This window comes from Phasianus colchicus, chromosome 3 (genome assembly GCF_987193195.1).
Source record: "Phasianus colchicus chromosome 3, bPhaCol1.hap1.1, whole genome shotgun sequence".
In the NCBI taxonomy this organism is placed as follows: Eukaryota; Metazoa; Chordata; class Aves; order Galliformes; family Phasianidae; genus Phasianus; species Phasianus colchicus.
This window is the reverse complement of record NC_143438.1, coordinates 60,256,576-60,317,523: the sequence shown is the minus strand read 5'-3', so window position 1 is coordinate 60,317,523 and position 60,948 is coordinate 60,256,576. Positions and strand designations below refer to the sequence as shown.

At 37.6% G+C, this 60,948-nt stretch overlaps 1 long non-coding RNA gene across 2 annotated transcripts; it reads right to left on the bottom strand.

The window, feature by feature from the left end:
* Nucleotides 1–11,153: 11,153 nt before the first annotated feature.
* LOC149918614 (uncharacterized) lies at nucleotides 11,154–23,795 on the bottom strand. Of its 2 annotated transcripts, none has more exons than XR_016465605.1 (4): nucleotides 23,741–23,795; nucleotides 18,839–18,929; nucleotides 15,424–15,469; nucleotides 11,154–11,367 (listed from the first exon to the last, which is right to left on the bottom strand). It is a non-coding gene; the product is annotated as an uncharacterized LOC149918614 (long non-coding RNA). The 2 variants fall into 2 exon arrangements; XR_016465604.1 differs by lacking the exon at nucleotides 11,154–11,367 and adding an exon at nucleotides 12,510–12,564.
* Nucleotides 23,796–60,948: the final 37,153 nt, after the last annotated feature.

Here is a 60,948-nt window from a genome sequence, read left to right as displayed (position 1 = left end):
AGTGGTTCTTAGATGAAAATTTGTAGATAGGGCATGCATATAATTCACTTAATCAATCAATTTTGTATTTCAATACATTGAAATCATTGTAACTATTTTATTTTCTTGAAAACTGAGTATTCTATTTCTAATGGCAGAGTAAGGTATCAGACTAATGTTAAAGGAAAGTGCTGAATTCTGTTCTATTGTATTCTTTACTCCCTAGTTAAAACAAAGCATGTAAGTGTTCAGCGTAGAGGAGTGATTAAATGACAAGGTTTTAATTTTTTGGTGTGGACTTCAGTACTAGCATATGATCTGAGTTTTCCGGTGTAGAGCTTCAGTGCTTCTCTCAGCCTGTAATATTTGTTGAGATTTTTCTGGGGGGATGCGTTTAAATATTTCTGAAGAGCAAATGCTTTTTTTTTTTTTTTTTTTTTTTTCTGTCAAAACATGAACTTTTTGTGGGACAAGCTGATTTTAATTATTTATTTTTATTCAAATTGAAATTTAGTGTTCTTAACCAGAACTAATGAATCCTGTGTCCACTGTCCACAGTGATGAAAAAAATTTTAGAAATCAGAACTTTGTAGGATAAATTTTACGTTGGTTGTATGTTTATAATGTATACTGAGAATTATTTCTTCTGTGTTCTATTGAGAGAGAAAATGTGATCTATTGCAGGCCTATTAATATCTTTACTGGATGTCTTGAAAAATTTATTTGGAAGACACTGGGTAAGACAGAAGATAGTATATATATGAAGGAAGATACACAGTCCTATTAAAAAGCATCTAAATTAATGAAGTCTGATTAACTACAATTTGAAAGAAAATGCTCCTTCCTAATATTCAGCCTAGTAAATTCCTTCCAAATTGTATAGACCTTGTAAGATGGCCAGTCAGCTATTTGTGCTGCATAACCTCAGAATGTTCAGATCACAGAATCACAGAATGGCCAGGGTTGGAAGGGACCTCAAGGATCATGAATCTCTAACCCCCCTGCCACAGGCAGGGCCACCAACCTCCCCATTTAATACTAGACCAGTTAATACTAGACCAGGCAGATCTCTGAGTCTATGTGTGTACTAAGCAGCAGAGCAGGTTACTATATGCAGGCCAGAAACCATTGCTCAGGACAGTAGTGTTAATCCACAGAAGCCAGTTCAGCCAGACCAACAATAGCAGATGATGGAAGGTTAGAAAAGTAATTATCTGCTATGATTTTAAATAGATTCTAAGTACAGTGTTGTCAGCTCCTTTGTTTTTACAAGGACATCAGCTTTATTTCATAAATTCCAGAGAACTGGCTAGCTAAAAAATAGTGTGTTATCACAGAAGAGTGCAGCTTCACGACAGGTTTCATTTCTGATCTCAACTGTGTCATATGTACATACGCATACAGACACTACTGGAAGGGCTTTGTAAAGGGAATACCAAGCTTAGTTATAGAGTAAGAGAAGAGTCTGCTGCTGACATTTTGTGCATGAGTTCTGCCAAGCACAGAGGAGCATCGCACCAGCAGTGGTGTGCAGGGTAGCTGTCTTTCATGTTGTTTTGTAGGATTTAAGGGCTCTTGCTAAAATAACTTACGTAGCATTTCTGTGCTCAATGCTTTAAGCTGGAGAGTTGGCTCTGATCTCAGTGTTACTGTCTGCAGGGTTACTGCTACAGTCTGTCTGGACTTGTTAGGGGATATTTATCTGAAATTAACAATGGTCATCCAGGTGTTTGCTCCTATGATGTACATACGGAAGGGACTACAAACATTGTGTATAAAAGATATGCTAGTTGAGGAGTTATATCTAGCTTAATGTGAGATTTGCAGGAATAAGGCTTTGCTTCTCTTTTGGGATGATGTATTCTTTAATACATCAATATTCAATAAATAATTTTGGAAACAAGCTTGAAAACCTTACTTCAAGTGATATTATTTACTTAGACACTCATTGTTGAATAGACAGTGATTGAGAATAGTCTTGTTATTTTTTCCAAGACCAGTCAGCACCTACCCCCTTATTTTGTTTATATTTGTTATTATTTGTATTTAGACAGAATTTGTTAAAAGTGAAGCTAAGTGTAATCATAAGTAATGGTGTACAGATAGATCACTACAAGGACAAATGTTTGAATATGGACACAAAAAGGCAATGCTTACCTATTACCTACTTTCCCTAAAAATGATTGTGAAAATTAAAGGAATATGTCTGGCCTAACTATGGTGAAACATTTCTAAACCTGAATCTGCCTAAGTTAAAAAAGCCTTTGTCATTGCATTAATAGGTGCACTCAGTACCTCTCAGAAATAGGCTGTAAAATGTGTACAGGCTGTTAATATTTTTATGAGAAGAAACCATTGTAGACCACAAACTCTGTGAGGTAGGCTTCTTCTCTAATTATCTTTTCCCTGAGGTACCCATTATACCTCATGGAGGAATAAATTGTATTAATAATTGTATTCATTTAAATGGGAAATGATTTCTCAAAAGAAGAAACTAAAAGAGGCAGGATCAGAAAAGGAAACGAAGGCTCCACCTTGATACTAACAAGGTTGATTTTTGAATGTCCTGCAGTTATGTATCCCCATACGATACCTTGGGTATGCACTAGCTTTATTTTGTACACGAAGTCATACCAACTTTAAATGGGAACAAATCTTACAAATAGTCCCTACAGTATTTTTAAACTCTTAGCTTATTTTAAGGTAAGATTGGAGTATATTTTGTGTTACATTTCTAAGATGTATATACCAAATACTATTTTGTTGCAGAGTGAGCGCTAATTACTGCAGTCCACTGTAATAGTGTTTTTAACTTTATTGTAATAATACTAAATCAAAAAGAGGATATTGTTAAACCAGCTGTGATAACTTGATGTACTTTAAGACAATGTAGAGAGTGTTAAGGCTCCATAGTTTTCAGCAGTGGATGACAGAATGAAAACAAGCAGTGGAGACTCCTACTTCGAAGGCTGCCTGATAATTGCTATGGGTAAAAGGTGAGGTTTAGGCTGATAAACATTGAATTAATAAATACAGTGTTGTTGAATAAAGCAAGTTAAGATGCATCCTAGCTTCTAAGCAATTGGACTGTATTCACTACAGTCAATTAATAGATCCCCAATGAGCAATGCGTATGGGACAGTGGCGTCAGATGGTTTTGTAATAGCCTCTCATGTAGCTTGTTGTTAATGTATGAGGTGATTACTAACTAACCAAATTAAATCACCCTGCACATGCATTGCTGTGGAAATGGTGGTGGCTGGTAAGTGTGGCTACTGGCAAAAACAGGCTCGTGTAGGAAGGGTTGAATTCAGGGTCGAAGGTTGAAGAAAATTTTCCTTTCCGGAAATGGCTATGAGAGCAGCTTTTGTGAGCAGGCCCAGGGCATCTGTACTAGCCTAAAACCTACTCAGGAATGAAGGGATGAAAAGTTCTTAGAAAGCAGAAACAACTTCTTATCTCCATCAAGGACAGAAAATATCTGCACCTGTAGATAGCCTCTGCAGGAGAGGAGGAGGTACCAGGGATAAAACAGCACTCAATGCAGTTCCCCTCTGCTATGCAGGCTGGCATGAGCTTGTAAACAGAGCCATTGGAATTTGGAAATCTGCGTTTTGTATATTATAAAATTCTTCTTGTTTAGTGCAGGAGGCATTGTTATGATCAGCCTTCGGAACCTCACATAACACAATATAGAATTTCACACTGAAATTGCTGAAATTGCTGTATCTGTCCTACAGGATGGAGAAAATCTTTTAGACAGTGAGAGTTTTCGTAAGAGTTGGGTGTCCATATATATGGAATTGAGTGTCCATGTAAGTACGTATATGGGCTTTATGGATTCAACGACCTCTGGCACGTCTCAGGATAGGCCCAGGAAACTAAGCCTCCTTCTGCACAGTTTCTTTCTAGGGAGGTTTTTAGCTTATGACTTGGGGGTAAGTGGTGCAACACTGCTGCCTTACCTGAAAATCCTCTAAGGCAAAAGTTCTGAGAACTGTAACTTTTTTCCCTTTTAAATGGGATTTAACACAGTCCTAACAATGAAAATTTAATTGACAACATATTTTTTCCAATTATTTATTCTTTTATTTTTAATCCAGCTGTTCAATTTATCCTAGACTGAAACAGTCGCTTATGACTTCCTAAGTGTAGAAGTGCTCCATTTGTGTATTCATTCAAAAGTACCACAGATCTTCCATCAAATGCAGTTAATTCTGCATATACAGAATTTGGGACAAGCTTCAATGGAAAAGCATAAGAACTTGATTGCATGGTTCCTTAAAATGTGAGTTACAGACTGTCACCTCTGGCGAGATGGAACAGGACTTTAAGATAGCTCTAGGCTTGAGCTTGACTCTATTTTACGTCACATAGTGAACTAATAATTGAGAAACTGTGACTGTAAGGTGAGAATATGTCTAGTCTGGAGTTGAGGATGCTCATCTGAGAAAGGAGTTTCTGTTGTACTGCATGGTTTTTTTTTATATATATGCAAGTGGAACCATATTATTGAGGGGTAGGTCTTTCTCTGACTCCTTGCCAAATTTTGATAGCATCATGGTGAGAGCACTGTGCTAGTAGGAGAGGGAAGTGTGTACGTGACCTACCTGTCTTGTTGGGGAATGTCTATATCACTGAAATTGGTGCTGGAATTAAAAAGACATGGTCATTTTTGTAGCATTCTTCCTGAAATTTTTCAGTTCCTGAAATTTGTTCCCTAAATAAAATGGTTTGAGAAGCTTTACTGAATCCAGCATAAACGAAACCATACTTTTACCGTATGGATTGTGCACTGTAGAAAATTCCCCCAGCTCAGCACATGAATAATTGGCATATCCTGTTCCACGGAGAACTAATCAATGACAACAGAGTAACATTACAGCATAATCTGCTATTGTTGGAAGGGGTGAGATGGTATGATAAAGAGATTGCTCAAAGGCTGAGATTTTGGGCAGTTAGACTGGCCTCTGCATAGACTGGAATATGGAAAACATTTTGACTTGTCAGAGATTGATAGTCTGCCTCAGAGATGGTCCCCAGTAAGGCCTATAGGTTTTGGGTAAGTTATTTACATAGACCATAGCTGTACAAATTGTTACAACTAATCTTTGCTTTCTGTGTTCCATTCCTGGCTGTGCATATTAGTGGAAAATCTGGAGAAAGAATTTTCATTCCTAACTATTCTGTGATCTTATCTCTGAGAAACAACCTGTCTTTGAGGAGAAAGACTCCTCAAATTTGTTTGCTCCTTAGCCCTTTTTACTTCCTCCTTTCTTGCATCATTTCTGCTGCATAAAACACAAAATTGTTCTTTCTGTCATTTCCAAATGATAGGTCCTCTAATATTCTGATATGCTTTGAGTCTGAAGATTTAACTTCCATTGCCCCTGATATCTGTACTGGATCTGTGAAAACTCTGCTGCTCTGTCTTCAGATTGGAGTCAATAGTAAACATACTGGACAGTTATTATATTTACATTATATAAAATGGATGTGATATAACAGTAATATCAGGTGTATCTTTCCTTGTAATTATTCAGTTTGCACTGAGAGTGGTAATAAAAACTGGTTATTTTGAAGAAACTTTCTTTTTGGCACTCAATTTCAAAAAATAAAATAAAATTTAGTGGCATTTTTGTGAAATGGTCACTTTATTTCTGAGCATTGTTCATTTTTCTAGTCTAGAATGTGAACTTCCCTTGGAAATGCATACTTAGAAGTTTCTAAGGGCATGAAGACAGTGCATAATTTTTTTCATAGTGGTGCTCTCCAAAAGGCAGTATCTAGATGCAAATTGTACGGGGAATAGCACAAAAGTAGAAGACAAATCTGTTTGGATTAAAAAAATACTGCCCTTCTGTTTCCCAGGACTATTATTTTTCAGTTGGCAGGGGTGAGGTGTGAAAGAACATAATTGTAGTTATACAAGTGTTGGGCTAAGAGGCAGAAGGGATGGAGAGGGGACTGTAGAGGCTGGCCAGTCATCTCAGAAGAAAGGACGGTAAGCTCTGGTGTGGGATATGTGGGGAGATAGAGAGACTTGATATGAAAAAAAAGAAGACTTAAAAGATTAGGAAAGTGATTGAAGTAAGATAAATATTTGAGATTATATATATTAAAAAAGTAAGATTAGGAAATCAGCTTTTTAAAGAAGAGTAAGCTAAGAGAAGTGATATGTGCATTTTGGTACTAAGGTGGTTATAATGCAGTAGGCAGGCTTTCATTTGTTCTATGGAGGGCCAGATGGGTTTGCCTTGGCTCATTGTTACTGCAGGACCCAAGGGAATGGCATGGAGCTGTGTCAGGGGAGGATCAGGTTGGGAATTAGGAAAATGTTCTTCACCAGGGAATGTTTGGGCACTGGAACAGGCTCCCAGGGCAGTGGTCGTGACCCCAAGCTGCTGGAGTTAAAGGAGCATTTGGGCAGTGCTCTCAGAATAGGATTTGAATTTAATATGGTTTCATGTGGAACTAGGCATTGGACTTGATGATCCTTGTGGGTCCCTTCCCTCTCAGGATATTCTATGATTCTGTAATTTGGTTTCTGTTCAAGTTAAATAAGACAAAAACAAAACCAATCCACTGAAATTTTTGTCCCTGCATCCTCAATGTTTTGGCTCTATCTTCTTAGAGAGTGAGAACAGTATTCTGTTAATCCAAGGAGGAAGACAAAAGTGACTTCAGTAGGATGTCTATATTATTCCCCTTGAAATCAATGAAGTTTGGGTGTCTGACTTCCTTTGAGATGCTCAGCTCAAGTGATTTGTTCAAGGTCACTCACGAAGTATGGTGGGAGGTGAGACTTAAATTCAGTGCCTCTGGCTATTGCTTTTGTCTCCCTGACCTTTTCTTTCCTGGGACACAGTAAAGTCTAGAGGCTGTTAACCTAAGGTCTCTGTAGTTCAGGAAGCAAGGAACAGCTGAGAAACAGTGTGCCTAGTTGACCTAGAAGGGTTATATAAATACATACCAAATTTAAGGTGGTGTCTCCCTCTCTTTTTCTCTTTTTTCCTTTATTTTAGGCTTTGGCTGAAATAAGACATCCCAAACCTAATAATTTATTCTGTGGTTGGTCAGTTTGAGAAAATCTTTGATGTATCTGTGCCTGTGCCAAGGCAGAGCAGCACTTTACCTGGAGGAGCATGTTCAATGGAGGGGAATAGTGCAGCTTTCTGTTTCTTTTCACTTCCTTTTCTTTTGTACTTGAGGCTGTGACCCTGGAGTACACAAGTATAGCAGAAAACTTTTCTGAGGGCAAAGACAGATTTTGAAGAGAAGGTGCATTAAGATGTGGCAAGTGCATAAAGGATGGTGGTAAAAGAAATTTAGCTTGTGGGAGAAAAAAACAGTCCAGATTATGAAAGTTTATACTGTACATTGTTGCACTGTGACATCTAACAATGGATGTCCCAGTGAAATGGAAACCAGAAATTATCCTTGTCTCAAGGTAGGATATACTAGGAAGAACCTTAGGGTCTTTACACCAAGACAGAGGCTATAAGGAAGATTATCTGGATGAACAGACAACAGAGATGTAGTGCCTGTCCATCTCTTGCTACCAAACTTCTTCATGTCCCTTTGAAAATCTTTATTTTTCTGAAAAGCTGACGTCCATATTTGTGAGTCCCTGTTTTGAATGGAGATCCTGGAGCCTTTTTTTTTTTTTCTTTTTGGAGAATATTCTGCCTTTTTTCAAGTTTTTGTTAGCGGGTTTTGAAAGCACTTAGTGATGTCTCTTTTAAAGAAACCAATAAACAAAATCAGCAAATCCTTCCCCCTCCTCCTCCCTTTTTTTAAAGTATATGAAATGTTTTGTTTTGTTTTGCTTCCTAATAGCTGCCTACAGCAATTCACTAGATTACCCTGCATTCATTTTCAAATAAAATAATATGCAACCACTGTAAATTTGTGTGTTAGTTACAGTTTCTAGAGATGACTAGACTCTTGTGTGGAGTTTACTTTGTTCTGGGTGCATGGTGATCGTGTCTCTGTGTGAAAGACATTCAGAGTGAGGAGGGATTTATTTACCTTGGAGCGGGCAAGGGAATGGAGGGTGAGAGGAGGATTAAAACTAGCTTTTGCCTTCTGACACTGAGGCCAATTTTCAGTTTTATTGTTGCAGTTTTGCTGAAGTCAGATCTGTCATCCAGGAGTTAGCATCTCTCTCTTGCTCTTTCTATACTGTGTTGGTTTAAAATTTAGATAAGGTTTATCTGGAAATGTGACCTCAGCCAGACCACTGAAGCTCAGCTAAATCTAGCGGGCAGAGTTCAAGTCAATTTTGGGAACCCATTTCTACTGGGTTTGCAGAGATTGGAGTCTTACCTCAACAATGTGACTTAGCCCAAATCCAGACTGACTAGTGACTGTATGTTTGGAGGTGATCTGATTCTGATTTCCTGGTCCTACAAATAAGAAACATGGTTAGGTATGATCTGGTTCCTTTCTAACCCCCTTGGGCTTCTTCTCTATGTGTTTGAACATGTAAGGTCTGGTGAGATAAGGCTCGGCAATGGGAGATGACCATTCTGTGAGGTTAGGCTGGTGTGACTAGTAGATCAGTAGGATGGCGGAGCTGCGAGCCTTCCTGCTACATCACCATGAACTGTGTCTCTCACCTGATCGCACACAACATCCCATAAGCTCATAGGGGAGTTCTTCCAGGACTCTATCCTTACTAGCCCAGCTCAGGAGTGCAGAGAAGTTTAAAGGGGGCTAAATATCTCACACACAGAGTCTTGGTCTCATCCGCACTCTGAAGAGGGTGGAGGGTGCAATGCAGGTGAGAGGAGCGATGGCTCATAAGGGTCTGTGTGTCAGGGCAGCAGAGTTACTTGCATCCTCTCTGCTTTCTTTTATATTGATTTCTTTTATATTGAAGGAGGAGTTTTGTTTTGTTAAAATCTGTTCAATGTGACCAGGAGCAAATTTTTCTTGTTAGCACTTATTTACAACTGACAATTCTTAATTAGCATTTGAGCCTTAGATTCCCATTTCTATAAATCCCTAATGAGAGTATAAATTACTAATGAAAGAGCTAAATCTCAGGGCCAAAGTCTTACTTCATTAACACACTAACGTAAATCTGAAGTGTTTGTGTTTGCATGAGTAGTTAATTCACAACAACACTAGTATAACCAATGTAGGAATTAATCCTTGAGGCTTTAGTAGTGGGCAGCATAAAGTGACGTTGTTCTAATTTTCAAACTTACTTCGTCTTTCGGAAATTATTTCAAATATTTCTGTAGTGATTTTTTTTTTTTACTTTGGACAATTTGATTCCGTTAAGTGTTGTCTTTTCTTTCTTCTGCTGCTTGAGGAAGAAAGACTGTGTGGAAACCCTAAAATCTTTGTCACCTTTTGTTATAATTACTAGGGCTTTTACAATTATTTTAATTCACATTTAACTACTAAAAGGCATATCTTATAGGAAATAGGAACAAGTTAAACTTCAATGATATTAGAACAGAAGTAACTTAGATTCAGTTTTAGAAGTCCATTGATAATCTTGGTAAAGTTAACAGGTTATTATTGGTAGCAAAGATTAAACAGAAAATTTACTGTATTAACTGACTATATTCCTGGTTTGAACGCTTTATAAGAATTATAATGCTCAGTCAGGGGAGGGTTATTCCACCTGGTGTAATCACTAGAAGTGGACCCTTGTTCCAAAGGTCTTTTAGAAAGGATCTTCAGGAAAGGTCTCTTAGGAAATCACCTAGGTGGTAATGTGCATCTTATTATCAGTGATGTTCTCTTTGACAATAGCAAATATATGTATGTATGTATATATATATGTACACATATATACATAGACACATATATGTTATAGGCTTTCCTGATACCACTGTTTCAAAAGTACATGAAAGGCACTGGGCTCAGGCTGGGTGCTGAGTGGTGTCTACCACTTACTGCATTACAGTGCTTAGCAATGGCTTTTCTCATCCTGAACACTCAGTAAAGTTGATGAGGGTTTAGCTCAAGCTAAAAAATACATGACGCAGACATACTGGAAACCTCAGGCGTACCAGAAAAGAGCCCATCAAGATGCTGGAATGAGGACCATCAAGATGGTGAAGGGCCTGGAGCACCTCTCATCTGTGGAATGGCTGAGAGAGCTGGGACTGCTCAGTCTGGAGAAGAGGAGGCTCAGGGAGATTTCATCAGTGTGTAGGGTCCTGAAGGAAGGGTGTAAAGAGAATGGAGGGGAGCTCAGTTCAGCGGCGACCAATGCCAGAACAAGAGGCAATGGGCAAAAAATGCAACACAGGAGATACTCTCTGAATGCCTGAAGCCATTCTGTGCTGTGTGGGTGATGGAGCACTGGCACAGGCTGCCCAGAGGCTGTGGAATCTCCTCCTAGGAGAAATTCAAAAGCTGCTTGGACATGGGCATGGGTACCTGCTCTGGTGTCCCATCTGGACTGGGAGTTGGACCCGGTGTTGCCTTTCAGCAGTCAGAGGTTCTGCTATAAGATCCCACTTTATGTTCAACAGACTTTGAGAAGCGTAATATTGCAAGCAAGAACTGAATTATAGTCCAAATATTAATAAAACACAGATTAAAATTTCCTCTGTTATGTTTGCAAATTTTGTCTTTTAATGAACTCCTTTAGTTAAGATGTTCAGAGACTTTCTTGCAGAGAATATAAAATAATTAATTAGAAATCATAACTAATATTGTGCGAATGGCAGATGATAAAGTTAAAAATTATTATATTTATGAAGGAAGTTAGTACTGTCATGTTGAGTGAATAAAAATTTTACAACTTTTGCTAAGCTGAGAAAAGGTAAAAGACAAAAGACATTTAAATATTGAAACATTGGCATAATTACTGCAAAAAAGACTATACAGCATCTTTATCATGATTTACACTATATGACTGTGAGTTTCTAGAATTAAAGCATTGGCATTCAATATGTAGCATTCTGTACACTATCGATGGTTGTACTGGCTATAGGAAATAGAAAAAAGTGGAAAAAATGTAATCACAAGCAGATATTTTGACTATGTTGAAATGAATCTGGAGGAAGAACACACACTTCTAGATCTTAGGATTTCTCTGTTAAGAAGTGAAAAGCTACTAAATCAAAACAAAATGCAATTGTTTAATGAATAACACTGAACTTTAATAATCACAAGATAAGCTGTTTTTCTTATTCTTTTGGAGGACTGAGTAAAAGCAAGTAAAAGTAGTCATCTTTAGCAGAAAGTCAAATCTGACACACATAGGTCTGGTCCTGTAGTTTATAGCTGACGAAGCCACTGCTGTATTCAGTTAGATAAGTTGAGATTGTTGGTGTAAGGGCTCTCCATGAAGTTAAAATGTGATGCATCAGCTTTTCCTTGAACAGTGCAAAATATTTATTTCAAACCTCTCTGTGCCTGAAGATAAAACATGGAGTCAATGTCATACAGTTGACAATGGAAAACTCAGGCATTCTGAATTGTACGTGTCCTGCTTTATAAAAGCTGTTTTAAGTATAAAAGCATAGTTGTCATCTTGCTAATATACCAATATGTAAACAGCAAAATGCTGTGGAAAAAAAAAAATGGAAGAACAAATATAAAATATTTTGTAACAGCTTACTTTATTTCTTGTAAATACTTCTTTTTTGGTGACATACTAAAATAAACAATCATAAGTAGAACAGCAGCAATTTTTTTGAGCACAGTGATATCTGAATAAAAATGAGGACTGGTAGGGATTCTTAAGTGTTATGTTTGCCAAGAATTTGTCTTTTAAGGTGTGCGGGTTTTTCTGTGTGTGTGTTTAAATTTTTGTGTGTGTGTGCAGTATACTTTGGGCAACCAATCCATATTTTGTGGCCATGAAAGTTCAGACAGATCTGAAAATGCAATGAAAGTATGATCACATGCTGCCTGAAATATATTACAGTTGATTAAGTATAATCATGGCTTCAAAATCAAAGAATAAATGTAATTCTGATCTCTACTAGTTAAGAGAAACAAATGGAAGACTACAGAACAAAATAAAAACATTCATAACCATTCAAAATGAATATTCATTAGCACAAACACATTGCATTGTGTCAGTTGTATTTATGTTTTACAGGAGGCATTTTTAGAGTTAATAGTTTTGTATATACCTTAAGTAAATAGATGAGGAAGGATTTCTGCCCAATACTACGGTGACGGGCTTTAGATTAAATCCTTAAGATAGAAGTAGATTAACTGGTCTTGGTTATTTCATGTACCCTGTCTGAGTGGAAGCATGCTTCCATGCTCAGCTGGAGTGTCCCAGCAGCCTGCAGTTGTAACGTGCTTGCTGCCTTTTGATGCATCTTGTTTAACATTTGCTCAACTCATTTATTCAAATGAAGCCAGGCATTTATTTATCCCTTATCAAATGAAGTGGGGCAGCTTTAGGACAAGAGCAAACATGCAGGATCAATGGAAGAATCTTCAAGTACCTCTTTTAAATTTTTATTTTTTTTGGTGATAATTCTTAGCAAAGAGAATATTGGCATAAAAAAATACATTAAAAAATCATGAAAAGATTTGTTGTCCGAACTTCAGGTAAAGCTTGCTCAACCTCTGAAAATGTGATGAACTTTAAAGCTGTAAGATATCAAAAACAAAACAAACAGACTTAAAACTAAATCAGACTTCTCCCTGAACACCAACCCGAGGCAAATCAACTAACCCAACTCTGGGAACATCTAACCCAATCAAATAAATAAATAAACTTAAGGATAAGACTTATGATGGGGTACGATTAGACTTTAATTCAAGCACTTGAAAGATAAAGTGCACAGTGATCTATCTGGATTGGCAGTTGTTTAGACTTCCATGAATAAAGAACTGCACATAGTGTAGCTTCTAAGTGTAATGTGCCAATTACTCCGTACATTGCCCTTGCTCAATTTCTCTCTCTTCCTTTTATTCTTATTGATTCTTGTTCTGTCTCATGTTCATCACTTTGATTTGTATAAATAAAGAATCTACTGGATCACCAATAGTCTTAATCGCAGATGATATTTGGTTCTGGCCTTGCATATTCAGTTCTTTTTTGTTATATGCTTTAAGGATTAAATGCCCAGACCTCACCTTAGGTCAAACTAGCACATCCCACACTGTCAGCAGGTCACACAGGTGCATTCTGGTGACAGTTCTGGAAGGTAAATGTGAAATTCCTCTCTGGGGAACAAATCTGTCAATGTATCCACAGTAATTTCCTGTGCAAGATTTGCTTCAGTGTGTTTACAGCAAAATCCATGTTTCAGCATCTCAAACATGCGAAATGTGATTTTAAATATAAGAGAGTACCCCCTTAGAAATTACCTCCTAACCCTATAACAGTGAGTGTTCTCACATAAACATGCTAATCTCCAGAGAGCACGAGAGAAAAAGATGTCTTAAAAATTATGGTGATTTAATTTTATTTTGCCCTAGAATGACATTCTCCTGAGTATTTGTGAAAATGAAGATGAATATGCAGGGCTACATTTGGTTGATTTTGCGCCAGATGGCCAGTTGCAGAGGCTGAACTAAGCTGAACTGATTGATTCATTTTTGCCATATTGCATGCTGGCGTTTACCAGAGTTCACACCGTTCACGTACTAACATTTTTGGTGCTTTCTCTTTTTATTTTTTGTTTTATTTTTCTCTGTTTTTTGGATGACATCTGCTTTCATAATGGATTCTCCCTCCTCTCTTTTCTCCCTCATTCTTTAAAAGAATCAGTCAACTAGTCTCTTCCTTATCTAAGTGTTGATTTTTTATGTTTTTTTTTGTTTGTTTGTTTGTTTGTCTTAAAAAAAGATTTAATGAACTGTTCACAGGGACAGGAAAAAGAGAAAACGCAGAGGACAAATATTTTCCTCCCAAGGTCTAGCCTTCCCTTGCACTGATTTATCACATGTGAGCAGAAAATACAGCATCTTTTGGTAAAACTGAGTTCTTAGAGTTTTGTGGTTTCCATTTGCCTGTTATTTTTTGGACGATACAGTAAAACATTTAAATTTCCAATCTTTTAACTTTCATGAGGATGTTCCTTTAAAAGTTAATGAAGATGGCATCGATAGTTACACAGAAATTACTCCAGAATCTCATGAAAATTAATAGAAAAAACAATATTTCAATTTGTTTTTAGCAATTTTATGCATATTTGTAATAAAAAAATACATAGGAAGTAGGATACAGTATGTAAATATATAAATACACATCTTGCAATTTAGAATATTTTAAAGGGAGATTTAAAAGACCTAATGAATGTGGGTTTTCTTGTTAAGATCTGTAAGCTTTGTAGAGAGTTCATTAAATCCTCACTATAGTGCCCTTCTATCAAAGTAGTACTGTATGTCTTCTAATTAATTTCTCTACATGCACAAAGCCTTTTGGGATGTAAAATGATGTCAGATCCTCTCAAATGAGTTGTATTTTTTCTATAAAATGCAACAGTTTGATCATCTTGTAGAAGGAAAAAAAATCTGTGTGTATGCCATGAGATAAGTGTAGGTAGAGTAGCCTTTTATCATACAATTGTCCAGATTTGTAAATGGAATCTTTCTTTTCACTCTTTAATTAACCATAACTTGACACATAACGTTAGTAACTTCTTCTTTGTTAGTCCACATGCCTTGTAAACACAATTTCTTACTGATGTTGTTCCTTGGGCAAGGAGTTCTTTATAGTTTCAGAGGACAGAAACAATGTGATGAGATTTATGCTTTGCCAGCAACACTACTCATTGATTAATGGCAGGAATTTGGATCAAAATGTTGGTCAGAAAGACAGGAAGAGATGGTGCAATTCTACCTTTACTGAAGCAAGTAGAGATTTTGCTGTGGACACACAAGATACTATGATTTTGCAAAGAGAACTGTAGGGGGATAGGAGAAGTTTGGCATGTTCCTGTTACTCAAGATTGGGCCTACACATAGAGCCATCAGCCTAACCTTGAGAACATCACAAAGTTCACACGGTGCTTTATGGAGCAAATCCTTTGCAGGGTCTGCATGATTGACGCATACTCATGTGGAGCTAGAAATCCTCCAGGCTACTTCAAAGCATATACTCCAACCAGATGTATGCCTGCAGTAGGCCTGATGATTTCTTCAGCAGCTACTCCTGGAGAGGGCAGTCCTCGTAGCTCCATCTCTGCTTTCATGCAGCTCAGCTGGGTGCACCCCAGAGTTTTCAAACTCCTTCACCCAACAAGCTTGCACTGGTTCTTCTGCTGTGCTGGGTGATGCACAAGCAACAGCATTGTTTTAAAATATTTAAAACACCATGCATTTGCTTATCAGATCCAAAGTATTCTCTGAACTTTTTTTACATAGCTATTTTAATAGCTAGTGCAGTGAAAAACGTGTAACAGTGGAGAAGCCTGTCCTAAATTTTGCCATGTATCTCACCCCAAGGACCTCCTGACACTTAAGTTCAAAAATGTATGGTAGGATTGATATAAATCTCACCTTTTCTATAGCGATCCTCTGCACATCTTTGTCACCTATAATAGTTCTGTAAGTCAAACAGAGCAGTCAGAAACCCAGTCTATAGGATTGAGAAGGATTAAAAAGGGTGAACCTATAGTACTTTATTGACCTAGGTCCTCACATTAACCTGATCTGATCCTTTAATTACTATGAATAGAATGGGGCTTACAGTCCTACTTAATAATGCCCCATGCTTTTTATTCTATAAAGAGCTTTCCTATTCATGTGGCCTCTTCTTTTCAGATTTACAGATTTGTAGCAAGAAGGAATGCATGTTTTTTTTCTGGCACTCCAGGGGAGAAAGCTACCTAATATGTATGTGTGGGATACTGAAAAGCATAGCTACAACTTTCCTCTTTTGAAAAAGTTATTTGAAAATCAGTTCTCATTCAAGTTATTTGTTATTTCGCAAGAAAAGGCAAAGTAAAAGAGGCAGCCGAAACATAAGATCTTGATTTTATAAAGGTAGTAGAACAACCATAACATAGTTTCTATGCTAATTGGAACTGTAATCAAATAAGATCCATACATTTTTTTCCCCTTCCATACACTTTCACCCTCTTCCTGAAGGCTCAGAGTGCTGGCATGTTACTGTAATCTAGGCAGACTGATATATATACATATATATATATATATATAAATGATCATATGTATGGGTGATGTATGATACTATAATTAATAATTGGTATTTTCTCTGGATTTGGGAAAGCAGCTGCAGTCCAGTGATAAGGTATTTTATGAGAATAAAATCAAAGCTGAGCATTAAAGATTATAGTTTGTTGTGATTGAGAACAATCATTTTATTTCTTGAACTGAACTGAAATATGAGTGGGCCACTTGGTTAAAAATGAAAAGGGGATACAGGTTGTGATTAAGGGCCCAAGATTTTTGCTGAGAGCTGTACAAAAAGTGGGAACATTCTCCCTAATTTTTTGATGAACATACTGTGACAGCACCTTGTGCGTATCCACCCAGAGGACAGGTTGAGAGAGCAATCTGAGCCCATTTTTGGTTTAATGGTAGAAAGACTGACAGAAGAGAAGTAGAAAGTTTGTTTATGTTGGGGGGAAAAGAAAGGACAGAGAGAGAAGGAAGAATCTGACCAAAAAAAATTTGTGAAGGTGGTGGAAAGAACCTGACCAAAATCAGCTCTTTTTCTTGCAGTCATCACTTGCAATATGATTTGCCTGAACACACAGTCCTTTGACTATTGTAATTATAAAAAGATTATAATTGTATACTTAATTTAGAAGAGAAAGGGAATGCGCCGTAGAGATTTTGCCATTTGGAAGTTTTTCTGCTTATTAAGTAACAACATGTTTCATGCATTATTTTGAGGCTAAAACTTGATTAACATGCAGCAATGAAACTGGTCTAATTTTATTTTATTGAAATTGCTGTAAATAGCACCGCTAGCAAAATAAATACTAAAAGAAGATGGTATTTGACAGCAAAGATGTACTTAAAATATTTTATTGTAATTCCTTAGCTTTCACAAGACAGGTATTGTTAGGAGTCAGTCTGATTAGTCTATCAAAGACACATCGTTGCCTCCTTCTCCCCCACCCTCCGCCCAGTTGAAAGTAGAATAATCTTTACTATGCTTTTAAAGAATAAGAATTTAAATTGAAGCAAACTGTGAAACTGCCGAAGCATGATGATTATTGACAGGTTATATGAAAATGATTGCTTAAAATTCCACCCCACAGACAGACAGATAGACATGTATAATCCCTACTTCAGCACTATGGCCTTGCTCTCTGTTGTACACTATATGAACTGTAATCTCAAAAGACCATTTATTATATGTGAAATATTATATGTTCCTGTAGCATCCTTCCTCTATTGGGTTTCTAGGGCCTTGTTGGGCGATTGATTGCTCTGTGCACAATCCTGCTGCTTTAGGTATTAATGGCAAACCCCCCATTGTCTTCAGGATTTAGGCCTTTTATGATTTTTTTAAAAGTTCATTATATTTTGCAAGTGATGGAGTTTAAAATGTGTGATTGGAAAGATTTACCCTTTACATCTTCCTGTGAGATGTTTTACCTTTAGAATGAAAAAGCATTTGGAACCTGTAGGATGGTTTTGATCTGTGGGATTAAAAGGAATCAGCACTGAAAATGGATTCATATAATTTTCTTTTTGGGTACCCAGCACTTGGGGGGAGGGGGAAGAGTGAAAAATAACAGCTGATCTAATGTAAGTGGGCTGAATTCTCTCTCCTGGTGGGTCTTTCAAAGCTCCGGTTTCTGTTCTTGCATCGCTCAGTGAGTATCCCCCTCCCCTTTTTGTTAAAAGGCATTTCCTCTGAAAGCCTACAAAAGCAGCTTTCAATCTGATTAAGCTTCTCTTGCGAAAACATACAAAAAATAGAGATGCATTTGGGTCAGTATCACCCCTGACTTCATGTGCCTACGCTGCCTCCCAGGGAAACTCTATGGGAATGAGGGTGGCTCCTGTGGTCAATTGGGCTAGCCAAAATTTCATTTGTGACATTCCAGAGAGCAACAATGAGAGTAACCCAAACACAAATTATTGCAAAGGCCAGGGCATCTTGGTACAGCTGTAGGTTTACTGCTGATAGATACCCATTTTCCAGCCTTCATGTGGAATGAGCAGCTACTGGAGTGAGGTGGGGGGAATGTCTGTCTGCTTCCAGACCCTGTGTGCTGGTTCACCCCACAACACAGCCTTAGCCTAGTTGCTTGTGAAATGGGCACGAAATAGTGTGTTTTGGATAGGTTTTGTGAGGGACATTCTGTACCTGAAAAAATTTTGTGGGGTTGACTTTTCTCAGCATCTACATCTTTCACTTGCCCGTTTGTAGAAACGCGTGCGATATTTGTCTCTAGCAGATTGGTGTTCGCTTCAGATATTTGTACAGCAATTTATAAAGGTGCTTTGATAACACGTGTAAGCATTTAAAAAGGGTAGCACTGAAAAATAAGCTTGAACTAGAACTCTGATTTGTTCCTGCCCTCACAAGAGCTTCATAACCTTTCTTAATATTTCTTTTGTTTAGTACGCGGTGATGTTGAAATGTAATCTTTATTACTAAATGAATGAATGACTGGTGTTGCTTAGGGCACAGACTAAAAACCGTTCTCACGTGAAGCCTAAGTATTGCTGCTGTGGTTGTCCTGTTGTTTTATTAACTCAGAACAATGTTGGACTACACTCTAAATCTAATAATCCCTGTAAAGTGTCTTCCCTTGGTGGCATCTTTGATAATGGAGAGTAGACTCTAAAAATACAATAAAAGCATAGAAGGCAATATTATAACTGCTTTCAAAAATGAGAAAGAAATGGACAAACAATTAAAAAAAAAAAAGAGGAAGACTACAGAGAAAGGAAAAAGAATAAAATATACTACATGTTAGTTTTTAATCACCTTGTATATTTATGATTTAATCTGCTAACAGCCATGGTAAGTACAGCATAGGATTTGGTGAGTTTCAGTGCCAGATGCACACCCTTATTTTCTGTGGAGAAGCAGAGAAAATTATTAAAAATAGTAAAGAAAAAAGTGCCATGTTTTTATCAATTTATTAGTTGAACTATAAAATACATATTTTATTTTTTCCCCTAATGGCATTCAGTTGCTACCACGTACATTTACACGGAAAGGGGTTGTTTCAAATATTATGGCTGTTTTCTCCTCTGATTAGCTAAGTAAGCATCTTATGATCTCTGAAGAGGAGAAATGGCCCTCGAGACAAAAGCATTTTTCCAGTGTGTGTGTATGTGTGTGTGTGTGCACATGTGCGTGTCTGCATACACACATACTGATATGTGTGTGCACAGAGCAAAGAGCTTCAAAGGTTTATAACTGGGGAACAGACTCCTGTGGTTTTCATTTGTTTTTAAAAGCAGAAACTATGAGTTCTGCCTGCAGAATGTCAGAGTATAAAACCTATTTTTGCTCTGAATGTGGAAAAAATATATATATATAATTAATTTTTTTTATACCAATGATTTTTACATGAAGCAACATTCAGATGCTTTATGTTTCACATTTATTTAAACAATCATTGTCTCTCTCAAAATATTTTCCCGGAAACCTTATGTACAGGTAATAAAAGCCTTGCATTGGAGCAGGTTCATCTGATAATAACAATACAAGGTTGTCTGATTATGCCAAAATGATATTGGAGAAAGGAGATTTTATTAACTCACTTAGAATGAAATCTATAACATCTATGAGCTTTCTCCCTTCCAAATGGACCAAAAGCTTCATTAGAGAACAGAAACCTTTTTTAAAGTATACATGCTAGAGTATAAAATACATTTAAATTGAAGTCTAGGGAGCAAATGATAACTGTTAAATTTCTTTTCTAGAAATGCCTTCTTTAATTTTCTTTTCCATTTTATTTATTTATTTTTCTTTTTTTCTTTCTTTCTTTCTTTTTTTTTTTTCCCCATGTTAGCATCTTGATGTATCTACCTGCTAACACTTCAGGCAATTCACTCCCTGTTTTAAGAAGCTTGAGAGGTAACCTCAGTTCACAGAGTACCCTCAGAGCCAGGCTCAGTGCTGCTGGGTGCCCTACTTGTAAGATACCTTTTCTTCTCATGCCTCTGTACAGGTCAGCAGTACCCAAATATTGCTTTATCAGGCTTTAGAAACACTACTCTTCCTGGTGATTTTTATGTCCTTTTCATTTCAAGCACACACTTGCTCTAGAAGATGCTTGGTATGTTTTAATGCCAATTTTATCCCCATGTTTGCAAAGGCAGGCAACTGCCCAGTAGCTCAGCCTTGTCACGTTCTCCTTTTTTGGCTCTCTGGAGGGCTACATATCAGTAGGAGCTGGTGGTGGATAGTTTCATACAGTCCTCTGCTTGCATACTCGTTGCTTCTTGTAGGGGCATTTTGCCTAGAAATGGACTCTTCTATTTTTTTAGGCAGAAAGAAGGTGCACATGGGGAATGACCCCAGCTTTTCTTCCCTTTGCTCTGATACATATTCCCTTGCACCTACCAGGAGGGAACACTCTTCCCAGTGAGGATCTTCCCAGGGCCTCCTCCTACTGGAGCTGAGGAAGAATTCAGAAAGGCTTTCCTCATGCTGCTCCAGTCTGAGCTGTTTGCCACTGTGATTTTTTTTTTCCCTGTGTATTTTCCATATAGCTATGTGTTAAATTTTTATTTCAAAGACTTAGTTTGAAAATAGGTGAATAAATGATTGAGGTCTATATATGACAGGGTATTTTGATTAAAAGCCCCAAATCTTAATTACCACTGCAGAAGTTTTAATATGAGCATTTCGATCAAAGCACTGAAGCACCTTACATACTAGATCCAGTAAATTACAGAGGTATCCCATAAAATGAGATATAAGAGCCCTACGCTTTCAAGAAATTAAGTTGATAAATTAGGGAAAACTGTATGTACAAACCAACAAAGAAAAGCAAATACCAAAAGCTTGGTTTCAGCTATTGGTGATTAAAAATATGGCCACCGTGGTGCAAATGTGTTGATCAGTGCAGTGGAAATGGCTGTGTGCATTAAAAAGAAAATTTTGAAAAATGCTTTATTATTATTATTTAAATTAAAAATAACCATCTTCTAATTGGCAAAAAGTGAGGTTGGGAGAAAAATATTTTGAAGCATATACATTAAGCTTGGAAAGTCTTGTGAGATATGCCATTCATTTCACATAATTTCTCACCTTACTTAAATACTGAATTCTCAGCAAATTCAACAACGTATCAAGATTTTGAAAATGACATGCAGTAAAGTGCAAATCTCAAATGCGTACTGTAAAAGTAATTTAATTTGAAGAATCTGATTATTCTGATAAAAATCAGCCTCCTTCAGTAGGTCAATAGTTGTTGTTTGCTACTTGAAAAATATGATTAGTTTAGCAGAACTTGTTTTCTGTTACATTGCGTAGCTCCTTTGGTTATGAGTATTCTTACATCCCCTTGCATATATTTTGCTTGTTTCTAACTGCTAGGCTCTGTACAGCTATATGTAGCTGCTGTCATATAGTTCCCTTGCTGTCATTTCCAGGGCTTTCTTGTATAGCTTCTGAATATCCTTCCAGAAGTAAATTAAATGTCTCACCTGAGTAAGGTCTTCTGAAATGTGCCTTGTTAAAAAGTACCCTACAATTATGGTAGGAGAATACATATATTACTCGATCTACCTGTGTTTGCTGAGACATCATCAAGTCCCCATCAGGGCATGGAAACAGCCGTGGTCAGGCTTGCTCTGCCAGAGTGTCTTTTTGGACACTCAGACACACTAAGTTTGCCTTTTGCACTGCTGCACTATTTGAAGACAGGACTCTTGCCCTCAAAGAGTTAAACTCACTTTGGAATCAGAGTTAATCCATATGCTAATCTATTTTAAATATCCCTGCATAACTACTGGTATATTTTTAGAAGAGCAGTTTGTTGTTCCAGTTGCCGTCTCTTTCTGATGACACAACAAAATAGGGCAGAATATAGTTTTAATGGTTATTTTGTCCATTAGCTGTAGAAAGGCGAAAAAAAATGAAAATAAAAAAAAGCCCTCCTTGTCCAAGTATATTTTTTATTTGAATGTTTTCAGCCTGAACTCTGCAATCAGCCAATTACTGTAAGCAATGTGATGGGCCCGAGGTATCAGCACCGAGAGCATTCCCGTTGTCCCTCAGGTTAGGGATTGTTTTGTGATGATCACCCGTCCTGATTTGAAGATTGCATGACAAGACACTATTAAAGGAAGGGCAAGGAATTCAATTTCTCGATGTCATTTTGCCTGGCCTGGTTTTGAAAATAGGTCACTGTATACTATCCGGATTTGTATATTATAACAGCACCTGCTAGCATTTCTACAGTAAGGGTCCAACAGTATTTTCATTATAAACCCCTATTTTCAGGGGTTGATAGACTGTAACTTGACCATAGAAAGAAGCCTCTATCTAAATGGCGGCACACCAGATTTCTTCTTAGGAGCGTTTTCACACTGCAAATCATCCCAGATACTTGTTCAGCCATTTCTGCAGGAGTGAAAAATGCAAACAGCTTTTCAGAGGTGGTTTGGTATCGATAATACATTCCCTCGGAAACAGCCACCACGCTATGTTTATCTTTTAATTAAAATGATATCTAAGAGAGCTGTGTTTGAGTAACTGTGGGGTATAAACGTTGGTGACTGGGCATGTATATTTTAATTATGCAAATCCGCAGTAATAAATGCCCTTATATCATGGAAGGATTTAACAGGGTCAAAAACTGTTTCTTTGAAAGGGTTTGTAAATAAATCAAATGGATCTGAACGACAAGTTTATGTTTATATACCTGTTTACATTGCTTTTTCACATAATGTGGAATTGTTTCTGAGGGAGTCAGCATGAATCTCTGGCCTAATATTTTAAATTGCAAATAGATTTTCACTTATGCAACTGAATCAGCACAGCTGTGCAAATGTATGCATTTAACATTGATTAAATGCTTCCACCTATACATTACAAAATGCAAACGGAAGCCCCTTACCACCAGTAAATGTAGGATTTTGCAAAATAGCTGTCGAGGAGCATTTCATCACCTGCTATCTACTTCCTGACATGTCTTACTTTTTGTTTTTAATATGATCAGGAGCAGCCAGGCAGCAACAGAGTGAAATGAAACTTCTTCTAAGACAAAGATAATAAAATACATAAGAGTAGCACTAAAGGATTGTCTGAAGACTGCAGATGTAAGGAAATTCAGGGTTAATGCTGCGTTACTTCATTTGGAAGTCAACCCCATTGCGCCTGTTTATTGCAGGGGTCCTCCAACAGCCAGAACACAGATGCGCGAGAGGAAGCCACAGAACAGTGGGCTGAGCCAAGCCTCCGGGTGGCAGAATGAAAAATTCCCAAATTTCTTGTGTTTGAGGACAGGGAGGAAGAGGAAGATGATGGCCCTGGCTGTGCTCAAGGCAGAACAGAAAAGAAAGGCAGATGAAACTCCAGGCACAGGGCTGTATGTTGGCTAGGTGTTGAGATTCCTGGAGGTATTCTTTCTACCTACTTCTCGAAATACCCATCGGTAAAACACAGTCCTCCATCTCCTTCAAAGCCAACAGTTTGCTCCTTAAATGTGTTTAGGCTTCATTTTAATGGAAGTGAAACATAGTCGATGGAGGCAAATTAAAACCATATAATTTTGTAATCTTAGTTTAGCTATAATTGCGGCAATAAAACAGTGGAAAGAATAATTGTGGAACATATGTTTGTGAGTGACATTATCTAGGTGACTTCCCTTTTACGGCAATGCGCTGTCCTATTTGTCTCCCCTCCCCATGCATTGGAATGACAAACCTGCGAGCCCGGAGTTAATGCTGATTGCAGCAGCTGCTTACACATGGAGTCTCCATGGCAACCGGGGACGTTGCCATGCAACCGTATTCTTTTAGGGACAGTGAAAATGCCCAAAGGCTTACTAAAAATACATGGAAGGGGGGAAAAAAAAAATCTTAAATTTTCTTACTACTTTTAGTGGTTGGAAGGGACTGCGCTGCCGCCTCAAAGCACGGGTGCAAATAAAAGCCCGGCCCTGACCTTTCAGAAATTGCTTGCCGTCGCTTGCAACCCGGAGCTTTATTGACAAAGATGACTTTTGATCGATTGTAAAATTGGTAGCCAACGCGCGGCGGCGGCCCATTGCCATTCCAGAGGGGCTGAAGGTCAGCGAGCGCCATCAATGCCGGATCGATCAGCGGAGCTGAGAAATGCCGGCGTGTGCCGCCCCGGCAGCCTGCAGCGGGCTGTGCCACGGTGCGAGCCGTCCTACCCGCAGCGTGACATCACTGCGCGCGGCTCAGCTGTTTCTGCAGTTTTCTATAAATAGCGAGATAAAAAATTGAAGGCTGCTTTTGGAGAATTTAACCAGCCAATCTTCCGTTCGTCAGCAGACGAGACAGGCTGCTTTTTTTTTTTTTTTTTTTTTTTTTTTTTCCCTTTAGCTCTACTAATACTGCGCTGCAAATTTTTTCTCCTAGTATTCAGAGCTTGACCCTAAATAACCACGTGCTGTGAATGTCATACATAGCTGCGTTTGTCCTGGGATGGGTGTTCAATTCGTCACCCATTGCTTCTCTAACTCCATCCTAATGGATGAAGGGAGGAGAACGGGTCGGAACTGCTGGGCACAGTGTGCATCCTGGCATTGTGCAGCAGTGAGATGTTTGCTGAGCTCAGCATCACCCTGAGCTGCAGGAAGCCCCACGTGCCCACTGGTGTTCACCAAATTAAACGCCATTCACCTCAGTCACAGCTACATGAAGGCTCCTGTTGGCTGCAATAGTGGAGACAAAGTGTTTGAAGGAAGCAATTAGAAAAGCAAACAAAAGGTCTGCTAATAAGCGTGCTTCCTATTTTTCCTTGATTCCAATTTCCCCACTCTATTTCTTAATTAATCCTCCAAGATAGCTGATGAAATAAAAACATAATCTGTCTGCTCTGTAAATAACCTCTTGCTTGATAGTATTTCTTTGTGGAAATAGAAGCATTACAAATCTGCAAATAACAGAACAAAGTCTTGGAACCATGAGGATAAAATGTGCATCTGCAAGTTTTATTGTATTTTGGAAGCCAGGGCAATTCTTTTTGAAAAGTAAATGGGAAAAAAAGCCAAACTTGCAAACACAGAAAATGCCATCAGGTCCAGATGGTAAAAACTGTGTGCTCTGCAGACACCATCCATAGCTGACCACTGTAGTAAAATCATGTTGCTTACTGTTCCTTTGCTGTCAAAGGCCTTGATGTCCCTGAGTTGCATTCACAGAGCAAAAGGAGCTGGTGTCAGGGAAGGGAACAATCTTGAGTAGTGCCTGAGAACCCCTGAGCACTTCCTTTCTAGGCATAGGATGCTGGGCTCAGCATCATGAGAGGTCAAGCTGAAACGGGCCTGTCCCCATCCTCACTGATTTCAATAGGGAGCTGAAACTGCCTGGCAACAAGGAAGATGAAAGTACTTGTTTTTTCAAGAAGTTAATGGAGCTAGGAATAGAAACCATGCTGTTCCTTGAAGGCAGGGGAGAAGAGACCAGCAGGTTTTCTATGTGTGATACGGTACTGATTGCAGTGCAGGGGGTATTGCAAGGTGAGACACCATGGCCTATGCCATGCCAGGGTCTAGTGCAGGGAATGGTGACAGCTCAAGCTGGCCTCAAAAATGCGTCTTTCCCTTAGCATGTAAAGTGGGAAGGAATTGCAAAATGTGTGTAAAATTATTGGTATATGGGATTTGAAATTATGTTTGCTCTCTGCAGAACACGTGTTTTTAAACACGTACCTTCCATGGTAAAATAAAGCACACATAATTGGGATTTTTGGTACTGAGTTAAGCCAGTGCTTTCCTATTAAAAATCACCAGTTTTGTAAAGGCAGAATAAAGAGGGTTGAAAGTAGATAAGACCTTCCCATATTCCTAAGTTCAGCATCATCTTGCCTTATTAGTCAACACAACCGGCATGCACGGAATACTGAAAAGCTACACAACTGTTTTTATTATCTTTGCCTGATCTTACACTGAACCCCTTCTGGGGACAGCGGTCTTGACTCTGCATTCTGTGACCTTTTCAAAATCTCGTATTGAAAATATGAGTGGATTAGCCAAATTTGTGAATCACAGGCCTGTTCACTAAGTCAACAAGTGCTTGCTTGCTAATTTCAGTGGAAGCAGGAACAAAATGGATTCTATCCCAGCAAAGATCTGTTCAGATCAGCTCCGAGTGAAACCTTTTCCTGTCATTTTTATTGTCTTTTTATGTCTCTTTGTCAATGGGCAAATGAGAAACATTACTTTTTCTGAATCCTTTCCCAAGAAATGGAAGAGGAGTCCTATCATTTGTTTCTGAGCTCACAAACATCATGTCTTCTCAGTCCGCTGCTGGAAGGAGTTAAAAATTACTTCTACTAGGGGTAAATCTTGGCTGAGTGTGCACTGGTGTGATCAAACCTGGTATTTGGTTGTGGGAGAGAGGAGTTCCCTAGAGAACTGTCCCCTGACTACTCTGAACCCTGAAGGGTGTAAGAAATCTGAAAACAATTCTGGGCACCACCAGGACAAGACAGAAGAAGCAATAGCCCTGTAAGGAAAAGCGTGCTCTAAAAAATTAAATGACAGCATTTGAAAGGACAAGGAAGTTTCTTCTGTTGCTACTAACCTTCTCCTTGACTTAATTATTTCAGATATTTATCTCTAGTCGATGCAGTTTTCCCTTACCGCTCTAGTAACCAGACTTCCAGGATTTTTTCAGTGCTGGAGACCTACTGGATAGGAACAGAAAGTGCATGTCTGTGCTCAGACACACACAGGGGCATCAGCAAATGTGATGTTTCACAGGGCTGTTTGCTAGCAAAACTGAGCAGCCACATTAATAATGAATATTTCTTTAGTATCTTAAAAATAAAAACAATTGCCTGTCTTAGGCTGGATATATGTATTTTTTGAATGAGATGAAGCCTTTCATAAAAAATCCTTCTTTATCATTTTGTCTGTTTGTGTCAAAATATCTCAGGGCACATAGCCCAGTGGAAAGCCAACCAAAAAAAAAAAAAAAAACAACAAAAAAACCAACTTTGTAAGCTCTTTCATGACAGTGAACCATTAAATCTCATGAGTAATGTAGGGAAGAGCTGGATCATGCCTAGATTGCTCTTTACCCAGGATGCACTGTTGCCTGCAAGATTCTGAATAAAGACACACACCTGCTAGCGAGCTGATAACACTCTGGGGTCATTTCATTGAAGAAACTGTCAGCCAGGAGGTATTTAAATAAAGCCACAGATGAATTCATGACCTGCACTGCCGAGACTAAAAAAAAGGTGTTAAAGCAGAAAGAGAATGCAGATAAATGCACATTCCTTTGTATTGCAACAAAACTTCCACATGTAAATCAACTGAATGGGAGAGAATGGGAAAGGAATGTGCTGCTCCGTATAGTAGCGGGAAGGGAGATGGTTCAGCTGCACATCTGGCTGCCAGCCAAGGCAGTCGTGTGCCATGCTTGTTTGCCTACTAGTGCTGCTTAGATTGGCAAATGCCCATGCAGTTTGAAGAGGGCAGGCGCATGACTGGATGCCTGCCAGGAAGTGTGCGGGACTGATGCCACTGCTGGACGCCATAGCCTGGTAGGAATGAGGAATACAAAGGCATTCAATAATCTGAATGTCCCTTTGCTTCAAGAGAGCGGTGCCAGGCAGCATTTAATGAGAGATTGCTTTGTTACAAAGTCCTCGACATCAAGTGGGCTGGTGAGCTCATTAACCTGACTGAAGCAAATAAAAAAGGCACACTCAGAAGACTCCCATGATAGCATACTCAATAGTGTAAGAGTCCTTTTGCTTCCTTTATGGTGATCCATTAGCAAGCAGCAGTGTAAACACCATAAAGCAAGCCAGTTTTCTGATTGTTCAACTAAAGTCTGTTTTCCCTTAGGGATTATGCCACCAGTTGATGTAGGTCACCCCCTCCCCCAGCTCCTCCACATTATCATCTATTACGTAATGACCATCTATGCAATGAGGGATTTTCCCATATTTCTCAAGAGCGCAACTGCAACTAAGGAAACTACTGACAATTCACCTTTTCAGCAAAAGAGAAGCAACAATGTAGGGTACATCAGGAAAAAAAAATACCACAGAGTGATGCCAAGGAGAATGGAAAATATAATGATACCTATATTTATACAAGTTCAGTTAGAACTTACGAAAATGGTATGTAACTTTTCTGCATTGTCTTTGTTCCTGTTTACATAGGGCTTTATAACTGTGGGAGAGGCAGCCCACCTTGCTTACGCAACACGGTTTCCTATGTGTTTCAGCAAATGCTGTTTGCCCTCAGGAAAATGAAATATAAAGTAGTACTTACAGAGCAAGTACCTACTGCATCTCCATTTGAAGCATAGCCTTTTGCTGATTTACTAATCAAAGGAAGAGGAGAGAAAAAGCAAATCCCCGAAGAATTCCCCTTTTAAAAACAAAGAGGAAAAATCCTTGTTGTAGTTATTCCATTTAAATGATCTGAGCTACACTACTGAAAACAGTTTTTCAACACCTATATTATTCCCAGGAACTGGAGAGAACTATTGCTTTCCCATAAGCGCTCAAAAATCAGAACTAGAAAAATTGCTAAAAAAGGTAAATGAATTATTCTTTCTTATTCTTTTATTTTTTTCTTTGTGGCCAGTAGGTGATCAGTACACACGTAGTAATAATTTTTGCTTACTCAATTGCTCAGTCAAGGTCTGATTACTGCAGTATCTATCTGTCACAAAACAAAACTAAAAATCCCATTAGGCACTAATTAATACGCTTTTCAGTAGAATTACGTACTAGTTACAGAGTTAAAATGCATTCTGTTCTCAGTAATAAGATTGTTTTTAATTCTTTAACAAATGGCAGAACTCTTTAATGATCTTTAAGGTGCTGCCTCCAATCAGATCCCATTATAGGATCAATTTAAAGTCCCCAAGCAGTAGTTACAGCACCACTGTTAGTATGTGAAATTGTGAAAAAATACCGAAGGCAATAATTAGGCTACCTCTTCCTACCTTTTTCTACTTCAGAATAAAAATGTTAGCCTGAACTGTGTTTTGTCTGCAATGCTTAGACTGTGCTTCACATTTTTTAATTAAAAGCCATTTTGTTCTCTGATTTCACATGTTTGTTCCCACTCTTTCAGTCAACAAGATGCCATTTAACAGAGGCAAAAAATCTACAGGGCTTTGCTGTAATAGATCAGACACAGCTTCTTCCAATGCCTTTAGAGACTTTAAAAGGGAAGCAAAGGAAACTATCTTTCTGCTTTTAGTAATTTTACACACTTAATGTTAAGATGCAGACAGAGATGACACACTGGCCTGAGTCAAGTGAAGACTATCAAGGTGATCACGTGTCTGGAACATGTATGCACAAGGAAAAACTGAGAATTGGGTTTGTTCTGTGTTAAGATGGAAAAGATTGGGTGGAAAAGCTTTTTGGGGGTCTACAAAAGCTGTATGGAAGAACATATAGAAGTGTTAGACAGACTCTATTTGAAGGTGCAGTGATATCACAGGAGGGAGCTGACACAGGCTGGAATGTGTGAAAGCCCTTAGATATAAGGATGATTTCTCTACCATGAAGGTAGTTATATATTCCTACAGGTTGTGCAGGGAGGTAGAATTGCTATCCTTGAAGGCAATAAAATATCACAATTCCTATTCTCTCATTCTCATGGGGTCTTCAACTTACTGGAAGTTAGCTAGAAATACAATGCAACAGAGAGGAAAAAATCTAGGGGCTTCCTAGAGTATGTGGGAGTTAACTTCCTCACACAACTGATAAGAGGTTGGTACCCAGATGGACTTGCTTTTTATGAATAGGGAAGGACTGGTGGGAAATGCAGCTGACAGAAACTGTCCTGGGGACAGCAATCACAAAAAGACTGAGTTCTCTATTCTTAGTAAAGTCAGGAGGAGGGTCACCAAAACTGCTATTTTGGACTTCTAGAGTGCAGACTTTGGGCTGTTTAGGACATTGGTTGGGAGAGTCCCTTGGGAGATCCCCTTGGATAAAGGGGTCCAAGAAAGATGGACATTCCTCAAGAAGGAAATCATAAAGGCACAGGAGCAGGCTGTGACTAGTGGTGTTCCCCAGGGACTGGTGCTGAGTTCAGTCTTGTTCAATATCTTTATCAGTGACCTGGATGAAGGGATAGAGTCCACCCTCTGCAAGTTTGCTGATGATACAAAGCTGGAAGGAGTGGCCGATACACTGGAAGGCTGTGCTACCATTCAACAAGATCTGGCAGATTGAAGAGTTGGTCAGAGAGGACCCTAACAAGGTTTAACAATAACAAGTGTAGAGTCTTGCACTTGGAGATGAACAACTGCATGTATCAGTACAGGTTAGGAGATGACCTGCTGGAGATGATCTCTGCAGAGAAGGACTTCGGTGTCCTGGTGGACAACAGGTTGGCCATGAGCTAGCAGTGTACCCTTGAGGCCATAAGGCCAGTGGTATCCTGAGGTGCATTAAAAAAAGCATGGCCAGCAGGTCAAGGAAGTGATCGTCCCCCTCTACTCTGCCCTGGTGAGGCCACATTTGGACTACTGTGTCTAGTTGTAGGCTCCCCAGTTCAAAAAAGATGGGGATCTCCTAGAAGATGTCCAGTGGAGTGCCTGGTGTATCTTCTGTATGAGAAAAAACTGAGTAACCTGGGTCTGTTCAGCCTAGGAAAAAGAAGATTGAGAGGGAATCTGTTAAATGTTTGTAAATGTCTAAAGGGAGATGAAAGAAATGGATGAGGCCAGGCTCTTCTTGGTGGTGTGTGGTGATGGGACAAAGAGTAATGGCTTAAAGCTTATACAGAGGAAATTCTGTACTAACATACGGAAGAACTTTTTTAGGTAAAGGTGATGATTCTTTAGGTAAAGGAACAGGTTGTCCAGGAGTCCATGGAGTCTCCTTCTACGGAAATATTCCAAACCTATCTGGATACCTACCTATGAGATCTATTGTAGGGTACCTGCTTAGGGGGGTTGGACTAGATGATTTCTTGAGGTCCCTTCCATTCCCTGCAATTCTGTGATTCTGTAGTTCTGTGAGTTTTCAGAACAATAATTTTAGGAGAGTTTGTGATATTTTACAGTTGTATCTCTGAAAGCATGTCCTTCACATTTATAAAAAAGGTCACTAAATGCAGGCAGCAATAGCACCTTGTCACTGCAGTACCAAACACTTGCATGCAAATTTTTTATTTGAATCATGCAATGCCTTATCCAAAGGCAGTCCTTGAACTGCAAACACCTGGTGAGAGGACATTGCCAGTGATTTAACCTGACAGTGTGCTGAGACGAAAATCACTAGGTCTGTGAGCACTCATAATCAAGCCTTTACAAAATGCTAGAAAAGAACAGAAGGAGTGGAAATATCAGACACTCAGGGCCACCGCAGTAACTTTGTAGTGAACACTACTCTGGTATGCAGAAGTGGCAGCATGTTGCTCTTTTTCCTGTTTATTAAGGAGCTTGAGTTGGTGTTGGGAAAAATTCGGAAAGGAGTATGATGAAGCTGAAGCATCTGCTAACAGAGGGGGATAATGTAACAGGGAACAAGCCAATCTATCCCTGGAGCAGAGGCTTGCTCTGGGAACCGCTATGTGGCAACTGACCAGAAACAAAGATTAAAAGAAGAGAAAGAAGGACACTAAAAATAAGAACAACACCAGAAAATGGCACCTTTATCTCAGCAATTGGAAACAAGCACAGTAACAGGCCTTCTCACTTCTGGTTAGCATGATAAAGGCACGTATTGAGCACAGATAGATTGGTTTGTATATTTTCCTCTTAATTGTCTTGCTGATGTTATGTGCATCCACCTTCACCAAGCTTGAACAAGCTCTTGTTGCAAAGCACTTTATGTAGTTCCTCTCTAAAGCAACACTGATGTTTGACTATGCCAAGACAAGAACTGCAGTTGTAATTGTAAAAGTCTGTTTTAAAATGCATTTAGGAAAATGCTTCAAACAGACCTGAGAATACAGGGGAAAAATTTTCCCTGTACACATTGCTTCGGTGTATGCTGCTGCATTCCTTTGGCTATTTTTCTTCTGTCTTCAAGGCTTACTTAGTCATTTTGGGAGCTAAGACAACTGTCTGGTTTAAGCTGAACAAAATCTTTTGAGGGCAGTGAGCAAAGAAAAAACAGGAGGAATCATTCCAGCATTGCAGGGGCTGTTTCTCAGGAGTTTGATGGACAGGTGCTAGCAAATCATCAAGCAACTCTTTAACCTTCCTCAAAAAACTTTTAATACTTTTTCTCTGCTTCATTGGCCTTGCCAGCTAGTATCATCATACAGAAAACAGTGAGAGCCATGTAGGAATATCCCATAGCATCACTTACGTTGGACCAATTGGTCCTGCCTTCAAAGCCATTCATTCTCCCAGAAATACTTCTAAAGGTGGCTTGGTACAAGTTTATGATGAAATATTAGGATATCAGCTCAACTCACAGATTTGCCACTGTCCAAAGATTACAAGGCTTTGTAGTCAACGGGTACAAAGCTAAAAAATAATTATCTTCATGAGAAGTGGAACTTCCATCTATATAATGTTGTGCTGTGATTCCAGACTAACTGCTGGGTGGAGACAGTACAAGTTCGTGTGAGATTTTCAACTATTTTAACTTACTGGACCATAGATTGTCAGCAATGAGCAGTGGAGAGGACGTAGATAAAGCTAGAGGAAAAGGTTCAAGAAAAGATCCCTTGCAGTTGTGTCTTCCAAATTTAAGGCATCCTTGTGAATTCTGTTTGTTTGCTAATTGTACTCTGGAATTTAATAGCACTTACTAGCTGTTGGCTTATAAAATAACACAGGAACAGCAGCAGTTGTCTGCTCTACAGTAGCAACAGTAAAAGCTGAGCAGTGCAAGGAGCAAAGAAAGCTTATTCTCAACAGCAGTCTGAGTCAGAATATTTCTGTGAACTAAAGTAGCCTCAGACCATGCTAACAGAGTAGTTTTGGACAGAGTTTTAAGAAGTCCAGGAGAGCTGTACAACGAACATGATGTGCATTTTTTGTGAGATCAGACTAGTACTGTTCTGATAGGTATTTACTCTGGCTCAGATGCACTGAATCATCAAAAGGGCAGAGAATCAACCAGCTGTTTAAGGAAAACCTTGCTCTTGCACAGTTATTGGTTTGTTTGTTTGTTTTTGGAAGCAGATGTACTGAAATAAAAAAAACAGCCTTGATTTTCCTAGCCTTAACGGCTTGCATAATCTACTGTGATAGATTATCATAATAAGACAGACCATGATTTTTATTTTCTCTGCCCGTTCTGTCCCTCCTGCTTTTTTAACTGTTTATCCTTTTGGACTGCAAATATGCAGATCTATATCACGCTATTATAGGAAGCCCCAAAATACAAATGGCAGATACTTGTGCAAATATCAGCAAGCTGTCTTTTTAACTATTTAAATTTTCCGTTCTAGAGCTTCTTTCAACACTTGGGCCAATGATTTTGTACTGAGGAGGAACGAAAGAGTACATCGTGCCTGCAAGAGCTTTTCACAGTTACTCAAGAGCTTCAGTAACTGGGACTCTTGAAATATAATAAGTGGGTAGGGTGGAGAGAGAGGCAGAGTAGTGACTGGAGTTGTTCTCTTTTTTTGATCAGTTTGTAATTTTTTATAATTTTTTGCTGTTTAAAAGATTCCACGACCTGAAATAAATATTGTAATGATAGTTAATATTGTTTTAATAGCTAATTTCCAATTTCCAATTTAGGGTAAATTTCTTATTTACCCTAACCCTAACCCTAATTCTCAAATTTATATAAAAAATTTTCTCTATCTTACGTAAGTTTACCTAAGATAATTAAGTTTTGGGGAGTGTATGACAATATTCTGACAGAAGGTGAATGTTTTTTCTTCTTGTAACTTGTAAGTTGAATACTAGACTTCTTTATTTGCACAGGATACAATTCTTTTTGCATCAGTGGCTGCTAGAGAAGGTTGAACACAGATGAACCTCAGAAGTCTAATTTTGACCTTCATAATGCCATTTATAGGAGAAAAAAAAATAAAGCTTCTTATGATGTAGAATAATTTTCTCCCAGTCCTACATGTTTGTTAGCAGTTATGAAGGTCACTAATTTCTGGAAGCATGAAATATTAACTACATGTATGGATAACCCCCAAATCTACCTTCTTCTGTCTTGTGTGCCTGATAACAGCCTAAATTACTGTCTTTTTCTCTAGCTTTGTCTGGCAGTGTGAAGTGGACGTCTGTGACTGCAGCTTCTCTCATAACTTCCAAGGGCAGAGGGGACACAGACTACTCTATCACAAGATGCTACAGTGGTACTTGGGCACAGCTACCTTTGAAAACCAAAGTCATTTCTCATGCCCAAAGAAGACAAGGTTAGTCTATTTGTCCTATACTTTTTTTTTTTTTTTTTTTTTTGACCGTGCAAAGAATAATACAATAATATTATAATATTATACATTTTTGTATAATACATTTATAGTATTTTTGGACTTGCCTGATGGCACTAATGAGCAATTGGAGATGTCAGTTCATGTCACAAGTTCTGCTGTTTATCTTGTCTGGGGTTGCTCCTTAATACAATTAAAATTAGTTACTGAGAGCTACTTGCAAGTCTAACTTTCATTCTCAGATGGGTTATTCCTGAACTACTGGAATTCTGGTCATCTGCAGGGACAAAAAGCCAATACGCTCTTTGAAGTAATAAAACTTCACAGCCTTGTAAGGCTGCCCAAGAAAGCCTAGACAGTGAAAATACTGAGATATTTATTTTCTCAAATCTGGAAACAGTTGCCAAGACAGCAGTGAGGTGAATTTCTGCCTAGAAAATGTGGCTTATCCCCCTCCTTCCCTTTTCTAACATCCTCAGATGACAGTAAGACAACTATTGATAAAATAATCGAGGTCAATGTCAGTAACAACAGGGTATTGTATTAAAGAATTCATATCAAATTCTGCCCCCATGCCTGTTGAAATAATGGGCATGAACCTATTGTCTCCTCCTCTAGATCAAAGATTTTTGTGATAAAGTTAATCTGAATCTGAATTTTATGGTTTTCTCTTGGTAAAAGTTCTCTTACCTGCGGTGGTATGTTGTTTGAATTGAGAATTGAATGTGGACACAAGGACTTACTTCTCTGGGGTCACCATAGTAATTAAAAACCACAGCTTTCCCAAAGCTGGCACAAAATATGTATGGGATAGCATTAAAAATAGATGGAAATATAGGAGTGATAATTAACTATGAAATTAGCAAAAGAAGAAAATAGTGCAAATAGAAATCTACAATGTTAATGTTTCTGAGCATTCTGCTAAGCCATGAGAGGAGATGGAAAAAGGCACATGAAGCTGAGTCAGGACAAGCAGTTGCATCCTACACCTGTCTCTCAGTGTCCTCTTCTCTCCCATTTCACTCCGTGGTGTGGTTGCCTGCCTCTGCCGCAAGCGCGATTCCTACTTCAGTGAAGTGGGAAAATGGATTTTTCTGTCCACAAACCACTCTGCATGCCAATTGCCACCCGATTTTGAGGAGCTTGGTTGCCTGGGAAACGTAAACGGGTGTTGCTGTGGAAACCCGGTTTGGCTGACCACTGGGTTTCCCTGAGCTGGGTGGGGAGGTGGGGACTCTCCACGTCGGTCCCTGGGAGCAGATGATGTGAGATGGGTTAGTCACTGGCACTATCAGTGAAGTTGCAAAACAGTGCTACTATCTTTTGCTTTCACTTATTTAAACCTCTTCTGCTGATGACTTTTGGAGGTGAAAAAATGAAGCTGACCCATTTGGGTAATAGATTAGAAGAATGAGTCCAAGTAGGGGGACACATTTGTTTATTTACCTGCTTCAGAAAAGTTTCTAAGACTTTTTTACATGCACAAATTACTTAGAAGAAAAGTGAACTTGAAAGCCTCACAAAATGTACAATTTCACATTGCATTAACATAAGCTTTTTGAAGTTAGAATAGCCATCCCTTTACTATTAATGTTCCTGTTTACTCAGTTGGCTTAAACTGTTCATCTCATAACGAGCATATGCTGTCAGTAAAAGCAATGGCTGCTGTGGTACGCATTAACTCCTTGTTTCCAAGACTCATGCCAAATAGAAGTGGCATTGGCCATATGTAAACCTGGATTCAGATTTGGGGCAAAAGGAGTTAACCAACAGCTGAAACAGAATGCTGTAAATTCTTCGATGGCCTCTGCTGGCTTTGGAAACAGAGTAAGAATAGAATACTGGCTAATTTTTCTTTTTCTTTTAAGTAACAAACTGAAAAAAACCCTATTACAGCTCACATTGACATCAATGAGATCATAATAATAATACTTTGTACTTACATGGCACCTTTTATCCCAAGTTTTCAAAGGATTTTTCAGACCTTAATAATATACCACTGTATTGTCTGCTGGCAAGGCAGTCACAAAGTGGTGTGGGAGAGGAGGAATGAGGCAGTTTGTAGGGTGGTACGACACTGATGCAGATTTTAGGAAGACAACTGACAACAGCTCTATGGCTAAATCACACTTAAGATAAAATATCTGTATAATCTATCACAGACATAGTTTGCTGCAGTAAAAAGAGATGAAATCTCCTGTGTAGACCACTGATTATACTGCAGATACTACAGTGAGGGAAGCTGTGTTTGGGCTGGTTTAGAGCTAGCTCTTAATCTGATTCAGTAGATTCTGTTGTTGCTATTGTAGTTATAGTTGTTTTCTTTTTCTTCCATGATACTTAAAAATATACACATTATAAAAAGCTGTTGTAGTACTGGAATATCTGCTTGATTTCAGTAAAGGCAGTAGTAGGGTAAAAATGCAGAATAACTCGAATAATTTTCCTGTATTTTTACATTTTAGGGCTTCCAAAATATTCTGTGCTCGAGCTTACTTGAAGAGAGAAATTTTGACAAGTCAGGGAAAATCAATCTCCCATACCTCCTCACTTATTTTTAATTTAAAAGTACTTTTTTTCTCACTGTAATAAGTTGTCATAGATTTGATATTCAAGTGAGAAGAGGGAAAAAAGGTTGACCTTTGATACGGGAAAGATGACACAGAAGTAGTCCTTGTTTTCAAGTGTTCCCATGTCCAATTAATATACAGCCAGTGCTCTGGAGGCATCTCCTAAGTGACTTTTTGGCAACAGGGAATACTGTTATCCAGGGCTCGCAGGAAACTCTGCCTTATCTGTAACTAATATAACTCAGAGAAGCTCTAAAGGAATCTGTGGATCTACATCAATTTACACAGGCTGAAAATGTGCTTAACTATTGCCAGACAAACAAAGACGTGCAATTCCCCATTTGCCTCCACAAAGGCAGATACTCTCCCTCCTTACCTGCTCCATTTGCTTTAATGAGGTGTTCACAGCAAAGCGCAAATGGTACCATTTAGACGTCAACATTAAGCATGGTGATATTTTAAAAGTAGCACTTAAGGAAATTAAATGCGTAATCTGAGCTAATGTGAACGATGTGTGACTGTTGTTAAATAAAGTTAAAACAGACAATGTAAAACTCTTCCACGTGCCTCTAACTCAAGCATGTTGTATGTTGTGTGAGCTATGGCATAATCTTAGCAGGATGAGAATTTCTCCATCCATATCTTTTGACAGGGAAAGCAAATATTAACACAGACTGTATCAGAGTTAAGGCGTTAGTACTTAGAACATTAGTGTTTGACATGCAGAATGCTAAAGGTGTGGAAATTCAGTAGGTTATGGCAGTGCAACTTTTGTGGAGGGACAGGGGCTGTATTGCATATAGAAAGAAATAGGGAGTGGTTTTGTTCCCTTCTCGTTCCCTCTGTCCCCACATAATGCAGTTGTTAAGTAGCAGAAACATGATTCAGTACACTTATCCCAGCAATTTCCATAGCATCATTGCCTGCAATGGAATCATTCAAGATTTACTTCTGTATGAAAGCAGACTGGGAAGTACAGCTTAGCATGTTGATATGAAATGCAAAATGGAAATGTCATCGTTTGTGTTTCTTCTTGTACTGAAAAACTGCTGGAGGCCTGGTGGGGATGGAAATGTTGGAAGCAATAACATACCATTGCATGCATTTATTAGTTTTGATACATTATTTTAAAATCTGTTTTTAGGAACCATAAGGCATACCTCTGGTTAATTGGTAGCCAGGTTTATAAGGTCCAAGTTCTGATTTTTTTGTGTGTATGTATATTAACATGGGAACAAAATTACAGTCTTTGCTAGACTCAAGAAAGCCCTGTATTCATGGGGAAAGCATTATAACAGATAAAAAGTACCTGATTTAAAATCAGTTTCAGACCTTTCTACTACCCTGAGGTTAAAAAAAAAAAAAAAAAAGGAAAAGCAATGAATAAATTAGTAGCCACATCATTGTTCCAACAACCTAATTTCAATAGTATCCTAATAAAAGGACAAAGGTCATAGATTAAAGTATTGTAATGGAAATGCAAAATCTATATCTGCTGGTAGGTATAGAACTGCATTTTTAAAGATATTACTACTTGTAATGATCATAATTTGACCTAGTGTCACTAATAAGAAAATAGTTATTTTTCATTCTCATTCAAGAACCAATATTTACAGGTGAGTATCTGTATATCTGTAAATTAACAGTGAACAACTACACGGAGAATATCTACTTGGGGTACCAGGTCAGCTGTAGCATTGTTTATTTAATGCTTTTATCAAGATACCTCTTACAATTTAATTTTTTTTCTTTCTCCTACTAGGGGACAAGTGATAGAGACAGAATGTTCTAGAATAGAAAAATATGAGTATTATTTTCTTGACTGTTCTCTGTTAATATACTAAAAAAGGTTAAATATGTTGTTCTTAAGATGTCAAAAAAAAAAAACATTTTTTTTCCTGAAGTCACACAGATTAGTTAATGCAGCTTATACCTACCAAAGTCTGGCATCCAGAATCATCCTGTTATACATGTTGAAAGACCCTGAATTGGCTCCTGCCTTCATAGGTGCATAAACTTAATCTCTCCCTCCACAGATAACAGATATAGAATAGATTTCTATAACCTGGCATATGATCTGCTCTCTTCCTTGTGCTTCCTACTGTCCTTCCAAGTCAGAAGTAAAACAGAAGGAAGCTATCACAAATACCAGCATTATTAAACTTTTGTTTGCTGCATTTTGTGTGTGATTGGTTAAAGAGAGAGAAATAATAATGGCGCCCCACATTATCTTGCGTCTCTCTCCCCTACTCCATTAAAACTGTTTCACATATGGTTGAAGATGCATGCAAAAATAAATGACATAATGACATTTCCTCCACCTAATGTGACAGTATATAACATGGAAACAAAAATTCATTTAACTTCTGTCATCTCCAAACAAAATACTTAATGAGCAGTTTGGAGTGGCAAGGCAATGCTGAATGGCTCGTTCTCAGCAGAGCAGGAAAGCAGTAAAGGAATATCTGACAGATGCCGGAACTTCGTACTTAAAGGATCTGTTTTGTGATGCACAGCAGACAGAAGATTTGGGGTATGTTACAAAATGTATCAGTATGAGAGCTCTTCTCTTCACCTGAGCATGCAAAATGCCTGCAACACTGCTCTATTGGCTGCCAGCTATTTTGCTACCAATTGGAGCACGGTGGAGAGAAGAGCAGCCCAAGGCCTCCTACGTTTTTTCCTCCTACTCCTACAATGTAAAGATGTCTTCTGGTCATCCCTTTGTCCTTGCACTCTGGATTCTCCTCTGTCACTAACAGGACAGTGCCTTATTCTGAAGTGTTGTGTCTGTTGTCCTAGTTTGTTTGCAGAGCCTCTCAGCTTCTTCTTCTGGGGTTTGGAGGCTGAGATGAAGGAATGGCAGCAAACAAGAAGCAGGGCCCTGCCTTTCTGGTGCCCCCACCCCTCTTCCCATGCAGCTCCCAAAGCACGCCAGTTTCTCAGACTGTAAAATGCTTTCCCAACACCAGTACTTTACTACAAAACAGTTTTGCCTATGCAGAACCCTTTTGTTACTGGTAAGAAAGAAGCCCTGACTTATAGATTAAAGATAGATAAAGATAAATCAAGTTTATACAGTCTTTTCCTGGGAATGAGCAGTTTCAGAGCAAGGCACTGCTGTTAATGGATGCATGTCAATGGCAGGGTGTGATGCCCAGATGAGGCACAGGCATAGGTATTGCTTACCATAGCCTGTGTCGTTAGTGGCCTCTTGTGAGCCAATCAAGCTACTTTATGAGCCACAGCTATAATTTGGCCTTCTCTGCCCTCCTACATTCTGGGGATCACAGAAAGTCGCAAATTTGTATGGTAGCAGCTGGATCTCTCTTTCTTGTCTTTATGCGTTTCACGAATCTCAAAGCTAAGCAGATTTGGTCCTCATTAATGCTTGAATGCATTAAAAAATGGGTATCACTCATGGTACAAGCTGCAGCCAACTATTTTCTATAACATATCAGTATGTATATTTCTGTAATCTTTAGAGAGCTACACTGTGGAGGCATATTTATTTTGAAAATATATACAGCTCTTCAAATTTCCTCACAGAGACAGTTTGGTCCTTTGAACAAATCCATTAAAGAGACATTTCCAAAAAAACCTGGTGCTTCTCTGGATTTATGTGAGGGAAAGGGAGGTTATAGTTTGCTTTTTTCCTCCCACAAATACGATTCACATAGCATAAGTTTAAATTCCCTAAGAGTAAGATGAATGCATTGTGCACATTTACCATTTCTTCCCACAAAAGGAGCTCAGGTCAGAGAATTTCTTATGTCAGAGTAGAAAATACAAATCTGTGTGTGCGCGTGTGTGAGCATGTGCGTGTTTTAAATCAAAGGCTCATTGCTGGATTTTTCCATGGGAATTTCTGAAGTAAAAGCGCTGTGATCCGTGCCAAACTTGGCCTCATCCTTCTGTGCAATCATAGAAGGGGAAACAGCATTCACAACATTATTTTCAGTGTGTTTCTCTTGGTGTCATTCTATTCTTTGCACTGCACTATTCAGGTTTTGCAATTTGTTTTAAATGGCTTGTGGATATGGTTCTCTTTCTTCCCTTGGGATACTACTCCACAATCTAATGTTTCTCAAAATTAGAATTTTTTTTCCAACCCAGGTGTAAGACTTTGTTTATAAAGTGCTGAATTCACATAGTAATGCATATGGTGCAGATGTTTCACAAGGGGCATTTATGTGAAGTGCTTCCATTGAAAAATGGGGATAAAAGCAAAAAACCTTATTAAATGAATTTACAATATATAATGTGTAAACATGCTTTTATTTTGCAATTTCATTACAAAATTAGCAACGCATACAGCTGTAATAGAGTATTGCTGCATAAAAATTAATTATCAGGTAATTGTATCATGTATTTTTCCAAAGCTTTGGATCACAGTAAATTAATTAAAATTCTTAATACAAGAGAAGGCATTTCAAAATGTGTTTTTACTAAATATATGTATAGTACATTTCAACCTTTTAAATTTTGCGAGTGTAACATTTTTTCTTCTTTTGCTACATTTTTAATAAGAAAGCAATTGAGATCTATCAAGTCCATAGCATATATCACTGTTTTTACTCAAGAATTCTTGTGAAAATAAAGCACTTCCTTTATTCACAAAAATCATAATTGCAACATACATAAAACCTGTCAAAGCTCCAATTTCCAATATTCTAATGAATATCAAAAGAGTCCAGCATTTCTGACTTTGACAAATTGCAAATGAGGTTTTATTCATTAAGAGGGCTGCTAATGTTTATTTAAATGCAATTTACTGTTGCATTATTGATTAGCTACTGCAAAATTATCTTACAAGGAGCACGTGTAGCAAGAAGATTTCAGGTTGAGAAAGGATTTATCTAGGGAAGGCCTGTAGGCTTGATTTAGGCCCCAGGACATGAGAGTTTTAATTTATCTGGAAAGAAAGGCCTGGTGGAAGGTTTGCTTTGTTTGCATTTAGACAGCAGATGAAAGGGGTTTTGATGTTGAGCTGGGAGAAAATGGCTGCCACTCTTGTTATTCACAGAGAGAATTGAGCAAAAGAAAAAATCTATTATAGGGGGGCAAGATAAAAAGTCTCCCCCTTCAGTGATTTTCAGAACCAGTCTATATGTGTCTTATTATTCTCTGAAGGAGAAATAATAAAGAAAATGTTGCTTGTTATCTAAAATCTCTTAAAAAAAAAATCCATACTGTATTTATTACTGACTAATACTTCTTGTTTCAGTACCATACAACTGAAGTGAGGTTGCTGTATCTGATTCGAAAGTACACATTAATTCTGGACCTATATATTTTAATGAAAACTAAAAGTGTTTCCCACCATAAATAGACACTTTCTGGCAATGTCTCATGTTAACAGCCTGAAGCATCGGAGAGTGATACAGAACCTCTTTGGCTTCCACATTAAGGTCAGAGGCATTTGCAGTACTTATTTATTTTAGCATTGGTTTTGTCTACAAGAATCAATTAGATGTGTAAACCATAAGCATGAATCCTCTTCTCCCTGAGAGGTGCTACTGTAAAATTAAAGAAGACTCATGCAGATATGTACCAAAGAGAGAGATTTAAGAAATTAAGTGCAATCACTCCATCAGTCTATCAAATTTAAACCTGTGCATACAAATAAAGTCAGATGGAATCTGGTGAGCGAACAGATTCTAGTTTTGGGATAAATTATTTTAAATTTCCAGCTTGGAGAAAATGTGTTCAACAGAGCAATGTTCTTCTTCAAAAGGCATAGTTCAAGTACACATTATCAGGACCTGAATGTCCTTTTCTGGACTCATTACAAACTGACAGCACTTTTCATTTCAAATGACAATCAGGAAAACTTTGAAAGCTCTCAGCCAATAGCAGGGAGGAAAAATAATCCTACTGAAATTAAATCTAAAACTCAAATATTACACCAAGACCTTTTAACTTGCTCATTATTCCATTAAACCATCTGTAAAGGCACCATTCTTCATCTGAAATGAGTTTAGAAAAACTTTCATTGTGTGACTTGGTCCACAAATGAGAGTGACAGGAGAAGAATGATATTTTCCTTTGGGGTTTATACCTTTAGTGACTCTGATGATGATGACTAAGTATCAGTTTTGACAAGCTGAAGGTTAATTACTTACTCTGCATTTAGGTCTGTCAGAGCGGAATATCAGCACCGTTTTATTTTGCAAAAGTCAAAAGTATTTGGTATTTACTCTGAGCATAGAGAACTGTTGCTCTAAAGACCACTTGTCTATCTTCAGCTTGCCTTAAAATGCTTCTGTGCTTCCTGCTTCTGCCTCATTTGAATTTCCCTCTCTTTTTCAACTTCCAAGGAGTCTCCCCAGGTAAAGTACTTCACGTCAGAGAAGAACGTGATCAATGTGAAGGTTGAAATGGAAAACAAAGTAGATGGTGTAATTCTGAGAAAGATGAATACACACATGGAAGTACATTAGAAAATACAGAAATTCTTAAATCAGATTATTAATGAAAAAGTCTTCTCAAAGTCAGACAGGTGACAAAAGCCTTTCTCCATCAATGTGAGATGTTTGGCTTACTAAATTCAAATGGTGAGGAAAACAGCCTAAGTGATGCTGAAAAAAAGGAAAGGGATTTGGAATGTTTCAAGTGAAGCATTGTTATGTAGACTAGGTCTGGCCTTCTTGGGCTATTCTAATTTCTAATTATTTAGCATTTATTTAAATGGAATTACAATAGCAACAACAACAACAAAAAAAATCTACATTTTCCCTATTCTTCACAAGATTCTGGAACTTTCCTTAGCAGCAGTGCTTATACCTTCCTTCTGATCCTGACCTTCTTGCATTCCCAGACTACTCTGGTTCCTCTTTCTTGCCAACTTCAATGCTCTCTCTCACTCTTTTGTGGTTCTTCCTACTCTGCTCAGAAACCCTCTCCAGTCTGCAGGATTAAAGTTTATCATAGTGAAAGGGAGACTTTATGAGTTCATGCATCTTCTCATGTCAGTAGCCTAAGTCTTTTGCTCTCTTTATTATGGAATCATACTCTCATGCTCTTACTCTGTTTCCTCAGCTTTTCTCCTCTTTCAGAAACTTGGCTTTACCACAAAATGGCACTGCCATATAAAAGAAGGTTCTCTTTGCTCTGCTTCTTTTTGATTCCTTTAGGAGGATGTAAATGTGAAAGAAACACAAGCATCTTTCTCTAACACCTGTGTTTAGTTTGACTTTATTTGGGTGCAGTTAATTAAACTTTGATTTCATCCAGCTCCTGTTACTGACACCCAAATTCCTCTACCACTGAATGACTGTAACTACTTGCATATGGACTGTGCCCCATTTCCTTTTTCTAGTCTCTATTATCTTTTCGATGTTTGTTTACTCAAATTATCTATCTATCTATCTATCTATCTATCTATCTATCTATCTATCTATCTATCTATAGAGCTATTATTTTTTTCCAGAAAAAATTCTTCTCATGCATTTTCTATACATGAATCCTACTTTTTCCTGAGTAGATTACAGCTTCAGTCGGAGTTATGTTGAGATTCCAGATCAAAACAACATGCATTCATCTACAGAAGCATCACTCATTAGGGATTTGCTTTGTAGGTTTGTTTTTGTTGTTTGTTTGTTTGTTTTGTCAAATATGTAGGTGTCTCTGAAAGTAATGTCTCTTCATTAATTCCATGAAACTATTTCCATATATGGAAACAAGAATAGATAAAAAGAGCACAATTACACCATTTGATAGAGCAAATCCTCAGCTACAAAACACCATTTTTCAACATAGTCACTGCTATGGGCTATGAACTTTCACCAGTGATGAACAAGAAACTGCATGCTGTGCTTGTAACAATCTGCACCACTGAAGGTGACTCATCGTCACTGTCACCACTGCTGAAATGCATCCCCCACTGCCTCACTGTGCTTACATCCACTGTTTGGTCTTCAGAAAAGTTCAGAGAGTATCGATGAATTGTCAGTGGGTGCAATGTTTTCCACACAGAGGAATTCACTTACACCCATTTGCTTCATACACGTTTCCGTGTCAGACCGTTTTGTCAGACTGCCCCTCTGCTTCTACCTGTCACATGGCAACAACATGTAATGGAATATTGGTGGGAATGTTCAATCTCTACTGCGAACCTCCAACATCTGCCTCTGATGTTGTGGGCCAATTAATAAAATAGAACAAAGATACGTTATTTTTGGAGCAAGCTTCATATTAAGGGACATTTCTGTTTTCTATATGGTTTGACTTTATCTTAGAATCCAACTATCCAGTTAGTTTCTTGTGCGTTTAATGCATTGAAAACAATACTGAAAGTTGTCTTCTATCCAAATTGCAGATCATAAAAGTTTTTATTCTTTTCTTTGTCATTCTCTTTATCTTCCAGCATTTGACAGGAATGTTTTATAGCTTTAAAAGTTTGATGATCATACCTGTATCAACCTCAGGTCCAGCACTTGAAAATGAAACTTGTTTCTCAATTTTTTCCCCCCACAATCTCTGTTCCAAAAATAATGTCATCTTCTGGGTCAAAAGAAGTGTCAGAAAAAACCTATATTATGTATATAATCAAGCAGAATCCTGATATCTATATATGTCCTTGGGGAAAAATGTTTCTTACACATGTTGAGTTCCAATGCTCTGTTCTGCTTTGAGTAATTTACCTTGAGAATTTGACATAATGAACATATCAAAATTTTTGTAGAAGGAATAAAGTCAGAAGGGCTCTGCAATACAAGGATACAGAAACACAGAAAAAACAATGGTATTGATGGAGCATCGGTCCTGTGTGCATGTGACAGCTTTCAGTCAGATGAAATAAACAAGGTAACCATTATCACCAGCTAATGCAAGGTACCTATGTTAGGCTTTAAGAGGAAAAGTAAAGCATTTAGACTTCCAAGCTGAAATTCTGTTCAAGTGATGAAAATAGAAAAAAAAGGAAAAAAAAAAAAAAAAAGGAAAAAAAAAAGCTTTGGCAAGTAAGTGTTAAACACAATAAGGCAAGCCAGAAAAGGTTTGAAGAGCAGGTTGTTAAAGGCATAAGAACTAAAAATGAATTCTCTTCAAACACATCAGAGGCAGGACTTGTCTGTAGGGCCAGTAGATGATGGATATAGTAAAGGAAAGCTCAAAGGAAATAAAGCCACGTTGAGAAGCAGAATGAATTCTGTGCTTCTTTGTTCCTCGTGAAAAGGGGAAGGGAGGAAAGGTATACCAAAAACTTTGTTTACAGGTAAAATACTGAGGAAGAGGAAACTTGACTTTAAAAAGAAAGAATTAAGTCTTTCAAATCTGTTCAATTTCCTAGAAGGAGTCACTTGATGCATAGTCCAGGCTGATGTGATGGCAAACTGTCTGCATAGCAGTGCCCAGTTACTTCGTCAAAGGCTCCAGAAAACACAAACTATCTATCATGATCCTTATTGCCAGGTAATCATATTTGAAAGTCCAAAGGTAGGCATCTACCTCTGTAATGAGACAGTGGAATAAGTGATTTCCCTTTTTAATTAAAACAAACAAACAAACAAACAAACAGAAACAACAACAACAAAAACCCATAAAATAAAAAAAGAATTGGTACATGTCTTGCAGCTTACTTTACGGCAGTAGAACCTGGTTTTGGCTCTGTGGAAAGGAAGGCTCCATTAGGGATACAAGACTGGCCTGTTTGCCACTTGATGTCCTTACATCAAGTGAGTGAGACTCAATCACACTTGCCTATAGGATTTGCACTAATAGTCATACATGTATGGAGATGGGGAATAAAGCACCTCTTTCTTTACGTGTGATGTGATGTGATAGGTAGAAGAGCAGATTACCCTTGAATTCCAATACTGTTTATCAGCATTCTTTTATTAACTGTATGAAAAACTTTACTTGTGAAATCTCAATTTCATTGTACTACTCTATAAAAACTTATATTTAAGACAGAAATCTTGTATATAGGAAGAAAGACAAAAATCTGTAACATACAAGTACAAGATGGGGTGAAAAAATAATGAGATCTAGGGAAAGAACAATATTTCTTACTAACAATACTGGTAGGGTTGTTAGGCTAACATACATCAACAACTCCTGTCTGGCCTGGCAAAATCCTTCAGAGCCAGGTGCCCCTAAGATCCACACCTCAGGTATTCTTGAATAAAACTATTATTGCAAATGCTTTACTATTCTGAGGACAGAGGAAGCAAATTTCATCATACAATCTGGCTGTGCAGTTTCGTTTTCCAATTCTTGATGAAAAAATGCAAGTCTCTATCACAGTAACAAATTAGCCCCTGAAGAGGCTATGCTGACCTGAAAGCTTTCACATTTGATACTGTTGCTGTAATTTTGGAAATAGTATTTAAGGAATAAAACATTTGAAATTGTGTCTGCTTATTAATGGGATATAGAAACTGTAAAACCTATGTATTTACCACATAAAAAGCTTTCTGTAAAGCCATTCGCATAAGCAGTTATTTGGGCTGAAAAGCACTCTGCATGGAAACACCAGCTTTCATGTCAAGGCCAGGAAAGGCAAAGCTTTGCTAGATTCTTTGTCTCAAATACTACTTGGAAGAAAGAACTCTCAGTAGCAAATTGCCACCTCATTGGGATTGAAATCTTTTTGAAGTAGGCCTTTTTGTGACTCATTATATGAGTGCTGCTCCAAAAGTAATGCCTCCTGTTTTGTTATGTTGGCCCACAACATCAGTGGCAAATGCCAGTGGTATGGCAATAGGTGTTGAATCTTCCCCAGAATATTTCATCACATGTTGTTGTTGTGTGACAGATGGCAGGAGAGGGACAGCGTGACAAAATGGTGTCTGACATGGAAGTGTACGTGGAGCAAAGGGGGGGGTCATTGAATTCCTCCATGCAGATGAAAAAACAGTGAGGCAGTATGTGGTTTCAGCAGTGGTGACAATGGCAGTGAGTCACCTTCACTGGTGTAGACTGTTACAAGCATGGCATGCAGGATCTTGTTCGTTGCTGGTGAAAATGCATAGCCAGTGGTTGAGACTGTGTCGAAAAATTGTGTTTTGTAGGTGAGGATTTACTCTATCAAATAGTGTAATTGTTCTCGTTGCATCTGTTCTAGTTTCTATGAAAATAAGAGGAGGTGTTACTTTCAGAATGATCCACATACTAACCCTAACCCTAATTCCTTTCATAATGACCCATTTAAGAGATGTCAGTAAGATTTGAGCTGGTGGGGCAGTTGGTCGCATTTTGCCATTTTATTATAAACAGTTCTGAAGAAACCTTTCTCTACTTTGAGAATATTATCTGAAAGGGGAGATAATGCATCAGTATTTATTGATTCAATCTTGTCATTGTACTCCAGAATAAAGATGACTTTTCCATTTGCAAGCCTTAAAGACTCCCCCAAGCATCTGAAAGTCAACTTAGCTTCTCTCTTTTGAAGAGCCCTTTAGAATAAACAGGCTGAATTTGATCTTGTGTCTCCATTGATGAAGTTTATCTCTGATAGATGGATGGGACTGCTCCTGTCTCTTAGCTTCCAGGAGATTCAAAGGCATTTTCTCTCTAATGAAACAAAGTTCTCAGATATTCTATATTAACAACAACAACAACAACAACAACAACAACAACAAAACACAAACAAACAAGAAAACATAAACAAACAGTGATTTCCTTGGAAAATGCTGTTTATCGAATCAAACATTTCTTTGAGTTGGATTACAATTTTGATTCTGTTTTCCATCGTGAAAAAATTTCCCAGGTTCAGGATAAAACTTGGTTAGAGCAAGGAAAAGAATCTAGCTCTACCATCCATGCACTATTAATGACATTAGCATTAGATAAGCAAAGGGAATTGAACTTTGTTTCAGAACACTGCATTGCCTACAGCTCTGTATGAAAAAGGAGAAATTATGAATCTAAAAAAAGCATTTCTTAGCCTAACACAGTGTTAGCAATTTCAGTGTTAAATGGTTCTATCCGCATCAAGGATCTTCTATTTTCATAGTGATTCATCTATGATTAAAAAGTAAAAATAAAAAAATAAAAAAATCAGGTATCAAATTAAAGGCTATTTCATCTTTGGCAAAACAAACATTCCACCTTTTGCATACAGGGATGAAAGAGAGAAAATACAAAGCTTTATTGTATGAGGTATCTCCTCTGCAGATGAGATTACTTACAGCTAGTAAGTATTTTTTCAAAAGTCTGGACTAAAATTGTTCACACTGCCAACTTTAGCAAACACCTACTAGACTGGGTCCCCTAACAAAAGTACTGTATATAGTCACACTGACTCCCCACATATTGTTATTTTCTTCCTAAATCATTCCACTGAAAACACTACTCCTGGAACAAGGTGATATTCCAGGTTAACAAAGCTAGTACTAACAAAAAGATTAATTACAAAACGAGTGCAGAAATATAGCTCCCAAAACACCACACTACAGGTTTATGACTTATCAAAAGAAAGGAATGTGATTGGATGTGGTATAGTCTTACTTTAGTAGATGATGCAGAGAAATTTCTTTTTGAACTAATCTTAACTAGAAAATAGTTGTGTCTGAAGATCTCTCAGGTGCTGGATTGTAGAGATGCTGAAGGAAAAGATCAGTCATGGTTTCTAATCATACTCTGATATTAATGATTATTCTGACCAGATTTTAATACCTTTCTGTAACAGAAAAGTGGGCAACAGGACATAGATGACAGTTATAACACATCCTAAAATTGGCGATGTGACATAATGAAAGAAAATACATGGAGGAAGTTACGAACACAAGTAGGAAATAGCAACATCTACATAAAATTAAGGAATCTATGAGCTCATTGGCTGAGGAAAACAGCCCACAAACTGAAAATAGATGACCTAGAAAACTAAAAGAAAGCTGGAAGACAAGAGTAGGTAATACAACTGGCATGAAATTATAAGAAAAATGATTCATTGTCTGAGAGAATTAACTTCCAGAAAATTAAAATGCAAAATTGGAGATTTGTTATGTGGAAATGATGTTCAAGTTCAGGACATGAAAAGAAATCTACTTCCATGCCTTCCAAATTGCCTGGGTGACTAAGAATGAAGGAAAGATGTCCAGACCACCTGAGCTGGTCCAGCAGAGCAGGTGCTGCCCCTAAGGGAGAGGTGCACAACAGCTTAGTGAACAAGGCAGTAACTCTACCACTGCTAAAAGACTGACAAATGCTGACCAAAGAATCTGTAATTCCACTCCCATAAAAGACAAGTCTTATCAGCTAGTCTATCTCCCCCTTTTTTGAAATCCAAGAATATCAGGGGCCAGATCATTTCCCAGGGTATAAATGCACCTGAATTTCGTAGGTAGGCAAAAATATGCTAGGTAGGTAGACCTTTCTTAACCAGAGCTAACCTATGACTGACTTCTAATCACAGTGTTAAAGGGAACTTTTGGGAATATATATTGAAAGGGATTAAGTAAAGAAATAGAGAGAAATTTATCATAGGTATTGATCTCAGTAACCTCCTTAGTTTTATTTATTTATTTATTGGTCATTAATAATAAAAAGTGGAGGTATAACGAACATTGCTTTGTGCAACAAAAGTGTTAATTATTCCTCTCTCCTAGAGTTAGCAAAATGTCATCAATGACTCATTTGAAAATTCTATAAAATTTGCTCCCAGCCAGTTTTACTTTCAAAAATACTCAAATCACTTCATGGTTTAAGCTATATTCATCTTTCAAATCACTCTGACTTTTCTTCTTACATAGAGATGGATTGTTCTTAATTTTTCATGGATATAACCAACACTGAATAATAAAGTAGTTTTATCATACTGCATAGGATGGAGATAACAGAAATCAGTTTATTGTCAACTTATCTTCATAGTTACATACAAAAAACTGTCATCTAAGGTGTCTGATGACAAACTGGAAACTTCAATCTATAAAAAGTTAAATAACTAATACATAGCTAGGATATATATTCTGGAATTACAAGCAGATAGTTGTAAAGGAGACTTTGCTTTTTAATTAGTAGTCTTATTGAATCCTATGTATTAGAAGCATTATATTAAATTGAAAAGAACACAAAGGAATCCTTAGGGAGAAGGAAAAAAAAACAAATATCAATCTTTCAGCTCTTTATTTTTTTTTTTATTTTTTTTTATTTTTTGAAAAGAAGACCAATAAGAAGAATGAATGGAATGGTGTATGTTATACTGCAAAACAGCTTTCATTCTCACATAAATCTTCTCAGGCTTTCTTGTTTTGTAAAACACAACTGACTAAATGTAACTGCAATGTGAGAGATCTTGCAGAAAAGCTTAGAGAAAATTTGAAGTGGTTGCAAAGCAAAGAGATAAGCTTTCATACTAGATTAACAAATATATTGTTTATTGCCTCAACAATATGGCATGCTGTGAGGTGCCTATGCTCATGCAGTAATGATTAGCTAGTTGGCTAACTTCCAGAGAGTAAGGTTATTAACGCTATATTGTGAAGCCTCAATGTGATGTTGATTTTCTTGTGCTGTATTTTGCAGGTAGAAAACTTGTATTAATACAAATTATTCTCCAAACAATAAGACACAGTGGGGGTGAGCAGGAAAGGTGGGAAATAAGGTGTTAGTGAAAATAAATAAATAATAAATAAATAAGGTCATGTGTTCTGCCTCTAATTAATGTTGAAGGAAAATCTTTGAAAGGCAGAAGTCTAGTGAGTAAAGCAGGACACAAACCAATAGTCTGTGTGCAGTCAAGTAACAAGGTTAGGATGTAACCCTGGGCAAATAATTTTTTTCTCATTGTGCCTGAAGTAAAATAAGGATGGCATCTCCCTCCTGTGTCCTTTCTGTTAAATCTTGGGTAGAAAAGAGCAGAAATTTTTAAAGTATTGCTTATATATTAGATGTTTGGCTGAGAAAGCTTTGTACTGGACAGTATAATTTTTGTTGTAGGTGAACTGCAGAACTTAACATATTGTATTGAAATAATATGAACATGTAAAATAAATAAAACATGGAGTATAGATAGCTTACAGGCATTACAGTTGCTTTAGCTGGTTCTCCATCTCTTCTTTTTGAGGTAATAGCCTAAGACACGTACTTCCTTAGGATGAATTGCTCATTGCACCATAAATCCTGGTACTAAGTAGTGGGAATGCAGTATTTGACAGTATTAACTTGGTTGGCAACCGAATAAGAGCATGTAGAGTTCAAATGGACTCTTAGTGTTTATGGTCCACCAGCTTGTGCACCAACAAAAAAACATTCTGTTTATTTGCTCCCCTGTTTCTTCCTCTGGTTCTGTGCTAGAAATCAGAAAGGAGGGAACCTAGTTAGGATGATGGGTCTAGTCAGAAGAGCTATGTACCAACGTCATGTTCACCTTTATGGACTATCAGATAGTCATTTCCTGCCTCAGCTGGCATTTCATAAACTGCATCTGATAAACATTTCACAGGTGTGTGGTGAGTCAGGTGCCTTTAGAGTGTCAGTGGGGATAAAGAAGAGTGTTGTGCAAAACACTGCCTCGAATAGATACAGAATAGTTGACCAAAGAGATCCTGGCATGAGCCAGATTTCCATGTGGCTGGAAGACTCCTCAATACATTTTCACTTTTATTCACACACAGCCATGAACATTAAGCTACTTCTGAGAGCTCTTAACATTAAATGGGTAAACTGAGACCACAGTGCTTACTGCTGGTGCCATTTATGTTGGATTACGTGTTAGGGCCAGATGAGAAAGCCATTTCCATACATCTTTAGCATTAAGCATATGAATGGAATGATTGACATCACCGTGACTACATAAGTATTTTTAAATATTTGAATAAAGCATGTGCTAACCCAAGGGTTTAAGCTTTCACTAAACAGTTTGTGCACACTGCAACCTAAAACAAACAATTATTCTGCCTGTATTGGTCAAAATATTTCAGTACATGCTTAATTTTAAGCTGGACACATAGTCCCAACTGCGATCTATGGGACTACTTACATGCTTATGCCTGAAGCTAAGCATATGCTTAATGAACTGCTCAAGTCGAGTCTGACAATAAATGAGGCTGCTGGTATCCTGATGGTACACCTGCTTCCTTGGTATCTAAACCTTGATGGAATTGGTTTATACTGATATGTTTTACTTACGTGTTTTACTTCAGTTGCAGTGGATAGAGGAACACTGTCAGTGATAGTGGTTTCATTTGTCTGAGTTTTCCTAGATGTATTTTTTTTTGTCTAGGTAGAGAATATTTAATTTTTGTAAATCGTAGGCAGAAATATGGCAACTCTAAAGTCAGCAGTTCAGTTTAGAAGCAGCGACTTGATGTGAATGAGTGGTATGTTTTGTCATTAGTTATTCTTCTAAAACTATTTAACATGCTAGAAAGTGTCTTCAGAATTGCAATGTTTTTCACTCAGTACAGCCTTAATTGAACAAAAGCAAACTTTTTTAAGATCATGCTGTTTACCAGAAGAACTGAGTCTTGTTTCCTATTTCCATTATAAAGGATATGAAAAATATTATAAAGCATTTATATTTAAGCAAAAACACTTTTTTTTTTCCTGAAAACATAGAATAGATGCAGTCAGAAAACCTTGAGAATATTATTAGTTCTGCTGAGCAAATAAAAAAGATTTCTTACTTTGCCACACAGCGCATCTACTTTGTGTTTTTATACATCCCTAAAACTGAATTACTAGTGAAGCAGGTGACTTCGAAAATACACAGCTTACTATAAGTCAGTTCTTTACACTTTTCACACCATGCAGATAAGGCAGGGTTTGTGTATGAGGGTGAATATAAGTAAAAAATTTTCTATGAATATACATCTACTTCGTCATGTGCCTATGGAATGAAGCTTCACACATGGAAAGGGAAAAAATAGAGGAATCATAATCAAAAGAAATATAATTGCAGGATTGAACAGAGGGGATCTAGAAAACTGTAGAGAACAGAGATTTGAGAAAAAAGAGAGCTGAATGATTAAATACTAACCATAAAATAGTTATTAGAAATGTACATAAGATGAAGTTAAAGCTTAGCATAAGGAATAAGCAGACACAATTTCTAAAACGTGACAGATAATAAGAGGGTGGAAAAAAAGAAAAAACCCAAAGGAAATTAAAAATAGAGATATGGTAAGAATCTAAATGAAAAGTTTTAAAATATGTACGTTAGCAAATACTTAGCAATTATTTTAAATTGTTATCAATTTAAAGGATTATCAACAGAACTTGTAGATTCTGAGGGAATATTCTGACTTGTTTGACACTATAATAATGAAGGGAATATACTTATGGTGATTATGTCTCTAATTAAATGGGATTATTCCTGAATTAGGCTTCAGCTTCTCTTGGTTAGTTCTATGATACTCCACTTACTTTATTCTACTCATAAGATGATAAAAAAGGAAAGGTCAATAAAAATAAAATAGAAACCTGTGGAACTAGTGAAGACTGCAAGAAAACTCAATTTCTAGGTATTGAATATAGCCAGCTAATGGAAGTATTTACCATGGAAGCTAGCAGACTCTCCATCATTTGAAAAGTTGCAATTGAATGCATTCCTCTCTGAAATGCATCATTTATTCACAAATTGTGTGTCTGATGAAGAAATTGTTAAGATATTTTTCTCTGTGGGAAGATTGGCAACCACAGCTATTGTGAAGTGAAATATTCTGTCACTGCTATTTCAGAATAGCTTCTTGCATTGACACGCTGTTGCAGAGTGACATCGTTTGCATGTCAGTATAGTGACTATGTAGGCGAGAGCTCCTACAAAATAGCAAAGTTCCCAACGGGTATGCCTATCTATTTCTATCACTAGGCAAAGCCTAGCTAAGATGTCCCACATTTCACGTGCTTGCTAGCCAATGGCGTCTGTGTCGCCTATCTTCAATAGCTTGATGAGAAATATCTCAATTCTTCTCCAACAGGGTTTTTTTTTTTTTTTTTTTTTTTTTTACCTACTTGAAAATTGTTTAGATACCATGGGAGGAACAAAGTGTTCCTTGTCCTTGAAATCTCTAATTTGCAGATTGCTGTAAGTGTGAGAAAATATTGCTGCATTTTCTTTTCTTAACACTTTTCTCATGTGTTTGCTACTGGGCTCTTGGAGATCCTTTTATCTGAACCAGCACAGTCAATCTTAGGTCTTTTGCTCTTCTTTACTGTGGTTTAGCTATCCCTAGCACAGATAGCATTACTAGTTATTAGTTACTTTCTGCTGATGGATAACTTTGTCTCAGACACTTATTACATCTAATAAGCAACTCCTTTGTGACTCAGATAGCCCAAATAACATGGAAGTTTATTGCCTCCTTGCAAATATTGGTAAAAGTGAATTTAAATTGGAATGTGATCTTGTTATTTTTCTTGTATGTCTGAGCTTTGTTGTACTTCTCTCTCTAGAGCTAATGAAGATGACAACTAAGTACTATGATGTACATTAAAATCTTTCTATATATCAACAACATTTTTATTTATACAGCTGGATCTACTGATGACCTAATTATATATTTTTTCAACTTCTGATATATCTGCTATTTGTTTTTCTGTCCCAACTACTATGATAGGCATTGATTATAATTACAAAACTAAAATAAAACAGATTAAAGAAAAGTTTTTTGCCACTCTCATTGCTTAAATATCACAGTAAAAATAAACTACAAGAAATAGAAACCAGAGAATTCTCTTCTGTCATTTTCTTTTTCCTGGAAATTGTCAGGCTCTAATTCTTACTACTCCTGCATTTGCTCTTCTATTCAAAGAAGGATATGAATCCTTCATTTTATACTTATGCAGTACACAAGATGATATCTTAAATAACTGAATAAGATTAACTAACATTATTAGACTCTTCACACAACAAGTATATTTTGAACAAGTGCAGGAGAATCAATGACACAGAGGAAAAGATGTATCCATATGAAACTCCCAAAGTATGACTGAGTCAATCACTACTCAGAAAGAATGCTTTAGTTATATTTTGTAGAATATTTGATTTATAATGTAGGTCTTTTGACTTTAGTTCATGCTGTATAGAGTGGAGAGTGATTATGAACTAGTATGCACTATTCTTACTCCCTTCCCACTCTCCTAGTTCCTCTTCTTTTCATCTCTTTTGTTAACAGCAATATTTATATGCCTTCATAATCAGATGAGGATATGAGATCTCTGCTACCATGAGATCTCTACTATTATGAGTTAGGTGAATCTCAAAGTTTGTTTTTATTTTGGTTAGCTCTTGCTCTTTGAATGGTCTCCAACCTTACCCTTTCAGTGCTGGTAGGCTCTCTGTTGGCATCAGAGCCAGAATGCTTTTCTTTGATCTGAAAACATCAAGGATCTGATCAAAGGATCCAGAACGCAGAGCAAAGAAGAAACTGGAGTTTGTGAGATCATGCAGATCATCAGAACAGGCTATAGGAAGAATCAGAGAAAAATAAATTAGCTGCTGTAGTGAGCCTTGTGACCAGAAATCTGATAGGATGCAATGTGTAAACTTGGAAAATAGTATTTATGAGAAAAACTTATAGAATTACAGTGAGGCAGCAGATGCAAAATTCTATTTATCTATCTATCTATCTATCTATTTATTTATTTATTTATTTATTTATTTATTTTTCTGTAGTGAAATGTTGGTAAATTTTATAGCTGATAATAAACAGCATGTTCTTGGTAGGAGATGATCAGGTCAGGAAAAACAGAAGCACAATAGCTAGACGTGGGCCCTGATGGGAGGCACCCACAAATAGCGATGAAGATGGCTGATACCATTGTGAGGCCACTCATGATTATCTTCCCATGGCCATGGTGATTCAGAGAAATGGCGGAGGACTGGAGGAAAGCAAATGTCACTTCCGTGTTCAAGAAAGTCAAGAAATGTAACTGAGTCAACTGTAGGCTGTTGAGCCTTACCTTCATCTCTGAGGAGGTGGTTGAACAGTTAATCCTGGAAATGTAGAAGAAAATCATCAGGAGTATTCAGCATGGATTCCACCTAAGGGAAATGATGTTTGACCAACTTGATAATCTACAATGAAATGACTGATCTGATAAATCTGGGGAGAAGAGTAGATGCTGTCTACCTGGATTTTAGTAAAGTCTTTGATTCTGTCCCCCACTGGATTCTCATGGACAAGCTACAGACAAATAGTTTGAGTGGGTAGACAGTGAGATGTATTGAAAACTAGCTGAACGGCCTGGCCCAGAGTTTGGTGAACAGCAGAATAAAGTCTATTTGGAGGCCCATAACTAGCGGTGTATCCCAGTGGTCAACACCGAGTTCAGTTCTATTAAATATCACCCATGATATTTACTTTGTTTAAGGCCATGTAGTGAAAGGACAAGGGAAAATGGTTTTAAACTGGAAGAGGGTAGATTTAGACAAGATATTAGGAAGAATTTACTATGAGGGTGTGAGACACTGGAACACGTTGCTCAGTAGGGTTGTGGATGCCCCCTTCCTGGAAACATTAAAGGCCAGCCTGGATGGTTTTGCTCTTGGGCTGGAAGTTGGAAGGCATGGCTGCTACACCAGAGGGCATCAAGAGGGACCTTGACAGGCTGAAGAAATGGGCTGACAGGAACTTCATGAAGTTCAACAAGGAGAAATGCAAAGTCATGAACCTGGGAAGGGACAAATCCAGGCACCAGGACATGCCAGTGGCTGACCAGTGGAAAACAACTTTGCACAGAAGGCCCTGGAAGTTGGTAGGCACCAAGTTGAATAAGCAATACGTGCTTGCTGTGACAACAGCTAACAGTATCCTGGGCTCCATTAGGAGTGTTGCCAGCAGGTTGAGAAAAGTGATCCTTTTGTCAGATCATCTTCACGTAGGTTAGGATTAAAACAACAACAACAGAGAGATATTTTCTTGACGATTTCAAGGAATTTGTTTTGTGTTTTCCATGTGACACCTCGAAAGGCTTTCCTGTAAACTGGAGGAGGAAGAGGGAAAATGAGAGCAGTTAAATGCAGCAGAGAGATACAAAATCTGAATTATGGCCTCTGCACACCAGTAGTTTCTGTTGATTTTAGCTTTTTATTTTGTTTATTCTCACCCTCCTCATCCACTGTAGGTTAAATGCCTTTTCCTAAAGAAGCAAGCCACCTTCAGAGATGGGTGGTGATACCTGAAGGTAGGGGAGATAAATCTCTACTGCACCAAGTGCTGACCCTGTCCTCACACGCCACAAGTGTGTGGCCCTCCTGCTATGAGCTATCTCACCTGATAACTCTGGAATATCATTCTGTAATTCCTCCCACTCTGCTGTTTACACCCTCCAAACATTACACTCGCAGATGGTGAGTATCTCTCTCTCCCCTTTCCAATCATCATTTGGCCATGCCACAGCACACATAGTTAGTTCTTTTTAATCTTTCCCCATAATTAAATAAAAAGCCAATTTAAAAGGAACCGTAATAAACTTGCTTATTTTTATGTATTGCAAACGATTAATAAAGAAGGGTGCCATTTCAATAAGGACTTCAAACAAATATTCTTTCATCTCCCAGCTCATGAGAGTGCAGTTGCTGCTGGGGAAGAAGAGATCTGTTCTGCCTGCTGACACTGGGTTTCTCATTCATGGCCATTTTTCATACCTGCAAAACAGTTTGTGGACTCTTTAAGCAGAGAAGTGGGGGGAGGAGGGAGAGAAGGTTGATAGGTCCACATTAGCTCATTAAAAACTAAAATACCATTTCTATTTTACATAATTTAACATGGCAAACTATTAAAAAAAAAAAAATAAGGTGAAAACTGCAACCCCTAGGCATGCGTTTAAAACATCCTCATTTAGATGCTAATTTTGATTCCTAGTGTATGGCTGGTTAAAAAAAAAAGCCATTAACAAAGGGGCAGATTACTTAAAAGGCATTATTAGGCAAATATGTATGAGTTTTCTGATACCAAGTGGCCCTTTTATGACTGAATACAGCTGGTAAGTAGAGTGACATGGAGATATTTGTTTTAAAAGGAAAGAAAAAAACACAGATTAAAAAGATATAAAAAACAATAATTATATAGAGTGTAAATCACACAGGTGAAAAAAATACTTTAAAATGCAAGTAGTATTTCCTCCTTTAAATATTTAGAAATGTGAGGCTCTGCAGGTGATGTGTGTTATCAGCTGAATTCTAGGATATAGCTAACAGTTAGGTAATAGTGAAACAAATGTTAAAATGTTACTATTTAATTCTAATCATATATTTTGTTTTGTGTGTTAGTTAAACAACATAGACAGAAAAGTGAAATGAGGAAAATAACAGGCAACATGAGAGGAAAGCGCATTCTTTCCAGCTGAGATTGAACTCATGACTGGCAAAAATAAGGTTATAATGATATTAAAATGAAAACTGTTCAGACAGAAAAGATATAAGTAAATGTAGTGTGCTGTATAAATTAAATGAGTAATAGAGGATGGGCAGATGGTTGCTTAACTGCATCACACTAAAAGAACAGTGAACAGGTCTTCATTGAACGCTCTCTTTCTGAACCTGAATAAAATTTTCTTTAACAGGGGAAAGGCTAAAGAAATTTCAAAGCCAGATAAGAATTAAATTGGAAAAGCAGAGCTAATTTTGACTCTGTCTTGGTAGTCAAGGTAGTTGAGAAATTTTTGTGTTCTTTGTATATTACTCAGTTAAGAATAAGGTAGCTAAGCCAAAACAGTTGATCACCGAGATCGCTGCAGCCCCCCAGCAGCCACAGAAAAGGCATTTCTGCATGGAGAGTCCATAGTGTTCTTCACAAGCCCTTTTCTTTGTATCCACAGAACAGTTTTGATTTGTTAATGATATTTAGACCATAGAATTGCATCAGAAGTAGAGCAACTCTTTCCTTCCCTCCCTCAGATCTTCCCTTTTGCATGAGACACTAAAACTCATCACAACAGCTTCTCTTTATGCCACAGTTAAAGGAATGACAACAACATAAAGCTGGAGTAGCTGTGATGAGAGCTCAATTCACCAGCTGAACCAAGAGAGAGACAATGAACTGTTATGAAAATGGAATATTACATGAATACAGAAAAATCTATCCTCACGTGTTAGCTATCTTTTATACCTTCTGTCAATAATAAAACTACTGGAAAAAAAAAAAAAGAATATTTAGCTGCTCATGTTGCATTTATTTGAAATGCACCAAGGCCATTAGTAACAGCAAAACTACATATAGTCATATTTAAATTGTGTTATTATTGCCTGGGAGCCTAAGTAAGCTGATAAATGATGAGTGAGCAAGAAAGTCTTAACCAAAGTTAGATTCAAAATACTTCCCTCAAAAATTTTTATTAAAAAAGAAAAATTGGTATTCAATATTTTTAAAGCTTAGCATCATTAAGTATATCTGGACACAGTGCTAGGCAACTTGTTCTAATGGCATTGCTTAAGCAGGGGGTGGGCCAGGTGACCTCCAGTTCCTTCTAGCCTCACTCATTTTGTCATTCTGTGAGTTATATGTTTATTTCTTCCTCTATTTCATCATTTTATGATGGAGCTAAATAAACTGAGATTTCAGGAAGTGAAAAGCAGATTGGCCTAACCAAGGGTTGTTCATGATTATCCACACCAGTAGAGCTGCTTTTGGTACTCGTCAGACAAGACTGAAAAGTGTCTTAACAACAAATGTAAGCTTTTTTCCTAGCACAGCTGTAATAAGGAATTGGAAGTAATTTGGCAATATCCCACACAGCTGAATGCTGGCATGAGGTGGAGATGAGGGAAAGATAGAAGAGTTTATGCTACTGTTTTTAGTATAGGTGTGTTTTCTGTTGCAAGTCAATTAACTGCAAGGAAGAAATAGTTTATTTATTTTTTTTTTTTTGTATTGAAAGGTTATTGTGGTTACACTGTAAGTGAATGTGAGTTATTCAATTAGATTTTTTTGTTTATTGTTGTATTTATACAAGAAACATCTATTCTAACCTTTAAATGTGCTAAGTATTTCAAGTTAATAAATTATAGTGTAGAGAAATCCTTAAGAAATAAGGAATGTTCTCCTTTAGGTATTTATTAAAACTGAAAGAGACATTTTATGTGTATAGCTATGGAAGAAGTAAGATTATGTGCTTGTCTACCAAATGAATGAGGTGGCTGC